We start from the raw sequence: 72,089 nt of genomic DNA on the forward strand, positions 1-72,089 counted from the left end.
CACAACCCGAATTGTGTAGGCTTTACTGCTCTTCTTTCTTGGAATAAATATTAAATATCAATTCTAACACAGAAGGTGTTATATTTACTGAGGAAGAGATGGGGAGGATATGAAGGATAGTTTTTTTTTAATTAAAGGGTCTAGTTGTTAAGATTATAATTTTATAGAGATTATTTCTTAATTCATCATTATTTATTAAGTAATTAAAAAAAGTGAACTAGAGAAGAAACCAGCCATGTGTGGCTAATTGCCTTGCCTTTCCTGCCACAGTGCTGATGTATAACTTGTTGCTCAGAATTCCCAGGAAAAAAGGCACCACTTCCTCCTGGTACTCCAAATTATAATCTTAATGAGGACCCTCTCCAAAACCCTTCTGATTAGAGGATTCCAATCTCACTTTGGGCCAAGACAAAGATCTTCCAGATGACAGAAGTTACAAGATCTTTAGAATGGCTGCACAGTGCAGTGCACATGTACATTATTCTTTATCACACTATCTTTTCTCTACTCCACTTTGTTAAGAGACTTGTTTACTGATAAATAAAATGCTTTATCTCCATTCTCATTCAATAAGGAGGATGGGGTGGGGGGAGAAGCAAAGTTGTACCTTCAATCTTAAGATTAAATCTTTCTCTCTTTAAAATACAAAACTTATCTTTGAGAATCAAAGATAGGGGTACAGGTTATTGTTAAATTTAGATTAGAGGTGCTTTACTCCATTTATTATACATTGTAGACAAGTGTCTTCTACTCCATAGAATTTCTGACAGTTCAATAGTCCTAAATAGGAGTTTAATAAGCATTTAAGTAATCTGAAATTCATTATTCCATTAGGCAACTTATTCCATTTCTAGGTAGGTCTCAAGTAAAATGCATGTCACACAAAATATATCTTTTTTAATAATATAATTAAATTAAATAGAAATATTTTAAGTGGGATATGCTCTGCCATAGAAGGAATAAATGGAGTCTAAATAAAAATTGAAATGTATCATTCTTTACTTTCTTTTCTCCATCTTCTCTAGTGAAAATAATGTCTTCTTTCACATGACAAACATGGAAATATGTATTGTATAATAATATATGTACAACTTATGTTGTATTATTTGTTTTCTTGAAGAGGGGAAAGGGTGACTGGGAGAGGGAAAACATGGATTATAAAATATCAGAAACAAATATTGAGAAATATTTTGACATGTAATCTGGAAAAAGTAAAAACATTTATAATTTTAAAAAACATTTTCAAAAACTAGAAAAAAGAAATATTTTATGTTTATTTCCTCCTTTTTAAAATTCTTTTTTCCATCTTTTTCTCCTTCAATAGCTTACCTCACCTTTCCTCTCATCATTTTCTTTTTTCATCCACAACTAACACAGATCAAACTATGTCATCTCCTTATCAACTTGTAAGATTTTTACCTAAATCCTTCCATAAACTTTCAGATGTAATCTATCTAATTTTCTGAAAGGCTCAGAAATAGCCAGTCCAGTCCAGTACAAAGAATCTTGTAGAAAATGGGACCATAGAATTTGGGTTTGAATCTAAACTGTGCTACTTAACTCTTGGCATTTCTTTAGAAGAAAGGGATAGGGGCTAAAGCTGTGATTTCATTGAAGTAGAAGGCTTCTCTTGGTTAAGAGGCCTTCTTTCTTGGAAGAAGAGAAAAAATTCCTTTACTCAATTAATATTCATGCTTTCACTGCAAATTATAGTCATAGATGCCTGGAGGACCGAAAGGTTAAATGATTTGCCGATGGTCACACAGACAGATTGTTTCAGAGGCAGGAACTGAGTCCATGTTTTTTCCCCTAGCTTCATGACTAGCTGTCTATCTATTAATGCATTTCATGTGCCCTTGACTAAGTCAGTTAAGATCTTTTGGTCTCCAGTTGTTATCTCTCAATATAAAAAGGTCTAATGAGATGATTTCTAGAATTCCTTTTTATACTAACCCTTCCTTTAGTTCTTTTAATTATTCAAATGTGAGACTTAAGCTGTTACCTAGAATGTAATTTTGTTAAATTATCATCCCAGTTTTTACTAATCCAATATTTCTTTGGTTTTATGTTTCCTGTTAGTTCTTTCACATGTTTTCATTGGTAATTAATTGCATGTTAGTATTCTATAAACAAATGAATGAATGGATGAAAGCATGAATAAAAAAGGCTTATTGATTCTAGGCAGCACAGTGGATAAAATACAGAATTTGGAGTCAAGAAAATATGACTTTAAATCCTGCCTTAATCATCCCCTACTTGTGTGATTGATCATATCATTTCACATCTCTCAGCCTCAATACTTTCATTCAAAAATTGATGTAATAATAGCACCAGATTCACAGAGTTTTTAAAAAGATCAAATGAATTAACATCTGTGAAAAATTTTGTAAACCTGAAGGAGATATATAAATGTTAATCATTATCATAAGTGCTTACTATGTATCAGTATGATGCAAAGCACTGAAGAAACAGAGTTTCATTATTCAGTAAGCTTAATTAGTTCATTGGAGTCTTTACACCCAAGGAAATTAAGAAGAGACAACATATTTAGGGAAATTGTGGCCAAGGAAGGGTATTTTAGTCTGGGAAGTCATAAGTACTAAGGTAGATAGACAGAGAAAAATAATTAATATATCCTTTACAGAAGCAATATTAATATTGATTTTATTTCAATTTCTTATAAAAGTGTTAGAAAGTGGGCATGATTTGGGGGATTAGGAGAAATAGAGGCAGTATATCAGGAATACATCTGAAAATCAAGGCCAGCTGATTGCTGTCAACCTAGATATATCGAGGTGGAAGATGAACAAGTGCATTTTCCCTACAATTAAAGAAACTACTAATACATCATTTGATATACTTATCATATTTCTTGTTGATAGATGTTCCACACCATTCTAAGTAGACCTATTCAGTTCCACAACAGATATTTAATAAATATTTTGACTGATCACATAACAGCATTTATTGTTCAATTTTTACAAGTCAGACTTTAAGGAAACATGAATCACATGAAATTCTACCAATGTAGGTTAACTCTCTAAAGGTCTCAGAAATAACAATATCTCCTACAACTGGTGTGTGTGTGTGTGTGTGTGTGTGTGTGTGTGTGTGTGTGTGTGTGTGTGTGCACGCTTGAAAACAAATCTCTTGGGGGTTTCAAAATAATTAAAGTTGGAAGGTATTTTGCATATGCTTAATTCTACTATTCTGCCCACCCCCCCCCCCAATGTAACAGTTACAAGAACTGAGGACTAAAAAGAATAAGTGATTTGACTAAAGTTGCAAAAATAGCATGTAGCAGAATAAGTATTCAAATAGCTAATATGTATACATATACATATATTTGCATTTTTATGGTTTCACAGCACTTAGAATAAAGTCATTTAACCCTTGCAACTACCCATGAGGTAAATTGTATTAATTCCAATTTTACATATGAAGAATCTGAGGAATTGAGCCAAGTTAGCAGTATAGTAGCAGTGAAAGACTGAAACTGCTCTGAGTATCTTTATAAACCAATCTTTAAAAACAACAAAAAAAGCACCTAACTCTAAAGAATCTTTATGGAGACAAGAGCAAGGTAAAGACATAGAAGGGGACAGCGAAAGCAAAGGAAGCACATACAAGGTCCAAAAGAAAAATATGGATTGAACACAGATTCTCAGATGAAAAAATTAAAACTATCTTTAATCATATTAAAAATGATCCAAATCCCTACTAATTAGAAAATTTCAAATTAAAACAACCTCTAAGGTACTACCTCATATCAACAGATTGGCTACTCTGACCAAAAACAGAAAATGGTAAATAATGGAAGGGTTCTAGGAAAATTTGGAACTAAATATGCTGTTTATAGAGTTGTTAACTGATACTGATATTCTGAAGAGTAATATAGAGCCAGGATCAAAGGGCCACTCCTAGGTCTATATCTCAAAGAGATAAAAAATAGAATGAAAGGATCTAATTGTGCAAAGACATTTATAACAGCTCTTTTTGAGGTGGCAAAGAATTGGAAATGACATGTAACATGCATCAGTTAAAATGGCCAAAAAAGTGTGATGTATGATTCTAATGGAATACTATTGTCATAAGAAATGGCAAAGGATGACCATAAAAAATAAAAACCTTGAAAGACTTATATGAACTAGTGCAAAGTGAAATCAGCTGAACTGGGAAACCATTATACACAGTAACAGCAATAATATATGATGGTTAACTGTGTATAATATCACTATTATCAGAAATGCAAGCATCCAAAACAACTCAAAGAGACTCATGTTAAATACAACTATCCACAACCATAGAAAGAACGGATAGAGCCTGAATGTAAATAGAAGCACGCCATCTTTTAGAGACTGAACATAAATAGAAGCACACCATTTTTCAGTTTATCTCTTTCATGAGGGTTTTTCTTGAATAGGTGATACATATCTTCCTTCACAGCATGATGAAAGTGGAAATATGTATTACATGATAGTATATGTATAAGCTAAAAGATATTATCTTCCATCTTTGGGAAGAATGAAAAAATGGAGGGGGAAATAGAACAGAGATCACAAATTGTCAGAAAAAAAATGTTAAAAATCATAGTAATGTGAAAAATGAAAAAATAAATAATAACAATTACAAAAGAAATAGTGACTTTGAGATTTGTTCTGTTCTCTCTCCTCTTAATCATTCATAATAATCATTCACATTTATGTTGTGCAATAAGGTTGTCTAATACTATTCTCATGACAGCATTATGACTTACTAAGTATTAATACTTTTTATTCTCTTCATTGTAGCTACAAAATGAGGAAACTGAGATTCATAAAGGCTAGGGAAGCTACCAATTTAGTCAATAGGTGCCAGACTCAGACTTTGGTCTCATGAACACTTATCTGATGATTTTTTACGCTTAACTATAGTGCCTGTTTTATAAGATGAGAATCATCCTATAACTTTGTATGTTATTCATTAAAATGAATGGAGTTCTGTTAGACATTAAGAAGACAAGAAATCAGCTGATTCATTTTAAATATTGAGATTAGATCTAAGAGTCCTGTATTCTGCTTCCATTATTGCTATTGAAATTCAGTTTTAAGTCAAATAATCACTCTCTATTTTAAATTAATCAGCTAAACTCTTCATGTTAAATGCATCCACAAGGGATTATGGAAATTATATTCACATAATGTTTCTAAAAGTCTTCGAGATTGTCCCAGGAAAGGTGTTGAATAATGCTGTCATAATGCTTAAGTTGATAGATCCCAATAAATAGCATAATTAACAATTAATGCACATTTAAATGGACCCCAACTGAGAATTCCCAAAGCAATAGAAGATGTGTATTGTAAAATTAATGTACCTAACATCCTTTTCTGTCAAAAATAAATAAATAAATATGGCTTTTGGAACAACCTTAATGTCATTTATTTTGGTATCATGTTTCTCAGGGGACATACAATAAAAACATTGCATCAATCTTTGTCAATTTCTTCCAGCAGTCATTAGTGAAATGTCACCTTCTGAGTTCTTCACACCATGAGTACAGGCAGTGTTAGCATTTCCAAATAAAAACTCAAGATCATATCATTACAAATATATAAAATATATAAAGGATGATAAATTTTATTATTGTTATCATCAACAAATCATCTTCACATTAGAAATTTTATGATACTATGATTATATCAAGTTTTGCTCTCTATATCCTCAAAACAGAGATATATTTATTTAAATTGAAGGTAGCAATCACTCTACCCTCTTAGACTCTTATCCCACCCCTCTTAGGTCTTTGCCCTTTATCAAATAAAAGCATCACCTCATTAAATCAATTAATGAGAAGTGTAATTTGATCTGTACAAGATTTGGACATCAACCAGCCAATCAAAATTCATTGCAACTTGGTTGATGGAATTATATCCAGATTGGCTTAGGAATTTGGACACATAGCCCTGAAACTTCTAGAAAAAAGCAGACCATTTCAGAATTCAAACATGCTAACATCTAACAGCTTAGTATAGGAAGCTTGTAGCCAAATTCTCTGAGATTCAATGATGTGGTGCCAGTAGGAAAAGAGAAAGGAAGTGCACAGAAGAATTTCTCATCCTGAAATTTAGGCTCTCCCTCTTCACTCTTCTTTTGGCAATTAGATGACCTAGAATTTTTGAGGACAGGACACTTAGATTTTTATTTATCAATGTTCTAGCAATGTCCTTAGAATAGTAGTGTCTAGTGACAATATCTGTCCTAGGAGGTAAGGGAGTAGTAATCTGGTCATTCCTTCTCATCTTGTGTGGCTCTTGTCTTTGTCTTCTGATGAATTCTGCTTAGAGGATTTATCCAACATATCAAATGTACTGTGTCATTTTATGTCCTTTATTCTTTCTCTGATTTGAATGTGGAATTTAGGCTGCCTTCACATTATTCATTTATCATGTCACAAAAATGAACTACCTCCATTTCCTGGCATAATTTGCCTAGATAATTACTTTTGTTTCCCTTCTTGTCTATAATTAATCATCAGTAATAGAGATAAATGTGTAAATATACATATATATTTAGATATATAGATCTATCTATAAAACATATTATTTTTAATGATCACTAAAAGCTCCTTTTATCAAATCAGATTATATATTTATAATTATATGAGCATATATAATTGTGTTATATAAAACAATGTATAATTTCTCCTTATGTAATTCTGAGCTCAGAACATTGTCCATCATACTAAAGTAAATCTAAGAATAAAACTATTAGCTACTCCACAAATTCCATGGTATTTTTGAAAAACGATACATTCTTCACACACTCTATTTTTCCTCTGTAGATTCCTACTTATCTCCTGTGAGGTCAATGTCATGAATTACATTGTTAGAATATTGTGAGTAAGGGTAGTTGGTAATTAGAAGATTTAAGGAACTTGTGAGTTTTCATGACATTTTAGCTACAGGTATTTTACAAATCATGGATAGTGTTTGGTATCAGTAGTCACTCTTCCCTCCCCCTTAAAAAAAATTAAAACATACAAAAAACTTATGCACCTGAATCCAGAAATAGTGGTATGAAATTTAGGAGTGCAAAACCTCAATCATTCAACCAAAACTTCTGCACCTTGTCTTAGTATTTTAGTAAAATACAGGAAAATAGTTATTGATTGATTCCTTAGCCCATTCTTACTGGGATTATATACCATGCAGGATCTTTGGCTTTGTACCCCACCTTCCCAAACTCAAGTTGTCACTTTCTCATTTACAGAATGTTCATGAATGAAAATACCATACACTGAAGTCACTATATCTAATCAAGACATTAAGAGATACTCAAAACTTGAACTATGATGACCCAATGAAAGAGGTATGGAATATCAGCTTGTTTTCCCAGTCCTAGCCTTTCCAAGCAATTTCCTAGTTTTCCTATCTAGGAATATTAATAATTCAAAAAATACCTCATAAAGCTTTCTTGATCCCATTCTATTTTTGATATTATTCTTTTTTTCCAACTCCATAGGACCCTTGAAAGGATTATTCTGTCACATTTAAAAAAAATCAAAGAAGTGTTTAGAATTTTTGAAAGCTATAGCTTGTCCTTGGCAAAAGCCTAAATCCATGTTAGTGAAGACATGGCATGCATGCCCAGCATGCCAGAGGAGGCTACTCTGTTCCCCCTCTCCACCATGCCTGAGGACAACGTTTACATGATCTCCCCTTCTGTCTATAAGTTCAGTGTGAGCATTTCCTCCCTCTACTATCTGGAGTAATGCAAAGGGCTCAGAGGCAGATTGAAGATGCAGTTTGGGCATGCAATCTCTAAAAGGCTCATCAGCACTGGCTTACAACCTCAATCACTCAAACAAGACGTTTGTATCTAATTTTCCACATGATCACACAAAGATTATATGCTTGACACACATTGTCTGCATGCTTTTGAGAAAAGCAAAACTCTGTGCTCTGACTTTCTGAGTCTAGTAGTTAATACTGATATTAGCTACCTTTGATTCTCACAACAACCCTATGAGATAGGTGCTATTATGTTCCCCATTTTTAAGAATAGGGAAATTGAGGCACAGATAGCTTCACTTACTTCTTCAGGATCATGAAGCTAGTTAATAATAATAAGCAGGTTTTCTTGACTAACTGACTCTCTCCACTTGGGCAATTAACTTTCTTGGTGCCTAATGATAAAGCTAGCAAACAAACAACTTGAAACTAGAATTCACTACCTATTTAGTATTGATGCTTGTAATGGAATTTTGACAAAGGCACAAACTCATAGTTTCTCTTTTTTATAAAAGGAATACTGAAACTCTAAATATTGCTCATCTAAAAGGGGTAATGATAATATTCAATTGAAAAAGTGCTTTTCTTTTTGTTATAGAATGATTTTTTAATTGAAAAAGATATTAAATTTTAATAGGGAGTTGAAACTCATGAAAACTAACGAAACAAGAAAACACAGAAAAAAAGAAAAAAAAACTTCCATGAGTTCAAGTCACTGAAGACAGATGAATGACAATCCTATTTTCTGAAATAACTAGCAGGAATCATTGCCAATCCACTATCAGTGACCTTTAGAATATGTTATTGAAATGGTATTATAAACTTGGGAATAGTGAGTGTCAGTATCAAAAAAATAAATAAATAAAGAAGAGTGAGGGAAATGGAATATGTAAATTATAGGCCAGTAATTTCTATTTCACCAAACCTGGTTCATAAGCAAAAGAGGAGTATGTAGCAATATTTTATTTTTTCCATTTGAATAAGTTTATTTAGTCAATTTAGAACAGTATTCCTTGGTTACAATAATCACATTATTTCCCTCCTTCCCTTCTACCCACTATTCCTGCAGCCAACATGCAATTTCATTTGGTATTACATGTGTCCTTGATCAGAATCCATTTCCATGTTGTTGTTTACACTAGGATGTTAATTTATAGTCTATATCCCCAACAATATGCCTTCTCTGTGTACAATGTTCTGGTTCTGCTCCTCTCACTTTGCATTAATTTGTGGAGGTTGTTCCAGTCCCCATGGAATTCCTCCACTTTATTATTCCTTTCAGCAAAATAGTATTCCATCACCAACATATACCACAATTTATTCAGCCATTCCCCAATTGAAGGGCATCCCCTCATTTACCAATTTTTTGCCACCTCAAAGAGCACAGCTATGAATATTCTTGTACATGTCTTTTTCCTTATTATCTCTTTGGGGTACAAACCCAGCAGTGCTATGCCTGGATCAAAGGACATATAGTCTTTTATCGCCCTTTGGGCATAGTTCCAAATTTTTCTCCAGAATGGTTGGATTAATTCACAACTCCACCAGTAATGCATTAATGTCCCAATTTTGCCACATCCATTCCAGTATTCATTACTTTCCTTTGCTGTCATTTTATCCAATCTGCTAGGTATGAGGTGATACCTCAGAGTGGTTTTGATTTGCATTTCTCTTATTATAAGGGATTTAGAGCACTTTTTCATGTGCTTATTAATAGTTTTGATTTCTTTAACTGAAAATTGCCTATTAATGTCCCTTGCCCATTTTTCAATTAGAGAATGGCTTCATTTTCTGTACAATTGGTTTAGTTCTTAATAAATTTGAGTAATTAGACTTTTGTCAGATTTTTTATAATGAAGATTGTTTCCCAATTTGATGCTTCCCTTCTAATTTTGGATGCATTAGTTTTGTTTGTACAAAACCTTTTTAATTTGATGTAATCAAAATTATTGATTTTACATTTTGTGATTTTTTTCTACTTCTTGCTTGGTTTTAAAGTCTTTCCTTTCCCAAAGATCTGACAAGTATACTATTCTGTGTTTGCCTAATTTGCTTATAGTCTCGTTCTTTAAATTCAGGTCATTCACCCATTTTGTATTTATCTTGGTGTAGGGTGTGAGATGTTGATCCAAACCTAATCTCTCCCATACTGTCTTCCAATTTTCTCAGAAGTTTTTATTAAATAGTGGATTTTGGTCCCCAAAACTGGGATCTTTGGGTTTATCATAGACTATCAGCACTGTTATATATCTCCAATCCATCTCAGCACCAAGAATTAGAAAGAGAAATTCCATTTAAAATCACCCTAGACAATATAAAATACTTAGGAATCTATCTGCCGAGACAAACACAGGAACTATATGAACACAACTACAAAACACTCTTCACACAATTAAAACTAGATCTAAACAACTGGAAAAACATTGATTGCTCATGGATGGGATGAGCTAACATAATAAAAATGACAATCCTACCATAATTAATTTACTTATTTAGTGCCATACCCATTGAACTACCAAAAAACTTCTTTACAGAATTAGAAAAAAAAAAAACATAACAAAGTTCATTTGGAAGAACAAAGATCAAGGATATCCAGGGAAATCATGAAAAAAATGCAAAGGAAGGAGGACTTGCAGTCCCAGATCTCAAACTATATCATAAAGCAGTGGTTATCAAAACAATTTGGTACTGGCTAAGAGACAGAAAAGAGGATCAGTGGAATAGACTTGGGGTAAATGACTTCTGTAGGAATACTTTAGAAGGAAAAAGTGGGAATTAGGGAATCTATATATTCAAAGTGAGATATTTCAAGAGTAAGAACTGGAGTATTATCCAAGAAATTAAGACACAAAGGAAATAATAACAAAACAGAGAAGAATGTAGAACCCAGTACTTCAAATACCATTCCCTGAATTCTATGACTTTTATACCACTATTATATATAAATTCCCTTCTCCAAGTGTAACCATGGGCACCTCTGACAATCCTCCATGCCTTAACTAATAGATAAATGATCATACCAGTTTAAAATATTATGCCATGAAAAAGTCAAAACACTTACGAGATAAGATTTATTCAGTGATGAGTAAATTACTGCTGAAATAATGCAAATTCAATGATGAGGAAGACAATGTAATATAGTGAAAAGAACACTGGATTTGTCATTAGGAAATCTAGATGAAATCTAAATTTCCCTTTTGTTCACTGGTCACTGTGATATGTAACAGTTTCAGTGTTCTTATTTTATCTACTCTCAAATTGAATACAATAGGATCTTGGTGATCTGTTTTTATCATTGACTCCCCAAAGTGCCTTCCATTGTGGGTGATATATACAAGGTTCTTAAAAAATTCTTGTTTTTTCTATTCCCAGGAAGTTTCTTCAAAGTTCCAGAAACCTCTTAATGACTGAATCAAAGTTTGTCCTCTTTCTTGTTCTCTCAGGAAGTTCTAGATCTACTGAGAATACTTCATTCTTGATATTTTTCCCTTCCCCTGGTATCTACCTTATTGTGATTTTGCTTTTATATATGCAATCATTCCTTTTTTTTTGTCTTTTTTGCTGGATTCTCTACTTAATGTAACTCTTAACCAAGATTCAGATTTGAGCTTTTTTCTTGATATCTTCTTCAATGTTAATCTTTTCTTCACTTGTGGCCTCAATGACTATCTCTATGTGGATGACCATCAAATCTATATTCAACTACTCTCCTTTCTTACTGTATATTTCCAACATGGATACCTTATTGAAACTTTAAACATATATGAATAAAGTGTATTCAACTTTCTCTAAAAACCTACTAATGCTTGATTTTTCTATCTCTGTCCATGGAGCCACAATTCTTCCAGTCAAATCCTTGTCATTGCTAACTTCTTCCATTCAATTCAGATTCAGTTTTCCTAATTATATCTTTGTCATACCTCTCAAATTATTTTCTTCTAATCAATCTTTTTTTGCCAGCCTACTTTAGGTCTTCATTACCTTTCACTTGAACTATGATATTAACTCCTAACCAGTATCCCAAGGAAAATTGGGTGGCACAGTGGATAGAATGCCAAGCCTGCAATTAGGAATATTCAAACATATTCATTAGTTCAAATCTGGCCCTAGTTGTTTACTAATTATATGGTCTAGGGCAAGTCACTTAACTCTGTTTGCTTCAGTTTCCTCATTGGCAAAATGATCTGGAGAAGGGAATGGCAAACTAATCCAATATCGTTGTGCTGAAAACTACAAATTGGGTCTCATGAAGAGTTGGACATTACTGGAAGATTGAACAGCAACAACAACAAAGTAAGGAGATGCATGACATGTATAAAGAAGAAGGAGCCCAGTACCACTGGATTACAATGTGTGGGTGTCATGGTAATGTATAAGAAAACCGTAAAGGTGTATGTGTAAAGGAGGGGCAGGTTACAAAGAATTTTAAAAGCAGACATTAAATTATATAATAAAGGCAGATAATAATGGCAGCTAGGTGGTACAGTGAATGAAAGCACCTGGCTTAGAATCAGGAAGACTCTTCTTCCTGAGTCTGAATATAATCTCAGAGATTTTATGAGCTATGTGACTCTGGGGAAGTCACTTAGCTTTGTCTCAATTTACTCAACAGTTAACTAAGTTAGAGAAGGTAATAACAAACGACTCCAGTATTTTTGTCAATAAAACCCCAAATGAGGTCATGAAGAGTAAAAAAATATTAAAACAACTGAGCAATAACCAGTAAGTCTACCAGTAGTTATTTTATTCCCCAATCCATCCTCTACCCTTCAGTCATATGGATTTTCCTAGTTTACAGATATTATTATGATCTGGCCTTCACAGTAAGCCTCAATTATTTTCCTTTGCTAACTAAATTAAGTTAGCTTTTCAATTCAAGGCCCTCCCTAAACTAAGTGTACTTTGCCTTTTTATCTTTATTTAACATTACTTTCCTTCAGTGCCCTATATTCTGTCTACATCAAATAATTCAATATTATACACATAGATATCAAATTTTTGGACCACTGAGCCTCTTATTCATGTCATTCTCTAAGACAGAAGTACTCTTTCCTCTCACATTCCTCTCCCCCAAAGGACTTCCTAACTATTTTCTATCTTTTTCATGTAACATTCTCAGGTTCTTTATACCAGATGTTATACTCTTTTATAACAATTTTGTTCATTTTCAAACTCAATTTAGAGTTGTATTTTTTTTTACCTTATCTTGTCATTTCTCTAATGGAAAGAACATTGAATTTAGAGTTATATTACTTGATTAAGAATCCAGGACTTGCTACTGACCGATATGGACAATCAACCAAAACTCAGTGGCCCTTAATTACCTCATCTAGAAAATTAAAGTTTATTAGGTAATTTCTAAGTTTTATTTACTCTCTAAACCAAATGATATTTTGTTTTTTCCCTCCATAATTAACAAATCTATTAGAGAATAGAGGTTGAGAGTAGGAAATGAAGAGGGGAAAATAGGAAGAATTTAATATAAGCCTCAAGCTCAAAGTCACCTATGGTATTGGACAACAATGGAAAGTGGAAAGTGGAAAGAATACTGACTGGAGTCAAGGAACTTTGATTCAAATATTACCTCTGATGCTTATTTACCTATGTTTCAGTTTCCACACTTGCAAAACGAGGGGGTTAAACTAAATGTCTTCCTTGTCCCTTTCCAATTCTAGATCTATGAGCTCATGTTTAGAGCTTTGATCTTTACTATATAAAGCTTTCTATTTTATTTTTTTTTGTAAAATAACCAAGACTTGTTCAAATATCAGGGTAAATGCTTAAATTGTTTCATTGTACGTAGTAACCCTAACATTATTCAGAATTAGTTTCTCTCTCAATCATTAGTGATTTTCCATTGGAAAAAAAAAGTCATTTCTTAAATTAAAATACATTATATGTATGTATGACTCACTTTGTGGATGTCTTATATTATTTCTGTGTATCACACTTTTCTTGGGGCAAGGGTTATTATTAGCTATAGAATTCACAAGCTAAATAAGGTCAAGACTATTTAGAAATCTGCAGTTTCTAGTTATAAGAAAGCTATCTGGTCTACAGTAAGTATAAAATACATAATAAATTATGTTGAAAAAGACAATTTTATATCTTGAAAGGTACATAAAGTAATTTCTATTGTCCTGTATTTAATTTCTGATAAAAATGAGCATTTGCTAAATTTGTGTAAAGAAAAATTAGGAATGTGTGATTTGTGGGAGGGGCATCACATTATAGTTCAAAGTAATGAAATTCCAACTCCAAACAATAACAAAAATAATAGCAATAACTAGCTAGCAAGTATAGAGTTCTTTAAAATGTTTCTAAAGGATTTTACAAATATTGTCTAATATGAACCTTGCAGCAATCCTAAAAGGAAAAGTCCTACTGTTATCCCCCCTTTTGCAAATGAATTAATTGAAAGAGACAGAAATTAAATGACTTGCCAAGGGTTAAGGAGCAGATGGGATCTGAACATAGGTCTTCTCTGATTTCCATCTAGTACTCTAACCACAGTGTCCCCTAGATGTCCTAGACTTTGGGAAAACAGATTTCAACATTTCATAGAAAATATACTATATTAAATTTTCCTGAAGAGAGAATAAAATGGTATTGAGGAAGGAACAGTACATTGCTTTTTCAAATTATCTTCTCTTCATAAGATTTTCCTAGGGAAAATATGATTTTTTTTTTAATTTATGATTTGCATAAAGGGGTTTTGTTATTTGAATTATAATTAAATGTAGAATGAAATGTTGTCATGTTACTGAAGAAAGAGCTGTAAACTTCTGAACATTTCATTCCACTAGCTTCTTTATCCTAAAAGCACTGTCTTTTCTTCAGAGACCAATTCCCTCCTCATTATATCTGCTTTTTTTCTTCTCCTTTAATTGTCTTCTAATCTGAAATCTTGATTAGAGCTGATAAAGTCTTCAACTTTAAGATAATAGGTGCAAGTCACTATGAAAAATCTAATGTACTAGAGAAGTTAAAAATAGACATGATGACATCTAGTGGTCCTAAGAAAATATAATCACTCTTCTTTTTAAAAAATGAGCAGAGCTAAAAAATGGGCTTAAGAATTAAGGAGGAAATTTAGGGGATTTCATATTTTAAAATCAAAGCACATCCCTGTGGCTTTCCAAGGATATAGGTCCTTTTCTTATTTAACTAGTTTCTACAGGGACAGTTTGAATTGATTTCAAAATGATTCATCTTCTTACAGATCTTTTCCTGTGCTCAAAGAACACAGTTGAATATTTAAGCTAAAAGAATGAAGATCTCATAAATGGAATAATTTTGACTGAAATAATTACAGGCTAGTCCTATCATGTAAATGTCTAGTCTCAGAATATTTTCAAAATCATTTTTCAACTTATCTATTTTTCCTCAAATTTGTCACCCAATTCATATGATTAACATATTGGGTTTAAGGTTTAGAAGAATCTATGTTTTAAATATGCTGCTAAGTATAAATATATATAAGTTATACAAATAATAGCTATAAATAGCTACATTTTCAAATTCCTCATATGATTTCAAATACTAGCCCTTCCTAAGTCTCTGTGGGTTCTTAAAGCTTAGGAAGGACTTCATTTAGTTAAATTACTCTCTATATTCTGTCATAAAAAAGACTTTGTGTTTAATTTCTCACATGCCATATTAAAATGTCATAATACATTATACCATCCATTAAGTATGACCTAAAATAATCCAATGTGCCTTACCTCCCCTGCAGCAACTCGGTTAAGTTACATGTAATATTATCTGTCTAATAGCTTAAGATGGCAGGGTTAACAAAATATTAATTTCTTCATTCTAATATACTGTTCATTAAGACACACAGGTAAGTTGTATTGCCTTGTGCCATAAAATCTATTTGAATGATGGTAATGAGATAAGATTTTTTTCACTTGAAATTATGTTTTTATATGAATATGTATGCTTTCACAGAAGGAACCCTAACCTGAGAAATTAGGCAAGTCTTACTCTGACTCAGAAAAAAAGTAAGTGTCCTTGCATAAGATGATAAATCATTTGAGGACTCAGTTTCTTATTCAGTAAAATGAGACATTTTTATAAAATGATCTCTTTGGTTCTTTTCATGTCCATGACAAGGCTATAATAAATTCAAACTTGATAAGATGTTATTTTCCTTTAAGTTTTCCTAGTTGAATTTACATCTGCTCTTCCTATTTCAAGACATTGTTCTTCCTAGTAATGGAAGGACAAAAGCAAGTGTGTGATCAGATATAGGTACATGGGGTTTATAAAATCTTTAGAAACATTATTTCATTTTATCCTCAAAACAATCATGGGAAGTAGAAGGTATTACCATCCCCATTTTATTCATGAGGAAATAGAGGCAAATAGACCTTACCTGGCTTGGTCAAGATCAGGAAGCTGTTAAGTTTCAGATGCCAGATTTGAACTGATATCTTCCTCATTCAAGGTCCTGAAATTTGGCCATTCTATCACCTAGCTATCTATATTCACTTGGTTATATTTTCTAGAATTAAAAAAAAATCATTGCTGGCTCTAATGCCCTTAATACCGAGAAGAAAGCTTGTGTAGTGGGAAGAGTTCTTGGTGTAAAAACAGATCACCTGAGTCCAAGACAAGCTATGATATTACCTGATTTGAGGAAGAAATACTTTTACCTCTCAAGATTTTCCTATAAAATATGGAGATTGAACTATTAATTTATGCCATCTTCTATCAGAAATTTGTGATCCTTGGTAGGACTGTAAAGTAATGAGATCCTTTTTTGCCAACCAACTTGTGAAAATGTGCTTCATTTCTTTACCAATGACATCTCTAATGCTAGAGCTGAGATAAAGTGAACCTTCAGTTCACATGCTAATTTTTGTCATACATGAAATTATGTAGTCAAATTTGGAACATGTGATTTGACCTTCATTTGATAAACCCCAAACACAGTAACTGCTGAATGTGTTTGTTGAATTGAATATGAATTACAGATTTTGTACTGACTGCCTTGGTGAACTAGAGAAAGTCATATATATTTTGGAGGGGTAGTCTTTGCACCTTTAATATGAGGAAACTAGAGTTGATTATGCCTGTAATTCTTTCTACAAGACAATGTAGTGGACAGAACAATGGACCTTGAATCAGAAAGATGTTGGTTCATATCCTGCCTTTATTATTTACTAATATGTGTTGATAGGCTAGTGTCTTAGCTTCTGTAGGTTTTATTCTATTCTAAATCCATGATTCCATATTGATGACAGTAGACTACTATTTTATTGAAAAAGATGTTCAGAAACTAATATGACAGAATAAGGAATTTTATCATCTTTCCAAAACCCATCTCTAAAATTAAACACAGAAAAAAGCTAATGCCTCAAAAAAGAAGAAAGGAAGGAACCTGGTCATAATGTAGAGTAACCCAGTGTGGGTGACATCAAAGAACTCACAGAATGGGAACTGGCCCATTGGACCTTATCTGGTAAAAAGTGTCAATGAGACTAGCTCACTAAGCTCAGGAAGAGTACTGGCAGGGCCAGCCCACAGAGAATGCCTAGAATGCCTTCAGGAAGGACCAACCCACCCAATGTGGCTAGAAATGGTCTTGGCAAGACCACACTACACAGCACAGTACAGAATGGGGTGCAAGTAAGACCAGTCCACAGAATGTGGCCCTAATAAGGAAAGGTCACAGGGCTAGCCCACAAAATGCAACACAGGAAAGAGAACCAAAGGACCAGTGGATTGAGCATAGCCCAGAAGGATATGCAGGCAGGTCCAGACCACAGAATATAGCCCACATGAGAGACACTTACCAGCCAGATTAGGCCACCTAGCATGGCCTGGGGGAAAAGTACTATAAGAATAGGGACAAGTCTACTTTCTGAGATACCAGGAGAACTGACAGTTGAGAGAGTAGAATCAGTTGGAAAAAATAGCTGCGAGCATCTCCACAGCAAACCAGCTAGGTTATCCCTCCAAAGTAGACAATGTGGGGCCCACAAGCAACCAGACTTACTACAAACAATAAAGGAGACCACTATAGGTTTGGAATATTACTCCATTTACACCAGGAGAGAGGCAAAACTTCACCATTTTTACAAGATATGAGAGAGCGAGAGAAGGAGAGTGACAGAGATAGAGACAGAGACAGAGGCAGACAGAGAGACAGTGATAAGATAGGCAAATGAAAGAAAGAAACCTGACCTTAAATAGTTACTTTTGTGACAGAGAAGATCAGAGTACAAAATCAGAAGAGAACAGTGCCAAAATGGAAACATGTGAAGCCTCAAAGACAAAAGCAAAAAAGATGTCATGCCACAGCAGAATTCCTATAGGAACTTGAAAAGGAAATTAAAAATGAAATTAGAGAAATAAGAGTCAACAGCTTGGGAAAAAGTTTAATAAAGAAAATATTTCAATAAATGCTAGAATGCACCAAAATGAAAGATAAAATAAATAAATAAAACTGAAGGAAAAAAATTCTCTAAAGAATACAATGGGCCAAATGGAAAAGGAGACTCAAACCTACCCTGAAGAAAACTCCTATAGGAGTAGAATTGGCTAAAGGGAAAAGGAAATACAAACACTTAAGGAAGAAACTAAGTTCCTAAAAACTAGAAGGGGGTAAATAGAAGCTAATAACTTCAAAAGAAATCTGAAAACAATAAAACGAAATCAAAAGAAATTAAAATATTTTGAAACTTCCCACTGGAAAAATGGGTGATCTGGAAAATAGATTCAGGAGAGATAATCTAAGAATCATTGGATTACTTGAAAGTCATTATCAAGAAAAGAACCTGGGTGCTTGCTTTGGAAGCACATATACTAAAATTGGAATGATACAGAGATTAGCATGACCCCTGATCAAGGATGACATGCAAATTTGTGAAGCGTTCCATATATTTTAGAATGCTATCCACATCTAGAGGAAGATCTTTGGGAAAAGAAACATAGAAGAAAAACAACTGCTTGATCACATGGGTCGATGGAGATATGCCTGGGGAAGTAGAATCTAAAAGATCACTCTAGCGCAAGTATTAATAATATGGAAATAGGTCTTGATCAATGACACATGTTAAACCCAGTGGAATTGTGCATCAGTTATGGGAGGTGGGTGAGGAGAAAGAAGGGAAAAAGCATGATTCTTGTAACCATGGAAAAATATTCTAAATCATCTAATTAAATAAAAGAAAAGAACCTGAGCACTGTATTGAAAGAAATTATCAGGAAAATCTGTCCTGTTATTTTCAAACAAGAGAATAAAATAGGAAAAAAGAATCCACCAATTTAATAACTGCATGAGATGGCAATAAACAATAAAACAAATCCAAAAGAATAAAAAACAAAGGAAATTTGAAATCTCTTAAAGAAATTCAAAAATCTAAGGACTATTATAGCAAAATTCCCAAAATCCCAAATTGAGGAGAAAACATTATAAACAACTAGAAAACAAAATTTAAATGCTGTGGAACCACAGTCAGGATTCTGTGTTAAAGGATTTGAAAGCATGGGATATATTACACAAGACAAATGATCTAGGCCTACAACAAAAAATCACCTATCTACTAAACTAGGCATAATGCTCTAGGTAAAGAAATGGACATTTCATGAAACAGAGTAATTCTTGATGAAATGGCCAGAGACAAAAATAAAATTCAATGATCAAATTCAGTACAGAAGTGAGACACAAAAAGATTAACAGGGAAATGGGGTTAAATTAAATTCATCACATTCCTGCTTGGGAATATGAAAGCTAGGATACTTAAGATTTCTATAATGCAAGTGATAACTAAAGTACTTGATATACTTAGAACAATTTAGGGGGGAAATGGGGTTAAACTGATGATATAACGAGTAAGAAAGTGTTAGCTAAATTGTTTAAGATATCTATCATACTTGAAGAAACTAAGATGCCTAAAATACTAATGATAGTTAACATATTGAAGATATTTAAGAATTTAATCACTATTAGGGCAATGAATAGGTTCATATACAAAGTGCAAGAAATAAGTTGAATATGCTGAGATTATTAAAAAAAAAAAACAAGAGTTAAGAAAGAATAATACACCAAGAAAAGGGAAACGTAGAGAAACTTGGGAGTAAATTATGTCAAATGAGGAAGCATGAAAGAATCAATATAGTGGAAAGGAAAATAAGAGGGTTGCAGGCCATACTTATACCTTACTCTCATCAGAATTGGCAAAAAATGGGATTAACAATTACATGTATAGTTAGAAATTCTTAAACCTAAAAAAAAAAAACTTACATTTCCCAAAATTCTTTTCTGTATTACCTACAATCCTTTCCCCTTTTCCTATGTCCTCACATTTTGCATGATTGTATTTAAGTGGCTGTAACTCCTCCTTCCCTCTCTCTTTGACCTGAGAGCAGGCTGAGTTCAGGCAGTTCTTTGTTTTAGTTATTAACAATAAATTTTTATAAAATATCATAGTTATTGATTATTAATTTAAAAAACCCACATTTTTGGCTAAGCTATGAAGAGATAGAATTCTCAAATATTTTTAAGAGAGGTTTTCAGTTAAGTTAGTATGTTTTTCACCAGCTACCCAGTCACCCTGCCTTTCCACCACCTCAGTCATTGCTGCTCAGCCCTCTGCCTGCTGTTGCCACCGCTGCTGCTGTTTTCATGCTTCCTGCCTCCCAGTCCTGCTGCTCCTGGCACACACATCCACACCCATCCAGTGCTCTGCCCCGGTGCCACCTCCCACTACTATCTCTGAGTTGTGTCTCTGTACAGAGGGTAACATATAAAAATCTTTCTACCCCAATCCCTTTCCACAATCCACGTGCATTTTTCTAGCCTTAAAGAAAAGAATCCCCACCCCTTCTATTTTTCAAGCAGATTTTTTAAGCTGACCCTGGACTTCTAGTTTAGAAGGCTGTTACTAATATTTTTGTTTTTAATGCAGGAAGGACAGTTAGTTCCAAATCATTGGATTTAAAGTCAGTTTTGGGAAATAAGCCTGCTTTTTCCCTCCTTTCTTTTGACCCAAAACACCAAGGAGCAGTACTTTTTCTATCATATGCAAAGATGCTATTGTTTCCCTCAAAATTTTGCCTCCTAACTTATTTACTCTGTGAACAGACCCAATTCAGTGTCTTTTTTTTTAAGGAATAATGCTATTAAAAAGCATAGCTCAGTTGCTTTCCCACCTCAAACAGTTTCCATTTTCACAGAGCCTTATAAAGCTCATGCAGCTTACAGCTTTAGAGTGTGTTTTCTTACTTCTGATCCTGGAGGTTTTTGAGTTGATTGGATACCTTGCAGTTGAGTGCTCAACTAATCTTAAGATTCCAGGGGGAGATGCATCTCCCTATAACCCACTGTCATTTTGGCCTGCCCAGTTTCTGCACCACATCCCATATGGGATTTCTTTATGTACTGCCCAGTGCTTCTATCAGAAACTTCAGAGCCCTTACAAAAGAAATCTAAATGGATAATAAATACTGGGGTAGGGGAAGGAAACTTTAAAAGAGATCTGGAAGTTTATTGCTAATTATTTTGAGTTTATTCTCCTCCTATAATATAGAACAAGTCTATTGGATTGATGAAAAGGATTTTGACTACGCTGCCTACCTGTAATTTCTCATTTGCTTATATTATTGTATTTACTGATTGCTTTAAGGTTTAACATTTTATCTTTATTAATCTAATTGTTATCTTTCTGTAATTATAAATCATTTTAAGCTACTCTGTTTTGGCTATATTGATCTTTAATTTGTACCTTTACCTTTGCTGAAGAATAAAATATCATTGTATAAACCCATGAAATCTTCACCAAACCCTTGTCACATAGATGATGATCAATGTTGTAAGGGGTAAAAATTATGGTAGGACTGAATATTTGAGAATTGGTCACCAGGATTTAATTACTAAATCCCAATGAATTACTCAAGTCAGAATGGATTTTATGGTAGTTTATTTACAAATAGAGAGAAGAAATTAAGGAAATGAGAGAGAGAGAGAGAAAGAGAGAGAGAAAGAGAGAGAGAGAGAGAGAGAGAGAGAGAGAGAAAGAGAGAGAGAGAAAGAGAGAGAGAGAGAGAGAGAGAGAGAGAGAGAGAGAGAGAGAGAGAGAGAGAGAGAGAGAGAGAGAGAGAGAGAGAGAGAGAGAGAGATCTGCTCAGACTTGGTCTGAGCCAGGCAGGCAGGAATTCAGAGGCCCCAGAAAGGGGGAGGGGGGACCCAGAGGATTAAATTTAGTTAGCAAGGCTTCTAGCCACCAAGGCCTTCTACAAGATGAGGGGCCTCTCCAGAGGCTAATGCCTCCAGAAAAGCCAAGGAAAGGGAGTCAGACATTTCACTCACCACAGGACAGTCCAAAGGGAAGTAGTCTGAAATCTCAAGTCCAAGCTCCTCCACAGTCAAGCTCCAAGGTGAAGACCCCATCACAGGAAGTGACCAAGAAACTTCAAGGCAGTTCTTTGTGTCACTGCCTTGCCTCATGTGCACCAATGGTGGCTTAAACTTGACTTTGGACTGCCCAGAAGGCAGTCAGTTGTTGTTGTGTTTTGTTTTGTTTTTTTTAATAGGCATAGGTAATTTATTTTTTTCTTTTTTTTAATTAATTTATTTTTTAATTTTTATTTGGTCATTTCCAAACATTATTCAGTGGAAACAAAGATCATTTTTTTTCTTCCCTCCCCCCCTCCCACCACCTCTCCTACAGCCGATGGGCAATTCCAATGGGTATCACATGTGTTCTTGATTCAAACCCATTTCCATGTTCTTGGTATTTGCATTAGAGTGTTCATTTAGAGTCTCTCCTCAGTCATATTCCCTCCACCCCTGTAGTCAAGCAGTTGCTTTTCATCGGTATTTTTACTCCCACAGTTTATCCTCTCCTTGTGGATAGTGTTTTTTAGATCCCTGCAGATTGTTCAGGGACACTGCATTACCACTAATGGAGAAGTCCATTACCTTTGATTGTACCACAGTGTATCAGTCTCTGTGTACAATGTTTTCCTGGTTCTGCTCCTTTCGCTCTGCATCACTTCCTGGAGTTGTTCCAGCCTCCATGGAATTCCTCCATTTTATTATTCCTTTTAGCACAATAGTATTCCATCACCAACTTATACCACAATTTGTTCAGCAATTCCCCAATTGAAGGGCATCCACTCATTTTCCAATTTTTGGCCACCACAAAGAGTGCAGCTATGAATATTCTTGTATAAGTCTTTTTCCTTATTGTCTCTTTGGGGTACAAACCCAGTAGTGCTATGGTTGGATCAAAGGGCAGACAGTATTTTATCGCCCTTTGGGCATAGTTCCAAATTGCCCTCCAGAATGGTTGGATTAATTCACAACTCTACCAGCAATGAATTAGTGTCCCTACTTTGCCACATCCCCTCCAGCATTCACTACTTTCCTTTGCTGTTATGTTAGCCAATCTGTTAGGTGTGAGGTGATACCTCAGAGTTGTTTTGATTTGCATCTCTCTGATTATAAGAGATGTAGAACACTTTTTCATGTGCTTATTAATAGTTTTGATTTCTTTGGATGAGAACTGCCTGTTCATGTCCCTTGCCCATTTATCAGTTGGAGAATGGCTTGATTTTTTGTACAATTGATTTAGCTCTTTGTAAATTTGAATAATTAAATTTGTCAGAGGTTTTTATGAAGATTGTTTCCCAATTTGTTGCTACCCATCTGATTTTAGTTTTATTGGTTTTGTTTGTACAAAAACTTTTTAATTTGATGTAGTCAAAATTATTTATTTTACATTTTGTGACTCTTTCTAAGTCTTGCTTGGTTTTAAAGTCTTTTCCTTCCCAAAGGTCTAACAGGTATACTATTCTGTGTTCACCTAATTTACTTATAGTTTCCTTCTTTATGTTCAAGTCATTCACCCATTCTGAATTTATCCTGCTGTAGGGTGTGAGGTGTTGATCCAAACCTAATCTCTCCCACACTGTCTTCCAATTTTCCCAGCAGTTTTTTCAAATAATGGATTTTTGTCCCAAAAGCTGGGGTCTTTGGGTTTGTCATAAACTGTCTTGCTGAGATCATTTACGCCAAGTCTATTCCACTGAATCTCCTTTCTGTCTCTTAGCCAGTACCAAATTGTTTTGATAACCACTGCTTTATAGTTTAGTTTGAGATTTGGGACTGCAAGTCCTCCTTCCTTTGCATTTTTTTTCATCATTTCCCTGGATATCCTTTATCTTTTGTTCTTCCAAATGAACTTAGTTATGGTTTTTTCTAATTCAGTAAAGAACTTTTTTGGTAGTTCAATGGGTATGGCACTAAATAAGTAAATTAATTTGGGTAGGATTGTCATTTTTATTATGTAAGCTCGTCCCACCCATGAGCAATAAATGTTTTTCCAATTGTTTAGATGTAGTTTTAGCTGTGTGGAAAGTGTTTTGTAGTTGTGTTCATATAGTTCCTGTGTTTGTCTCGGCACATAGATTCCTAAGTATTTTATATTGTCTAGGGTGATTTGGAATGGTATTTTGCTTTCTAATTCTTGCTACTGAAATGGGTTAGAGATATATAGAAATGCTGATGACTTATGTGGGTTTATTTTGTATCCTGCAACTTTGCTAAAGTTGTTGATTATTTCGAGTAACTTTTTGGTTGATTCTCTAGGATTCCTTAAGTAAACCATCATATCATCTGCAAAGAGTGATAGCTTGGTCTCCTCATTGCCAATTTTAGTACCTTCAATTTCTTTTTCTTCTCTAATTGCTACTGCTAGTGTTTCTAGTACAATGTTAAATAATAGAGATAATAATGGGCATCCCTGTTTTACTCCTTATCTTATTGGAAAGGCTTCTAGTTTATCCCCATTGCAGATGATGTTTACTGATGGTTTTAGATATATTCTGTTTATTATTTTTAGGAAAGGCCCTTCTATTCCTATACTTTCTAGTGTTTTCAATAGGAATGGGTGTTATATTTTATCAAAGGCTTTTTCTGCATCTATTGAGATAATCATATGATTTTTGTCAGTTTGCTTGTTAATATGGTCAATTATGTGGATGGATTTCCTAATATTGAACCATCCTTGCATTCCTGGTATTAATCCTGCCTGGTCATAGTGGATGACCCCTGTGATGACTTGCTGGAGTCTTTTTGCTAGTATCCTATTTAGGATTTTTGCATCTATATTCATTAGGGAGATTGGTCTATAGTTTTCTTTCTCTGTTTTTGACCTGCCTGGCTTTGGGATCAGTACCATGTTTGTGTCGTAGAATGAATTTGGTAGAACTCCTTCTTGGCCTATTCTGTCAAATAGTTTGTTTAATATTGGGATTAGTTGTTCTTTGAATGTTTGATAGAATTCATTTGTGAATCCATCTGGACCTGGGGATTTTTTCTTAGGGAGTTCTTTGATGGCTTGTTCAATTTCTTTTTTCTGAAATGGGGTTGTTAAAGTAATTTATTTATTCCTCTTTTAGTCTAGGCAATTTATATTTTTGTAAGTATTCATCCATATCACCTAGATTGCCATATTTGTTGCCATATAATTGGGCATAGTAGTTTTTAATGATTGCCTTAATTTCCTCTTCATTAGAGGTGAGGTCTCCTTTTTCATCTTGGATACTGTCAATTTGGTTTATTTCTTTCCTTTTTTTAATTAGACTGACAAGTACTTTGTCTATTTTATTTGTTTTTTCAGAGTACCAGCTTCTAATCTTATTTATTAAATCTATAGTTCTTTGACTTTCAAATTTATTAATTTCTCCTTTGAGTTTTAGGATCTCTAATTTAGTCTTCATCTGAGGATTTTTAATTTGTTCACTTTCTAATTTTTTAATTTGCATGCCCAATTCAATGGCCTCTGCCCTTCTTAATTTGTTAATATATGAACTCAAGGATATAAATTTCCCCCTGAGTACTGCTTTGGCTGCATCCCATAGGTTTTGAAAGGATGTCTCATCATTGTCATTTTCTTCAATGAAGTTTCTAATTGTTTCTATGATTTGTTCTTTAACTAACTGGTTTTGGAGAATCGTATATTGTTTAATTTCAATTATTTTTAGATTCACCTCTCCATGTTCCCTTACTAATTATTATTTTCATTGCATTGTGATATGAGAAAGTTGCATTTATTATTTCTGCTCTTTTGCACTTGTTTGCAATGTTTTTATGCCCTAATACATGGTAAATTTTTGTAAATGTACCATGTGCTGCAGAAAAGAAGGTATATTCCTTTTTGTCCCTATTTATTTTTCTCCACATGTCTACTAACTCTAATTTTTCTAAGATTTCATTCACTTCTCTTACCTCTTTCTTATTTATTTTTTGGTTTGATTTATCTAGTTCGGATAGAGGAAGGTTCAAATCTCCCACTAGTATAGTTTTTCTATCTATTTTGTCCTTGAGTTCCTCTAGTTTCTCCTTTAGAAATTTGGATTAAGTTAGCTGAAACATAATTCTGCTTCTCTGTAAAAAGGTAGACAATGGATACAGAATGCTGCATCAAAAGTGATCCATTGAATCACTGTCTTGGTATTTCTTTGTTCCAAGGGAAGAAGTAGATGACAAAATATGGATAGTGTTAAGAAGCCCTGTTCTGAAAAGCATCAATTAAACTTGTTCTAAAAATCTTTAAAATACCCACTTTTAATAGGTAAAATTCACGAAGTTTAAATAATTTACCAAATGCCACATTGTTAGTTATTGAAAGGGCCAGATTTAGAGCTCATGTTATTTTCTTATCTTTTTTTTTAGTTCACTCTTTTCTACAAGCATTGTATTCTATATTTCATTATTATTCAGTTATAAATATTAACATGAATAAAAGTTGACTCATTTGACAAATACTATATTATATGCCAGATTCAAAAGCAAAAAGCAAATGCATATTCATCAACCTCAAAAACTTGCTGCTCATTTCAATTTAATGAATATTAGTATTAGCTTAAACTTTGGGCATAAATCATATACATTTCAATACATAGAGCTACAAGTTCTTTTTTCTTCAGTTGTTAATGAGAATATAAATTTGAAAGCATTGATAAAATATATTATACTTTCACTAAAATGCCAAAAAGCAAATATATATATTTTGTTGGAGGGGTGTATGGGGTGCTCAGGGAGGGGTAGTATCTCTGGTATGGAGGGTTTGTCGTGCCCTCCTAGGGCAGCTCTCCAGCCTCTGACCCCCACCTGACACCCAGATCTCACTTGTGGCGCCCAGTAGCTGCTAGCATGTGGCAGTGGCCACACCCCGGGCAAAGGCTTCGACAGGCTGGCCAAACCTCATGAGGGTAGCCATCAGGTTGTTGACCCCTGGTGAACCAGGGCTTTGCTCACCCAGCATGTGAAGACTGCTTTGGCGGAACAGGCGGAAGAAACCAACAAGAAGTTTCAATGGCTGAGAGGGTGATGCAGCAAAGCAGTGTGGAGTGCTTAGGGCATGTTGGAGCACAAAGGACAACACGGCCATCCAATGCAGCTGAGGAAGTCTCCAGGTGTAACTACTTTTTGTGCCACTGGACCCAGGCTTCCAATGCCAAGAGAGTGGGACTGTCTCTGTGCATCAACATTTCCACTTAAATCTCCTTCACGCACAAGTATCTTTGTGCACGCTCATCTACATCACAGATGAAAGTGCACAAAGACAAATGTCATCCTCGGTTACCGAGAGACTACTACTATATATATTTTAATAAGCAAAAATGAGATTGAGTCTATTTAATTGTAATAAAGTTACTGGGAATCATAAATAAAAGAGAAAATGTCAATTGTTTAATAAATGAATAATGTTGTCTCTACTTGCTAAAAATTATATCTTTTTCATTTAATGGAGACTTTCCAGTTCATTAAAAGCCATTAGTGACTTTAAGTGAAGGGATGCCCACCAATTGCGGAATGGATAAACAAATCATGACATATGATTGTTATAGAATGCAACTGCACCCTAAGAAAAGTGGAACAGGTTAATTTTGGGGAAATATGAAAAGATCTATATGAAATTATAAAAAGTGATTATAAAAAGACCAATAGAAAATTATATATGGCAACATAACTACTTTGAGAAATTATTTGTGTATGTCTACCTCCAGAGAGCAAACTGATAAACAAAAATATTTAAGCCATAGTTTTATTATATACATGTATTTGTTTGTCAATTGATGCCTTCTCTAATGGGGCAATGGGAGGAGGAATTTAACTGGGTATTTTAATGGAACAAACAAATAATTACATTCCATATAAAAGTTGATTGTAACTTGCTCTTATCACCTTAGAGAAGTTCTTAAATCTTTCTAGACTTCATTTTTATCTGTAAAATTAGAATAAATCATTTTCAAAAAAATTTCCAGACTGAAAATTCTAAATTGTAATGACTTTGTTCAGATCAATTCTCCCTAAAATAGAGAGATGGCAGATACATGCTGAAGTCCATGTTATGGTTGGGGAAATTAGTATTTAGGGCATGGAGAAATCAAAAATAACACTTGAGTTCTATTTTTTTCTCAATCACAGAAAAATTCAGAGAAACTCTTTCTTTAGTGTCTCTCATCATCCTAGTTACATGGTAAAACTGACATTACTCTAGCTATACAAATTATTTACCTAATCAAATATTCTTAGAGGTCCAATTCATTGAGAAAGCTTTAAAAGTTTATTATGGTGGCAAAGTAACAAGGGGTAGTAGAAAGTAGGAGAAAGGGAGTGAAACTAAAACAGAAAGCAGAAACAAAAAACAAAAAGGGCCCCTCAAAATTAAGGAATAGCAGCACCTCATCATTCTTTATGTGATGTATTAAAATGTATTTTCACTCTTGATTAGAGAAATACTAATTAAAACAACTCAGAGGTATAACTTCACATGTATCATATTGGTTAATGACAAAAAAAGGAAAATGATGAATTTTGAAAGAGATGTGGGGAAATTAGGATACATATACTTATAAGATTAAAATTAACAGCCAATAACTTCAAGTATTATATTTTATAAGATTTATTAAGAATCACTTGAAGTAAAAGAAATAAAAGGACAAAAGTAAAAGCCTGAGTAAAGCAAGTTTTTCCCAACCACGTTTGTAGGACAAGAGAGAGAGGGGCAGAACTACACAAAACTTTATCTCCAAAATATAAGGACATAGCCTGAAAATGAAAGTGGAATATTGGAATTTAGAGTCCTGGGGAGTAGATTCTAATTATACATAATGATGGTGGAGTTATAATGTGATCCAACCATTCAGAAGATCAATTTGCAATGATGTCCAAATGATCCTAAAATTGTTCATACCTTTTGATATAGCAATATAACTATTAGGTTTATATCCCAAAGAGATAAAAAAGGAAAAGGATCTATTTGTACAAAAATATTTATTGCAACTACTTTTGTCATGACAATGAATTGGAAATTGAAAGGCTGTTAATCATTTGGAGAATTGGCTGAACAAGTTATAGCTTAAGATTTTGATGGAATACTATTTTCTATAAGAAAAATGAGCAGGATGATTTTGGAAAATTCTGGTAAGACATATGAACTGATGCAAACTGAAGTGATCAGGACCAGAAGAACATTGCATTTCATGACAGCAATGTTTTTTGATAAATAGTTCTGAATGACCTAGTTTTTCTCAGCAGTGCAGTGATTCAAGACAAATCCAGAAGCTTGTGATAAAAAGTTTTACCTGCCCTTTGAGAAAGAACTAATAGAGTCTGAATGTAAACTGAAATATATTATATTTCACTTTCTTTCTTTTTTTTGGTTTGTTACTTCTTCCACAAAATTACTAATATGAAAATTTTTTACCTGATTGTACATGTAAAGTCTAGATCAGATTGCTTATCATATCAGGGAGATGGAGATAGGTGGAAAGGAGGGAGAAATAGTGGAAAGCAGGGAGAAAAATTGGAAATAAAAATTTTAAAAATGAATGTTAAAAAATGTTTCCACCTCTAATTAGGGAAAAATGAATATTTTTAAAATATGTCTTGTGAAAGAAGAAAATTGCACTGATTCAGGGTTAATTTGTTTGCAATAAAACTTTTTTTGGTTGACATAGAGCTATATAAGTGTATATGTCTATAGTTATATATATATATATAATTAGTTATTTTCATATGAAGAAATCAACTTGAATTTCATTCAATTATATATCATTTAATATAAAACTAATTCATCTCATATAATCTTTTAGGTAATATATGTATATGTTAGAAAAGATAGTCCCAATTGTTAATTAACTGTGATCTATAAGGAGAATGTTAGCTCAGGAGTTCTTTTTATCACTCTTGGAATGTTCAATATAAAGTCTGACTTTATTCTGGATAAAGATAACAGAAGCAATCATAGAGTCAGTTTTAAAAGTAAGAATTCATTACTAGTATTTGTTTTTCTAGAAATGTATGTCCATAACAGAGTACTCAGATTTTATAATTCAAAGAGACAACTTTCTTTAACATTAAGTCTCTTAGCCGTTATTGTCTGAAGAATTAGTTATGAGATCTATAAATCTCTTCCTAAAGCCAATGTATGAGGATATTGGCTATAGGATCAATAATTTAGTAGAATTTATCATCTATTAGTGAATATACTTTAAATATTTGGGTTTTGTTCATTAATTACAGGTATAAATTGTTGAAAGCCTATAAAAAGAAGTATGAACATCCAAAAGATATTTTTCATAACCAACTGGGTAAGATGAAATCACTGACTGCATTTACTCACAAATAAATGTAAGTTTCAAATTTTGACCCAGCTTTTCTTTATTTACATACAGAAGATAGAAAAAAATTTCAATATTTATTTGGGAGTTACTGTCATTCATAGAGAAAAAAAAAGATGTTAAGTCTGGGAAAAACAGAAATCATGTAGCAATGACAATAATATCTAGATTTTATAAAATGTTTTTAAGATTTATAAAATACTTTATATAATAATTATTTGCATTTGAACCTCATGACAACCCTTTGAGGTAAGTGCTACTATTATTCTTATTTTTAAGATGAGGAAACAGAACCTGATACAAGTTAAATGACTTGCTGAAAGTCCCAGGCTAAGTAAGAATCAGAGGTGAAACTGAACTCAATTCTTTCTTATATCAAGTTCTGCATTCTTTCCAATGGGCCACCAACCTAAATCTTTATTTGTTTTTTAATAAATGAGAAACCTAAGGCTCAAAGAAGTAAACCCAATCATCCAATCTTTATCATATCATAGGCAGGACAAAAAGTGCAGTCTTATGTATCCATCACCAGGTTTGGGTGAAAATACTCTCTGCCAACTATTAACTGCTTCCAAGGATAAGTCATCTAATATCTCAAAGCCTATTGCTTTATCTTTAAAATGGCTTACGGTTCTTTCACTCTCAACTTTATGATCTTTCCATTCTAATTGTTTAAATTAATATTTAGCAAGAACTAGATACTAAATGTGCCTTTGTATTGTCATATTTTGTAGATTTATTAGAGTATTACTTATAGGTTTCAGAACAGTACTTTATAGTAGGGGAAAAAATTGAATAAATCAAAGGCCTAGTCTTGATGCTTCTACTGACTTACACTTTGACCAGGGAAAGATTATTTTGGTCTCTATTTTTTTTTCATCTGGAATATAAAGATAATACTTCACAGTATTCTTGAATAGAATTGGTATAGATTAATTCATGACTACAAAGCACTTTTCACTTGCTCTAAATTCTTCCCAGGGAAATCAGCCAGAAACCAATTTTGCCTTTTAAAATAGTCTTATATAACACTTTAAAATACAAAGCATGGTATTTTCCCAACACTTTATTATACTCTATCCAACCACCAAGGCAGTTACCTATAATAGATACTTGTTTCACATTTCCAATTTGAAATAAAAATTATATCATCAGAACATTTTTCCCTTGGTTCCAGAAGAGAAAAAGGTTTACAGAAATTGAACTTATTAAAATCAGATGAAGGAGCATTTAGTGATATAGAAGGAGCTGCTGTTGCAATGACTAAAACAATCCATTTATTTCCCATAATTTATCTCTTTGGGCATCATCTTAACACTAGTCTTTCAGTAGTGTGTATTCTTATCATCTGTTTTTTGTTGCTGTTGTTGATGTTTTGTTTTATTCATTTGTTAGCTTTAGGGAGTAGAATCCCAGTCTGAACTTTATTCTATTTTTTTTCTATCACTTCCACATAACTGGAACTTAATTTATATGAGTTGAGAGAAAAATAACAGCTATGTACATTTAGCTCTTTATTTTTGTAAAGTGTTTTACATATATAATTTTACATCAATTTCCAGCAACCTCTGGAGTGAGTTTCTAACTCTGAGAAGTCAACTTATCTAAGGACACAACAGGTTTTATCTGAGCCAGAATTTAAACTTATTTGTTTTCTGACTCAAATTCTAACCCTTTTTTATTTTTCTTCACATAGTAATAACATCAACCTTCAGTCTGTCCAATCCTTGTATTGATCATTTATAAGTATTTTCTCCAAAGAAATGAAAACTATTATAATATCTTGTGAGATTAGTACAAAAAAGGCATCAAAAATCTAAATGATAAAGTTTTAGACAACTATCCCACTAAACTATTATTTATTTCTGTTCAGTTCTCCTTAATAATTTTCTTGTTTTTAATGTTAGGGGTATTATTTTAAATTGAAAAGTGAAACTGGGCCTCCTCACCCTGGGACATTCCATCACATGTGAAGATCATATTTTCTTTGCCCTGTTTCATCAAAGCTAAATAGAGAATTATATATTTTAACTTTCAGGTGATTTGTAGCCTATAGAGCTTACTGAGTATAGGAACAAGGAAGGTGACAGAGTATGTGCTTTAGAGATATCACATTGGCAGCTGTCTGGAGGATGAGTTGGACTGGGGAGGGTCTTGAGGAAGGGGAATCAGACAGAATGTAATTGTAATTGTCCAGTGGTGAAGGCTTTCTACAAGAGAAGCAACTGAGTTAGAAGAATGAAGAGGAAGTCTATAGGGTATTTTATAAAGGTAAAAATGACAAGATTTGGTCAAGATTTATTATGCAAGGATGAGTATAGAATTAAGAATAACAGTACAATTGCAATTGGGAAGATGGTTTTACCTTAGGCAATAACAGAAGAGAGGGAAGTGTTAGGGAATGATAATGAGTTCAATTTTGAATATGTTGAGTTTCAGATGTCTAGTTAGATATTTCTAATGGATCGTTAGTGATGTGAGAATGGAGGTGAGGAAATAAGTTAGAGGTAAATCACATGGTTGGGGTAGACATCCCCTAGGTTACAACAGTTTAAATATATATATATATATATATATATATGTATATTTATTTCATTTCGATTATGTCAATACAATTTTAATAATTTTTTCTGACATTTTGTAATGCATTTTTCCTTCCCTCCATCTTATTCCTCCCACCTCCCCAAGAAAGTAGATAATATGATATTTTATACATATGCTATCATATAATACATATTTCCACCCTTGTCATGTTGTGAAACAAGACACATATTGCTTACACTTGAGAAAATATGGGGAGGAAATAAAATGAAAGATGTGAAGTTTCAGTTTGCAGTCAGATGACAGTTTTTCTATGGTGGTGGATATCGTTTTTCATCATGAATCCCTTACGTTGTCCTCAATCTTGGTCTTGTTGGTAATGATTAAGTCATTCACAGTTGATCATCATACAATATTGTTACTATGTACAACATTCTCCAGGCTGTGCTCATTTCTCTTTGAAACAATTCATTTAAGTCTTTCAAGGTTTTTTTTTTTTTAAGTCATCATCTTGTTTGTAATTTCTTTTTTTTTTTAACCCTTACCTTCCATCTTAGAATCAATATTCTGTATTGGTTCCAAGGCAGGAGAGTGGTAAGGGCTAGGAAATGGGGATCAAGTGACTTGGGGTATTAGAGCTTTGGCTTTCCTGTCCTCTGGAGAATTTGATTGGATTAAAGTCCAGCAGCCTGTTGGGGAGGGAGCTTGAGAATCCATGCCTTCTGAAGCCTTTTGATGGGATTAATTCCAGCTGGGTTGGGCTGGATGTGCCCTGAATCCAAAACCTCCTGGAAGTGGGGAGCAATATGGAGAGTCTCTGTTGCTGAAACTAGACTGCCCACTCTGCACTCCTTCTCTAACTCCTTCTCCACCATCTGTGTTCAACATTCTGAGCCTGGCACAGCTTTGCCTGCAAGATATTCCCTCCAGACCAGCACATTTGCACGCCTAAAGGTTCCAGCCACAGCTTGAGGCTTAGCACTCTAGGTGGGGGAGGGATCTAGGGACCTTCCTTCTTCCTTCCTATTAAACCTTAGTGTTCTCAAATTCTGGCTTTTAGGGGGCGTACCTTTTAAATTGAGTCCACCAGGAGGGTTCTTTGACTCTGTCTTGTTGTTAGGTTTAATTTTCAGTCCCCTAGGAGCATTTAGTTTTTAATTGGTAAGGAAGGGTTTTCAGAGATCTGAACTTTTGCTGCCTCTATGCCACCATCTTGACTCCACCCAAAAAAAACATATTGAAGATATCCATTGGAGAACCAAAGCCACTGCCAGAACTGCCTCTTTATGACTTGTTCTCCACTTTTGTCATATGTCTCTCTTCTTTCCATAAGAAAGCACTCTATTAGCTTGAGAAATCTATTTGAACTTTTGTCCTTCGTTTGGATTCTCATTTGGATGATATTTCAAGGCTAGTTTTCAATATGCCTTGTTTAGTTCTTCCTGGGAGGCATTGGATTTTACTCCCAAAACAACATAATAAACGGTTTCCTTCAACATTTTCTATAGCTGGGGAGCAATGCTCGAGTATGCAAGGTGTTGAAATGCCCATGTTTGGGGAGGGGTAAAAGGGGACCATCTAGGAGCTGACTGGGATATTGAGGAAGTCAGTGGAAGAAAGAGAAGATGGGGGATAGTGGGGCAAGGTGTTGGCTGTAGAGCTCAAGCAGCAGGAGATGCTACCTGCAGCTTCTCAAGTTTTCTGGAAAGTTCCCTGGAATACTTTAAGTTGAAAAGGATTTGAAGAAATAAAACTGTGATGAAGATTAGAAGAAAACATCTATGTAGGGGGAAATCTTATAGACAGTTTCTTACTATAGATCTCATATCTAAAATATATAGTAGGGATAGATAATTGGCTCAATGGATTGAGAACAGGCCTAGATATGGGAGTTATGACCCTGGAGAAACCGCTTATCCCCCATTGCCTAGCCATTGCCACTCTTCTCTTGCAACAAACACATAGTGAGTCTAAGATGAAAGGAAATATTTTTTTAATTGATAGAGAGAATTTTGTCAAATATATAATTTGAGCCATTTCCCTGCTGATGTGAACAGATAGTTTTTTTTTTTAATTAAAGAATCAGATAGATATAGATAGGTATAAATTGTATGAAAAATATTCCTAATCAATATTAATTAAAATGAAAATAAAAACAACTCTGAGATATCTCACACTTATCACATTGTCTAAACTGATAAAAGGGCAAAATTACAATGTTGGAGGGAAGGTGGAAAAATAGGGACACTAATTCATTTTTGGTGGAATTGTGAACTGATCCAACCATTTTGGAGAACAATCAAACTCAAATCAAAAGAGTTACACAACTCTGTATACCTTTTGACCCAGTAATATAACAATTGGGCTCATTTCCTAAGATGATGGAGGAAAAATGAAAAGAAAGTATATGTTCTATATTTATAGCAGTTCTTTTTGTGGTGGCAAAGACCTGAAAATTGGAAGGAAGATGTATATCAATTGGGCAATAGCTGAACAAGTCAAGGTATATGATTATAATGGAATACTATTTGGACATATGAACGGATGAACAAAAAATATCTGAAAAGACTCATGTGTAGTGATTCAAAGTGAAATGAGTAGAACCAGGAGAAAATTGTACACAGTAACAACAATTGTGATCAACTATTAATAGTTTGACTATTACCAAAAAGGCAATATCTGTGATAACTCCAGAGGACTCATGACAAAAAGGAAAAAAAAAGATGGAGTCCAAATATATATTGAAACATGTCGTTCTTTATTTCCTACATGAATTTTTCTCTAATGTAACCAATATATGTCTTGTTTCACAACATGAGGAACAGATAAATATGTATTATAAGGTAATAATTGAACATATATTAGATATGTCATATTATGCCATATTACCTGAATTCTTGAGGAGTGGTGATGAACAGAAGGAGGTAAGGAAAGGAGAAAACATAGATCATAAAATGTTAGAAAACAGAAAATGTATTTACATGCAATCTGAAAAAATTAAAAATTAAAATTGGAGAAAAAAGGAGCCAAATAAATAAACCCGAGAATCAGTTACATAGAAATATATTAAATGTCTTAGAACCTTTTTTCTGATAATCTGGTATATAGTTGTATCTCACTGACCTTATACCACTTAAATTGATTCTTTGGAATCATGGTAGTTTATAATCTCCTTCACATTTTTTTTCTTACTGTATCTTGCTTAATATTTTACTGTATCAAGTTTGTTTGGTTTTTAGGACCTTGACTCAGACATCTTATCTGTTAGTGATACCTCTCAGTTTTATGTCATCTGTGAAACTTATAACAATACCACATATCCCTTTATCTATGTCATAAAGATGCATTTTATTTACCTATATAGTTTATATCCTTATGTCTATAATCTACAAGCTTCTAAGCTTCTCTTCTTCCTTTCTTAAGGATTTCTGAACCTGTTTAATTGTCCTCTTCCTTATACAAATATCAATTTCTGCCTTTATAATTAGTAAATGATAGACAAATTGTGATGTCCTCTTTAGCATCCTTCACCTGCCTCTAGCTCAGCATCTTCCTCAATTCCCCTTATTGTTTCACTTAATCTTATTCGTACAATCAGATAATGTCATCACCCATAGTTTGTCATCTCCATGATCGATCATGAATTGTGAAATTTATTGTCCATTTTCTGTGAACTCCTCAAATACTTTACATATATCTCAAGTTCCTTTAATATTGTCTCCTTTATTATTATTTGGTATGTCCTGCCAAGAAGTGATCTCCTTTCTCCCTGCTTTTCTGGGGTCTTACTTTTTTAATGATGTTCCCTTTAATTTTCAATGTGCCTATATCCATTTATTCTTTCTTTCTCTACTCCTTACAGACATGCTCAGATCACTCCTCCTTAAAATATTTTTACCTTGCCCTACCATGGTTGTTGATTGAATTATTTCTCATCCTCTCAAATTCTTTTCTTGTGTCCTATATTTTGTATCCTGCTTTTCTTTTTATCAGGTCATTTTAACATCTGCCACTAATCATTACCTGCTCATCATGGATACTCTATCTTATTAATGTTTTCATGGCACTGTCCTCTCTAGGTTTCTTTAATTAATCATATAACACCATAAAGAAAACAATAAACATTTATTAATCACCTATATGTCAAGTAGAATGATTAATGGTTTTCAATATTATCTAATTTTATTTTCACAACCACTATGGAAATTTGGCATTATTATTACCTTTATTTTATAGTTGAGGAAATTGAGGCTAAGAGAGGTTAAGTGATTTGGTCAGTTTCATATAGCTAATAAGAGTCTGAAGCTGAACTTGAATTTTGGTCCTTCTGATCTCAGGCCAAGCTTCTATCTTTTTTACAATCTAGCTAGTATGGGCAATTTTGAAATAGTCTGAGATGTCTAATGACCACTTAACATTTGTACATATATTTAAGAGCTAGTTGTTGGTCTGAGTTATTTATTATTTTTGTCAGACTATATTCCTACCTATCTATACCTGAATTCATAGAAGGTTCAAAGTGTTTAGTTGAGAAAAGTGTATATACCCAAGGCCCTAAAACTGAGGTAATAGCTAGAAAAAGATATTGCCTCTGAATGCAATATATTTCCATTAGCTGAATTGATTGCTTATAGTATTGAAAGTTTTCTTCACTTAAAATGACTTTCCAGGAATTGTCTTTTTCAGAAAGTATATGCATGATAGCCAGATCATTTTTCATTTGAAAAATGCTAAGATAAGTCAATGAGTCAAAATATCTAACCAACAAACTATTGACAATGAGTTGTGGTAGTATATTTAGTAAGACTTCTCACAATAATTGGAGCTATTGTGTAAAAATGAAGCTTTTCTATGTCTATGTCTAGTTTTTCCACAACTAGGTATAGAGTAGATTTTCAATACTGCTAATTTTCTCTAGGAACATCAAACTATGTCAGTAAAACTTTTAAATTTTGTAAGTCTTCACAATGAACCTGCACAATATCATTTCATTACTTTCCACGTATTTCTAGCCTAATGTCAAAGCTAACATGAAGGCTTTTAAAGTTAGAGAAATACCAACTTCAAGAAGTAGAGAGAGGGTTGCTAACCATTGCTATAAAGAAAAATAAAACTTATTATGAATAAGACAGTACCAAGAATAGAGCAACAAGTATTAGAAAAAGGGAATTGTCATTATTAATCAACCTCTCTTTAAAAATTCTATACCATATCAAAATCATTATCAGGGGTTATTCAGGTAAAGCTATGTAATTTGAACATTTCTATTGGTCTATAAGAATTAATCAAAGAGTTGGACTCTAGATCCAGTATATCTTGCAGTCTTTTCTTCATTGATAACTATATTTATCAAATAAGAAATAGTTGTGCTAATTTTCAGAAATTCCCAAATAAGGATAGAAACCAGCAATTCAGTCTTCCTCCATACTAAATATCACCAAAGTTAAAGACATCTATAAAAGAAATGAAGACAAACATTCCTAAATGGATTTGGAACTTGACTGATTTAAATGCCACCAGAAATCTATGGTCACAGTTGGAAAAGTTGACAATTTGTCAAATATACACTTAAATATTCAGTGTAAAAAAGTGTGGTTTCATAATGAAGAATTTAATAAATGCTTGTCAAAACATTATAAACTCAATGTCTAATAGTTTAAAATAGGTAATTGCAGTAAAAGATACATTTCATTTTAAAAGTTCTTTCAAAGACATAAAAAGTAATATGAATAATTATATAAGTTAACTAATTTAATTGAATCTTACCCTAAATAATCAACATAATATATGTGTATATAAATATATGTAAATGTTTGGAAACATACTAATAACATAAACATGAATTTCCATCTATATATCACTGGATGTAGCTTTCACAGAGGACTTTATGAGTATACATACCTACATGCATATGTATACATATTTCTATGACTTATTTTGGGAAGGTAACTTCAATTTCCAAAAATAGGCGATAGAATGTATCCTTTCATTTCTGATGTTATTTGATTCTGGTCCAAGTTCAGAATTAGCTAGAAATATTTCATCTAAAAAATCCTATTTCTCTCAGGAGAAATTCCTGAGCATTCATAGAAGCAGAGAAACTATATCTTAGAGGCAGAGGGAAAGGACATAGAGCCCGGTTATCATCAGAATTGATTCTACAACAAAAAATGTCTCCCTCAGAGACTAGCTGGTCATGCTGAAAAAGGAGAATTGACAAAATTGACTATCTTTACTCTGGCAAAAAGTGAAAGTCTTTGCCATAAGTTTTTTTAAAAGTTCAAAAAGAGTGTAAATATTTGTATTCAATGTATATATGTATGTTGGCATATGTGTGTATACATTATAATATGACACATGGTTTTCTTTTAATGATCTGTTCAGCTTTTGAGGGCAGAGAGAAAGTGAAGGAGAAAAAGGAGGGAGAAGGGAGATTTCTAGGAATTATAGAACTAATTGATGTTCCCCTTCATCATTATATAATACTTCTAGACCATATTTGAGATTTATCTCTCAAACTCATTTCTGTTTCCTCTGTACACATTGTTTGTAATACATTCCAATTTCAAAAATAAAATAAAAATCACATAGTTAAGTAAACTACTACATTGATCATTTCCATATATATATATATATATATATATATATATATATATATATATATATCTTAATCTGGTCCCTCCGTCCATCATTCCTTGGTCAAGAGTGGGTAACAAGGTTCATCATCAGTTCTCTAGAATCTTGGTTAATCATTTTGATAAAAATACTTATTTTTCAATAGCTTTTATTTTGTTTTTTACAATGTTGTTTTCATTGTATAAATTGTTCTTCTTACATCACTTTATATGACAATATAAATCTTGCTGTTTCACTGAATATGTCCTTTTCATTCTTATGGCATAATTGTATTCCATTATATTTATATGTGTTTATTTGTAGAGTGATTCCAAACTGATGAACACTTTTTTATTTTCCAGTTCTTTGTTATTAAAAGCAATGTTAGTAAAAATATTTTTAAGAATTTTTTTCTGCTTTCTCAGATTAACTTGAACATATAATAAAAGATAATACACAATTTAATTAGTTAGAGAACATACTACAAATTGTTTTTCAAATGGCTGGACCAATTCAATCTCCAGAAACAGTGCTGATGAGTTTACAACTAGCCCTAAAATATGCCATATTTATTTTCTTTGTTAACTTTTTTTCATTTTAAAGAATAGGAAGTGGAACCTCAGAATTACTACAATATTCATTATTAATAATTTAGAATAATTTTTCCATATAATGTTGATAGTTTGGACATCTATTTAAAATTATGCTTTAGACATTTATAAATTTGGGAAAGGCAATTTCAAGTCTTATACATTTAAACATCCTTCTATGCCTTTAAAATGAAGTTGTTATCACAGAAACTTACAAGGATTTTTTCCTACTTACTTATATCCCTTCTAATTTTTGTATTAATAATTTTATTTTTACAAAAAGAAATCTTAATTTTTAAATGAATTCGCCCATTTTATTTTCTGTGATATTGTCTTTTTTCGATTATTAACTCTTTCCCTATACATCTGTACTAAAGCTAACTTTTTTCACTGTTCTCTTGTTTTTTTTAATAAAGTCACACTTTGAGTCACATATCCATTTAGACCTAACTTTGGCATAAAGTATGAATTGTTCTATTTCTATATCATCTATATAGAGTTATACCTGGATCTATATTTATACCTAGAGTCCACCAGATAGCAATTCAATAGTGAGTTGTAACCACAGTAACTAAAGGTTTAGAGTTTATCACTTGACTACTATGTTCAATTGCTTCTTTCTGTTATATACCCAATCTTTTCCACTGATCAACCTATTTCTTATATAAAGTCATTTTGATAATTATTCTTTGTAGCATTTTAGGATTTTGTACTGATAATCAATCTTCCTTCAGTTTCCCCCCTTATATTGTTCATTTGTCCATCCAGATGAATTCATATTATAAAAAAAATCCTTTGGTAGTTTGATTAGTATGATATTAAATAATTAATTTAATTTAAATATTGTCATCATTTTGTTGCATTGGTTTGGTAAACTATGAGCAATTACGTTTTTTTCAATAACTTATGTCACTATCTCCATAAAGAGTACTTTGTAATTGTGTTCATATAATACTTAGGCATGTTAACCTTTCCAGATATGCAAAGTGTTCTATTCTGAATACCACAAACAGAAAGAATTTAGATAATTAGAAAACATTTGTCAGGAGATCAAGGGGGAACAAGGGCCTGAAATACATGTCAGATGGGGACCAGTTGAAGGACATTTTTATCTTGGAAAACGAAATATATCAGATAAGTTATAGCTATTTTTAAATTTTCAAAAAGTGTTAAATGGAAGAAAAATTAAAAATTTCCCTTTGGCATAGATGGGGGAGGCCCTGGATCAGATGCAGATAGAAACTGCAAGTAGACTTGATGTTAAGGTACAGAAAAAAACAGAACTTCCTAATAAAGATTTTCAAAATTGAAATGGTCATCTGTGTTGAGAGGCTATGGTTTCTTCCTTCTTGGATGATTTTGACAGAGTCTATATGAAGAATTATTGCATAAAACATACTGAGGGTTTATTTTAAGCATTTATTTAACTGCATAACCAGTATTGTCCCTTCCATCTCCCAAATTCTATTATTATGTATTGATCTATTTGTTCACTTCTACATATGATAGGTGTTTGACATGAATTATCACTTTCACAAATAATTATAGATTATAATTTAATTTTAAAGAATTTTAAAGAATATAAAATTCTATCATTTCCTTTAAAACATTATTTTTAGAACATATTACTCTGTTAATTTTATGAAAATATAGGTATATAAAATTATAACATAGTCATGGGTTGTAGTAGATAATACCAGTACTGAAGTAGTAGTGTGAAGTAATCTTAAAACTCAAACATTTTTTAATTCTAATGAAATATGCTGGGAAAGGATTGACTAGACATAGCTCTTCAAGGTAATTTTTCTATGAGAATAATTTTACCTTACTACATCAAATGATTTTTTTAAGGCTCAAAAGAGATGAGTGAATGTGTTAAAGAGTATAAAGGTTAAATAAACATAAGGAGTAATTTTTATCATTGTAATGACACTGATGACATGACCATAATAGGAGCTCCTATAGTTCCCCAAAAATGTAACCAATACAGATTAAATTAAATTTGATCATCAGGTTAGTTACTCTGCCTGGAACATATTTGTATAATTATGAAATTATGAAGGGTGTATTTATTAAGAGTTTCATTCAAATTATTCAAGATTGGCAGACTAGGATTTACACCCATTACAGCATAATGCCACAAATGATGATATTGTTTTTCATTTAAAAAGTTTATTATGTCCAGCAACAACAATACTATGTCTTTATCCTAAAGAAATCAAAAGTAGAAGGAAAGGACATATTTAAAATATTTATAATAGCTGGTTTTGTAGTGGCAAAGAACTAGAAACTAAAGGAATGTCCATCAAATGCAGAATGGTTGAAAATTGTGGTATATAACTATTTTGGAGTACTATTATGCTATAAGAAATAACAAAGGGGATGATCACAAAACACCTGGAAAGACATATATAGAGATATAAAGTGAAGTGAGCAAAACAGAGAGAACATTGTACACAGGAATAATGATAATATTGGATGACAAATTATGACAACTACTATCAACAAGGCAAAAATCCAATTCAATACAAGGGACTCATACCAAAAAAAATTATCTGCCACTATAAAAGGAACTGATAGAATCTGAATGTGAATTAAAGTATATCTTTCTTCATTTTATTTCATCCATAACTTTTTTCTCATATTACATACTTTTTGGTTCCTTATTGAAGAAGCTGCTTGATCCTATGTAATCTCGACTGGCTCCATGATATTTGAAATATTTTGCATGCTTACAGTATTTTCTTCTTGACTAGGAAGTCTTGGAATTTGCTTATGGAATAGTCCTGGTTTTGCTAAATTTTGAAACTCAGGTGGTGATGAATAAATTTCTTTCATTTCTATTTTCCCATCTTGTTCAAGAACACCAGGATGGTTCTCCTTGATAATTTCTTGTACTATAGTGTACAGGCCCTTTTTTTTAATTTATCATATCTTTTAGCCAATTCAAATATTCTTATGTGATCTCTCCTGGATCTATTTTCTAGGTCAGTTATTTTTCCAATAAGATAATTCAGATTTTCTTCATTTTTTTTCATTCTTTCAAATTTGTTTTATTGTTTTCAGCTGACTTATGGAGTCATTAGGTTCCATTTGCCCAATTCTAATTTTTAGGGGACTATTTTCTTTGAGGATTTATATTTCCTTAAGAAATTATTTTCCTTTTTAGGATTTTGTATTTGCTTTTTTACTTATCTGTTTTTTCAGTAAGTTTTTACTCTAAGCCAGTGATGGTGAACCTTTTAGAGGCCATGTGACTAAATTGCAACCCTTATGCTGCTTGTGAGCCCTCCACCTTACCCTAGATGGAGGAAGAAGGAAGTCCTCTCATTGGGCTACTTGACAGAGGGGTGGGTGATGTGAGAAATATCCTTAGGCATATATGGAGAGGGTAAAGGAAGCAGGTCCACCATAGATTCACCAACATGGCTCTGAGTTATTGACTTTTCTAGCATTTCTTTTCTAATTTTTCTTAAGTCTATTATTTGTTGTTTTTTTTAATCCTCTTTTGGAGCTCTGCTAGAGTTCATTTTAAACCCATTGTCTTTCTCATTTTCCTTTGTTGATTAATGCATTTCTGTTTTGACATTGCTGCCCTCTTGTGAGTTTTCTTCTACACATTTGTTTTTGCTGAAATAGTTTTCCAGAGTCGGGCCTTTTCTTTGTCATTTTTTTTTTCATTTTATAGGTCTTTTTCATGATGTTTCCTATATGTTAGGTTCACTTTCATTTCTGGAGTTGAAAGATTAACTCTCCCCTTGCATATTTTTAAATTAATAAACCAAAAACTTAAACACCCCTACTTAACACTCAGTAAGGGAGTTCCCAAGGCACTTACTAAAAAGTGGGTGACAACCCCAGAGGTGACTTTTTTGCCCTGAGCAGTGCTAAGAAAATTGATGAACCACAATTGGTCCCTGTAAAGTGGGACAGGAAGAGATGTGGGAAAAGGACTATAAAAAGTCCTGAGCTTCCCATCCAAGGGGTCTTCTGTTTGAATCTCAGGCTTGGAGCTTTGGCTGGTGACTTGACTCTTAGAGGTGGCTTTGGACTTGGACCTTGGCTTAAACTTGGGGACTTGGCTTCTTGGACTGCTCCTGGATCTTCTCCCTTGGAGTTCATCTTGGGTGAATGAGTAGCTGACCTTCCTTTCCTAAATACTATGGTACTATAAATCAAGGAGATCAGAGATTATATTTTTATATTATGAAGAGTCCATTCTGTTGCACATAAAAATGTCTTGAATAAACATTTGTTGAATGAGTGAGGAAAAATCATTAACTGATGTTTGATCGTGATATATTTATTGAACACATATTATAATAAAAGAATCTAGAATTCTATTTTAGTTTGGATTATAATGATTTTTAAACATTACTAATAATGAAAATAATATACATAGAATTTTCTATTGTATATGCTAGTTTGGGAAAATGTACAAATATTCCACATTATCTGTCATTATAAGGACAATTATTCAACTGTGAGTCTGTAAGAAATAAATTCCACCCTGTAACCCACAGGAACAAAAAGCATAAATTTTTTAGAAACAGAGAACTTAAGTTAGAAATGAGCACAATGCCCATTTATTCCAATAAGCATTCCAAAATATCTTCTCTATTATATAACTAAGAGGATGCCATCCAGGACATGCATAAATACCTTCTGAGAGGGAAAACTCCTTACTTCTAGAGGCAGAATTTTAGATAGCTCTAATTTTATTTACATAAGTTTTCTCAACACCAAACCTAAGCTTACCTCTGAAATTTCTACTGTTGTTCTTAGTTCTTTCTTATGGTGCCAAATAGAACAAAACTAGTTATATATGGCAAAAGCAGATGGTCTGTTACATGTTTTTTATTACTCTTATAAATATTTCTGAATGTTATTAGCCATTAGGAAATAGGGGTAGAGTGGGGAATTCTATCCAGCCTATATAGACAATGTCATTTGTTTAGCAAAATTTAAATCAATATGTTTTTTATAGTTGCTACATTAACATAAATATTTTGTCATCTATGTAATTTCTTCATATGTCTACTGACATCTTCATATTTCTTAAAGGTGTTGAATAATTTCTAGTCATAGGAATGCAAATGATAAGCAAAAGTCTCCAAGCCATAAAGAAAGATAAGTTTATTATGAGAAGGCCAAGTCCTACAATAAGGCCAGACCCCTGGTCAAGACCAAGAGACCCCAAGCACTATGAGAGACCTTCCTATATATCCCCAAAGAATTAGACAACTTTTATACCAGTACAAAAATAATTCAGGACAGTGATTAAAATAGAGATGTGGATTGGTTGAAGTAATCAAGAAATACTTCTCATTGGTAGAAGAAGTCACTTGATAGACAAGAGGGAGTGAAGAGCCTGGAAGCCAAGTCACAAGTTCAAGTCCATAATTGCTGAGGGTGCATGATATAGCAAATTTGAAGCTTAAGGCTGACAGTGAGGTTGACATTAATGCCTAGGTTAAATCAGTTATTTACTTAATTCAAAACCTTAATACTTATACTAAAATGATCACAAATGTATTAATATTATTACTTATGACAGCATTAATTACCTTATTTTAAAAATCATAATTATAATTAACTCAAAATTATTGCTAACATTAAAATCTAATCCTCATAAAAGGGGGTAGGGAATTTTTCACCCACAAAGGTCTCTTATATTTGGTTATTAAGGTATATCTGGCCAAACTATTGCCACAATAAATTGGTTGCCAAACTTTAAGATGAATTTTGGATTATTGTGCATCTGTAACTTGCAGACTAGTTAACTTGATATGTTTGAGAAATAAAATATTTTATTTAATCTGTGAAAGTATAATATCAGTTTAAATCATAAGAAGTCCCTTTGGGATTCTGAAATATTTCTGGATCATGTTTCACAATCCCTAAAGCTAAGGATATGTATTAAGATATAGCAGCTTATTGGAGGCAAGATGCAACCTTATTCACATCTGTCAGATAATGAAAGACTAAAAGTTTTACAGCTGCCAGGGTATATATTAATCACTTAAAAAAAGAACATTATATTAATCTCTTGTGCATGTTATATTCCTTTATGAAGACTATTTATGTTCTGCATATGCCTGGCTAATGCAAAAATAACTATATTAGCAACAGCCACAGGGAAAATTCTTACAAGAAACAAATGATATTGTTTACATACCTGAAGAAAGTGAATGTCAGGGATAAGGAAACACTAGATATGCCACTAAATAGGAAATACCAACAAAACTGAAATGGAATTTCAAAACTTTGGGTTTCTAAAAGGAAACTTTTTTAAAGGTGCAAAGATACATGCTTTTTTACTCAAATTTACTCAAAAATTTTAACATGAATAACATTTACTAACACATCACTGTTTCATTCTTCACTATTCAGTACATGCATGAAACTGGAAATCACTCCTAGGATTTAGATAATTTGGATTCGCCTTTTTATTCTATTAACAATTATAATATAAAGACATTATTACAATTGTATACTATCCAGGAGAAGCTCACTTAATTGAAATGCTACTATAAAATAAAAAGATAAGACTTAGAGGTTCTTAAGGTCATGTCTTACTCTAATATTTTGTAATTTTTTTGAAATGCCTAGCTGATGTCCGAAGCAAGTTAAGTTTGTAATGAATGAAGATTTAAGAGAAAGTTATCATGGTACAAGTTTTAACACCTAGGTTTCTAAAAAAAAAATTCTATAGCATATGCTTTTGAATTTCATTTGCATTATTAACTTTCTCTTCATAATTTTCTTAAATTTCAAAACCAACAAAACAACAAATCAAGTCCTGATTTTTAAAATTTATTGTTTCCTGGTATGAAAATTCTCACACTGAAATTTTAAAATGAACTCTTCTGGGTTCCTATAAATTTGGTCCAATGTGCTCCTGAATTAAGGTATTATTGCTATTTCCAAGAGTTAATAACATTGTACTTAAGGGAAAGGAGTTTAGCATTGAAGGCTCTATGTGAGCTATAAACCCTAAACCCCTACCTTAACCCAGCCCACTTGACCAGCCACTGCAAAAATATTTTCTAATTTATAGTAAAGAAATTTTACTAATTTATAGCAAGAAATATTTTCTTAGATAAAAACTGAAAACCATAATATTTAGATTTCCTTATTTTTAGGTTTGTATACATCTTTTTAATCCATCCAACCAAATTATCCTTTGATGTCTTTCCCTCTCCTCTTTTTGCACTTAAAATAACACTACAATTTAGCAATGGTTCCTTGAAATATTACTAATAAAAAAATAAATATGAGAAGTCAAAGAACTAGAAAATCATAATACAAAAAAATACAAGAAAATTGCACCAAACCTCCACACTTAGAAAATAAAAATCATTAATAAAGTGGGTGAACATAAAATAGTATAATTGTCAGATCTGTGGGAAAGGAAAGAACTTATTACCAAGCAAGAAACAGAAAACATTATAAAATGTAAAATAAATTATTTTCATTACATCAAATTAAAAAGGATTTTTTTTAACAAACAAAACCAATGTAACCAAAATTAGGACAAAACTCTCTGACTAAGGTTTAATTTCTCAAATATATAAGGAACTAAGTCAAATTTTAAAAAAAAATGAACCATTCCCTAATCAACAAATGGTCAAGGCTGTTCTTAGAGGAAGAAATCAAAGCTATCTTATCACATGAAAAAGTATTCTAAATCCCTCCTGATTAGAGAAATGCAAATAAAAACAGCTCCGAGGCACCACCATACATACACTAAGCAGATTGGTCAAAATGGCAAGAAAGGAAAGAGATAAATGTTGGAGGGAATGTGACAGTCAATATTAGGAAATTAATACACTGCTGGTGGAATTGTTAATTAATTCAACCATTCTGGAGGGCAACTGGGAATTATGTCTAAAGGGCTTTAAATGATTGCCTACCCTTTGATCCAGTACAAACTGCTGGGTTTGTACCCCAATGAGATAATAAGGAAAAATACAGGTATAAAAATATTTATAGCCTCACTCTTTGTGGTGACAAAAAAATTGGAAAATGAGGGGATACCCTTCAATTGAGGAATGGCTGAACAAATTGTGGTTTTTGATGGAGATGGAATACTATTGAGTTGAAAGGAATAATGAACTGGACGATTTCTAAGTGAGTTATAAAGACAGATCAGAACCAGGATAACATTATACACAAAGATATATATTGTGGTACAACTAAATGTAATGGACTTCTCTACTAGCAGCAATGAAGTAATCCAGCATAACACTGACTAACATATGAGAAAGAATGATATCCACATCCAGAGAAAGAACTGTGGGAATAGAGATGCAGAAGAAAAATATATGATCGATCACATGGTACAATTGGGATATGGTTGGGGTTTGAGCATTAAAAGATCACTCTATTGCAAATATGAATAATATGTAAATTGGTTTTGAACACTGATACATGTATAACCAGTGGAATTGCTTGTCAGCTTCACAAGGGGGGTGGGAAAAACCATGAGTCATGTAACCATGCGTGAATCTTAAAACTGCTCAAACTCTACCTTAGAACATTTGGTTAAGGCTATTCCCTTATTGTAACAAATGAAGGTACTTGATCAGGAATGTATTGGGAATTTTAACATTACTCCACCCATACTTAGGCATACTTTAGGGGAAGATAAAGTTGTAAACTCCTTACTGAACAATGAAAAGTCCCCAACTCATACTTATAGTGAAGCTAAATCCTTAACTGGGTGGTCTGTTTTTAGGTCTAATACAAAAGGGTACTAAGTACCTACACAGGTTAAATTAATCACTAAAAAGGTCAAGCAACTTACAAAGGACAAGCTTAGCAAGAGGTGTGAAGTTTTAGTCTACTCAGGGAAGGTGATAACAAAAGAAGATGTAAATTAAGAATGGACAGTCCTGTGGAAAACATCTACTGTGATTGGTAGATGTGAAAATTTAGGGGAGGTGACATAAGAGAAATTTCTCTTTAAAAAGAGCTGTCTGAAATCAGTTCAGGGAATTTTCGCAGTTAGAGTTTTAGAGTTAGTGTGGAGGAGCTGGATCTCTGAACTTAGTTGGAATTTTGCTTGGGACAAAATCTTGTGCTGAGTGGATAAAAGACTGACTAGTCTCTCTTAAGGCTTTGACCTAGGCCATTTGGCCTAGGCCTTTTCCTACTATTTCCTCTTACTCTGTCTCTCTCCCTTTCCTTAATTCTTTCATTCATATTAATTAAAATCTCCATAAAAACCCAGCTGACTTGGGTATTTTCATATTTGGGAATTTTCTCATGGTGACCACTTATTTTTAATATAAAATCAAGACACTAAAATTATCTTTACAGTTTAGCAATTCACAGTCTTGAAACCCACATTTTTGCGGTCACATATGAAAAAATACTCTAAATAAATTATAACAAAAAAAAAAGAAATGAAAGAAAAAGAAAAGAAAAGAAAACTGCCCAGATCACATAGAACAAGAGAGCATATTAAAATAGATTTAACCTTTTGCTTCTTGAAAGGAATACCCAAACTAAAATTTCCAGGAAAATTAAAGACAAATCCAGAAACACCAAGTCAAAGAAACAATCTGCTAGCATTCAGAAGGAAAGAATTCAATTATCCAGAACCACAATTCAGATCACATGTGACTTAGGATTCACAAATATAAAGTATGTAGGTGCTACAATACAGTGTTACAGAAGATAAAAGGTACAGGCTAACAACAAAGAATAATCTATAAACTGAGTACAGAGTAAAAAATAGAACTTGGATGAAACAGAATTTCACAGAATTCCTGATTAGGAAAAAAATCTCAGCAGCAAAAAACTTGTGAAGTACAAACACAGGAGTCAAGAGAAAAACAAAAAGATAAACTACAATGAGAAATCATTAGAAATGAAACAAAGATAAATGATTTACATCCTAGTATGGGAAGATGATTTATGTGTCACCTAAGGACCATACTATACTGAGAAAACATAGAAGGATTCTAATTAGACATAAGGAATCAAAGTCATGCTACTATGTTTTGATGAACTTGAAAGAAAAATTAAAAAGAAGAAGAAATGGAATGAATGAGAGTGTAGTGGAAAGGAAAAAAAAAGGATGGAAGAAATTATCTCATATAAATAGATCGTGCAAATAGTAGTCAAGGAGCAGCTGGATGGTGAAGTGAATAGAGTGTTTGACCTAGAGTCAGGAAAAATCATTTTCTTGAGTTCAAATTTGGCCTCAGACCCTTACTAATTATGTGATTTTGAGTAAGTCACTTAACCCTTTTTTGCCTCAATTTCCACATCTATAAAATAATCTGGAGAAAGAAATAGCAGACTGCCAAGAAAACTCTAAATGAAAAAGTCAAAATATTTGATTCCTATATAGAAAAATTTTCTATATAGTAATATATAGAAATATAGAAAATATAGTAATATTTTCAAGGAATACATGGTGCTACTGAACTATTTTAATGTCTATACCTAGTATATAAGATAAGCTATATTTAAAAAATTGAAAATGATATGAATGGATCCATCTTATAGAGAACTGAAGAAAAAAGATTTTTATATTGATTTTGAGTGAATTTTAAGGCAAGAATCTCTAGTCACTAAAACAGCTATTTAAAATATGTTATTTATAGTATACATATAGTATAATAGTATGATAAAACAAAATGGATTATGATGGGGCTAAACTTTCTGTTTACCCTTCTTCTTGGTGCAATTTTAGCAGTTCTGTTTCCACTGAACTTAGATATTAGATATGATTTTTGCTTGGATTAGCAATTACCTCTCTTTCTATTAATTTATTTCATGTATCTTGCACATAAAGACAAGGACTTGGTTAGACCTGTGTTTGTACTGGAATAAGGAACTTCTAGGAGAAAGAACTCTGTCAATATGGCCAGAACCTTCCCTGAAACTTATAGACTTGGAGAACTGACTAGAACATTGGGTAGTAAAGTGACTTGCCCAGGATTTCAGAGACAGTATATGTCAAGGGCAGGGCTTAAAAATCCATTTCTGTCTAGTTCTGAGGCAAACCTGTTATCCTCTAAGCTAAGTTACCTCTATTTTAGACATAAAATGTAAAACCTCACTGCTAGAATGCAAACCATATTTAAAAAAATAAAAAATGACAAAAAATATCTTTCTAGATACCAAATAATGAGAATGTCCTGTATGATATATGACTAATAAAAATATTTTTATGTTGAAGTTCCTGGAGGCTATCATGAAAGCTCACTGGTCATAAAATAAAGTTTACAAAACAAATTATAACTCATTTCCTACCAATAGGATCTGCTCTGCTACTATAGTTTTTGACTATGAGGAATAAATAGTCTGTGTTTGGGTTATGGGGAAGATCAATGTGAAAATTAAGGATGCTTTTCTTGAGAATATTAAAGTTTTAATCTCTTTCACTAAAGGAAAGAGCATGAGTTACTAAGGTTCTGGATCTCACGGTCTACTGAAAAATTGGTCTCATCTCTTGTTTTATTCAAAAGTCCCTATGAAATAATGCTACCCAAAGGTCTCTTTATAAACGAATGTACTTATAATTCAGACTGCTGTAGACCTGTGTCTCTGTGGTCAGTTTAAACTACTATAGTCACTGAGATTCCATAGAAATGGTACAAAATTAGTTTGTTTTAAAAATGTATATATATGCTTATTCATGGTCCAACTCAGCAACTGGCAAGAAATGAAAGACATAAATCCTTTCATTTAAGATATGAAGTGGACTCTTTTCTTATTTAAAAGTTGGTATTTAATTTTTTTTCTCTTTTTTTGTGATTTTGTCTCCACATATCACCCATGTTGGAAGTTTGGTAGCCAGTGATAGGCCTGGCTCATTGGCATAGAAAGTTTAACTTGCTATGTTTCTGGCCTGGGTTAGTTGTTCTTCCTTAGAAATCTTTGTGCTCCACGTAGGATTTAGATTTAATGTGGGCATAAATTAGTCCTGTTACACATTAGGACTCCCTAGCTTAAGGGATACCCTAACCTCAGCATCCTTGATAGTATAAATGATCTACACCCAGGTCAGTTTATTCTTTTAATGGAATAGTGGTATTAGAGTAAGATGATTTCAGTTAAAATCTCAACTTGAACTCTTGCTAGCTGCATGACACTGGGCAAACGTGGGGACTACATTAACCTTACTTTTTTCATGCGTAAAATGAAATTTACAAATAAAAATTCAATGATTTTTTCTGTTTTTTTTTTATTGTCGAGCAAAACACACTTCCATACTGGTCATTGTAAGATCAAAGTCATACATAACCAAAATCCCAAAATAAAACCAAAAAACTACTGATGTGAAAGATGATTCCAACAGCTCTTTTTCTGTAGGTGGACAGCATAAGTCTTAAAGGATTGTAAGAATAGCTAGTTTTTAACAGATCATTATCATCTAATGCTGCTGTTATTGTGCACAATATTCTCCAATTCTGTTTATTTTTCTCTGCATCAGTTCCTGAAGATTTTCTAGCTTTTTCTTAAATCATCTTGCTTATCTTTTCTTATAACACAATGGTATTCCATTACCAATTTGTTTTGTTATTCCCCAATTGATGGACATCTCTTCAATCTCTAATTCTTTGCCACTACAAAAGAGCTGCTATAGTTTTGTATAAGTAGGTCCTTTCCCCCTTTTTATTATTTCTTTGGGATACAGACCCAGTAGTGGTATTACTGGATCAAATGATATGCACAGTTTTATAATCCTTTGGGTATAGTTCCAACTTGCCTATCAGAATGGTTGGATCAGTTTTCAACTCCATCAACAATGCATTAATGTCCCAATTTTGCCACATCCCCTCTAATCTTTACTACTTTCTTTTATTGCCATATTGGCCAATCTGAGCACTGGTACCTCAATATTGTTTTAATTTGCATTTTTCTAATCAAAAGTGATTTAGAACATTTCTTCATATGATTATTGATGGCTTTGATTTCTTCATCTGAAAATTGCTTGTTTATATCCTTTGACCATTTGTCAATTGGGGAATGGCTTGTATTATTATAAATTTGACTTAGTTCTTTATAAATTTGAGGAATTAGATCTTTATCACAGACATTTGTTATAAAAATTTTTCCTAGCTTCTTTTTTTCCCTTCTAATTTTGGATAGTTAATTAGTTTTGTTTGTACAAAAGTTTCTTAATTTAATATAATCAAAATTATTCATTTTCCATCTTATAATTCTCCATCTCATTTGGTCATAAACTTTTCCCTTCTCCAAAGATCTGCCATGTAAATTATTCTGTGCTCTCCTAATTTAGTTATGGTATGACTCTTTATATCTAAATCATATATTCATCTTGACATTATCTTGTTATAGGGCTGCATTAGTGAACCTATGGAATGAGTACCAAAGTGTATTGGAGGGAGCTGCTCCCTTCTCCCTCTCTGCAGGCCTGAGGACATTTCTCACATGAATTGCCCATCTGCCTAGCAATCCAATGGGAGCACTTCTAACCTCCCCTCTTTGGGGTAAGGCAAGGGACTCACATGCAGCATAAGGGTTACAGTTTGGGCACTCAGTCTCTAAAAAGTTTGCCATCACTGGTATAGAGTGTGAGATATTGATCTATACCTATCTTCTGCTAAACTGTTTTCTAATTTTCCCAGCGGTTTTTGCTAGAGGAATTCTTATTTCAAAAGCTGTGATCTTTGGATTTATCAAACACTAGGTTGCTAAGGTTATTACCCTTCTATATTATGTTTCTAATTCTACTCCAATGATCTACCATTTTATTCCTTAGTTAGTACTACAGTTCCCTTAATATTCTTGACCTTTTGTTTTTCCAGATGAATTTTGCTAATATTTATTCTACTTCTATAAAATAATAATTTGGTAGTTTGATATGACACTGAATAAATAAATTTAGGTAGAATTGTCATTTTTAGGTTATTAAATCAGTTACCCATGAACAATTAATGTTTTTCCAATTGTTTAGTTCTGACTTTTTGTGTGAAAAATATTTTGTAATTATGTTCATACTATAATTCCTAGTTTTTTGCAAGTAAGTTCCCAGATATTTTATATTATTTATAGTGATGTAAAATGGAATTTCACTTTCTAAATCTTTTTGGTGGACATTGTTGGCAATATATAAAAATACTGCTGATTTATGTGGATTCGTTTTGTATCCTACAACTTTACTAGTTAGTTATTTTTTATTAGTTTATTCTCTTGAATTTAGCTATTTTATTCCTGGGAGTTGTCATTTGAGGAGTTCTTTCTGGAGGTAATCTGTGGATTCTTTTAATTTCTATTTTACAATCTTGTTCAAGAATATCTGGGCAGTTTTTCTTTATAATTTCTTATATTATGATGCCAAGACTTTTTATCTGATCATGACTTTCAGGTAGAAAATAGAGATAGTATCAGCCAGTGATGGCAAACCTTTTGGAGACTGAGTGCCCAAACTTCAATCTCCACACTGTATGTGAGGCCCCTCTGCCCCACCTTACCCCAAACAGAGAGGGAGGGAGCAAAGTGCTCCCATTGGGCTGCTTGGCAGGGGGTAGATCATATGAGAAATGTCCTCAGGCACATGTGGAGAGGGGGAAGGGAACATCCCTCTTTGGCATGCTCCAGCACACATGACATAGGTTAACCAATATGGATATAGGCTTACCCAAAGCATACCTTTAATTAAAAAAACTAAACTAAACTAAACTAAAATCAGACATCAAACAACTGTTTAAATCCTACCAGGGTCAAAAACTCACTATATTAAAAGGTAGCTTGTTTCAGTTTTGGACAGTCCTAATTATTTGGTAAATCTTTGTATTGATCCAAAATCAGCTATTGGTCTTACTCATTCACTAGAGTTTAAATCATGCTTAAGTTGCTTTCTTTTTTTTTTTAGCTAGTAATTTCACTGTCCTTGGTCTCTAAAGTTTTATCCAGCACTAAATTCATGATCTTGTAGACTATATCATCAAAAAACATCTAATTAAGTTTCTAAATCCTTTTAATATTTTCTAACAACTGGTTAAAACAAACAAACAAACAAAAAAAAACCTTCTGCTGTCTCATTGTCCTTTGGGAATATTTTAATGAAGGCAAGCAACAGTGATGATAATGGGTATAATGAATAGAGCTTTAAAAGAAGATTGAATATGCTTATTGAAAAAGAGGGAATGAAGGAATTTGGAAAAGGTGCAAATTGGTAAAGGGAAGATGCTAGCGTTTGCTTCCTTTAACTGAGATCTTATCTCCTGGACTAACTCATCTCTGTCTTCATTTCTTTCTCTCCTGAAAATATATACACAGTATCTTTCCTTAGCTCTCTTTAAACACTATGGTCTTTAAATCTTGCTTTTAAAATTTGGCAAAACAGGGACACAGAATCAAAATAGGAGATCAGAAATTGGGATAAAAGGGAGAGCAGAGCTAAGTTCAACAGTGTCTCACTGCTCTCTCACTCCCCCCTCCTGGCCGTCCCTTAACTGCTCCAAACACTATCAGAATTCCAAGGGTCTCTCATGCACATTCTGATTCTTTGCAAATCAGCAAACTCCTGCATCCTCCCTCTACCAATTTGCACCTTTTCCAAATTCCTTCATTCCCTTTTTTCATTATAAACCAACCTGTATTAACATCAAATGTGAAGCCTCAGATCGACAAAGAATCAGAAGGTAGAGAGGGTAGAATGAAAATAAGTCAATAATATAATGGATTTTGTCCTCACAGTAAAGATAATATACCCTTCTCTTCCATGTCCAATGTCCATGTTTCAATTATCCAAATTTCTTTAGGTCAGAATGATAGTACTCAAGACAGCTGTATATGCTTATGTATGGATGTGTGGATATGTCAACCTGATGTGGGAGAAAGTTTGTTGTAGAGTCTCACTCCAAGAATGCAAGACTCAAACCTCTGTTCAATCCTGAAGTAAGAAAATAATTTTATTTGAAGTTGTTTCTGGTAGTATAATAGCCTATTAACCAGTGGGGCTAATTAGGTAACCTTAGGGGTGATGGCTAAGCTCAGGGGCTAGTAGAGTAGCCTCTTTGGAGCTGATAGTATAGTGTGGCAGCTCCACTGTAGAGTGGCAGCTTCTTGGTGTCTGGTTGCTTAGCATTTCCCTTTCCAAACTGAGGTGGAAATATAGTTTGGTGTTTGCTGACTGATGGAGTAAGGAGCATCCACAAGATCAGGGAATTCTTCTGACATGCCAGAGCCCTCAGTGTTCAGGTTCTATGTTCCTCCATTGTCTACCTTGTTATCATTTGTCAATGTGGGAGAGGTCTTGCCACCTTCTAGAGTGGGACTATGGTGGGGGAGTGGGGGATGGGATGTGGTACATTGGAGGACCACTATAGGTAATTAATTCTTTCTAAGAACTCAAAGCTGATGCCTAGTATAGAATTTTGCAGATTTTTCTAGTACATGGAGTGGATAATAGAACAATCTACAATTCATGCTTGATTAATGCTGAAACTATAGATTTTGTAGTTGATGTTTAACCAGTGCTAACTAGTGTGAAATATAAGATTTTAGAAAATGATGGTGCCATTCCTATTTCTGCTCCTTACTACCCAATGTCAGTCCACATCAAACCTCCGGAAAATTTGTGAAGATGACAAAACTAATATTAGCTGTTACTCAGCCCTGACTATTGTCTTCCTTCATGCCCCCTAAATGTTCAGTGATTTCTAGTGATCCAGACCCTGACCATCACTCAGTCTGGGTCTTTTTAGCTTAGGAAGCATCCCACACACAAGGCTTCCTTAGGGAAATTCAGATATTTGGCATCAAAAAAATAGCCATTGCTTTCTTTCAGACATGCATTTCAATCAACTTTGAGGGCTAATATACTAGGAAGCCAATATGATCACAATCTATTGAAATTAGATCTGACCTCAGAAACCTAAAAAAAACTCAGTCACAAAGGGCCACATGAAGGATGCCCTTATTTACTCATCTGAATTTCAGAAGAAATATGTGCCTCTGGAAAATAATTTTTCTTCAGGAAAATATATTGAAAATGAAACATGAAAATGAAGAAGATTCCTCATAGGATATGGCTGCAGTAAAATCAAAGCCTGTGTCTCAGAAATAAATATCCCAGAAAACAATTGGCTTTCTTCACCAGAAGAAATAAATCTTTAAAAGTGAAAATACAATAATTGTAAGAACTGTTTTGTAGCTACTGATAAGGTAATATCACCGTTACTCATATCTCTCATATAAAGAATGCATTAGGGAAATTTAAATTTATATTGCAAGTATTTTTCTGATCATCTAAAAGAAAACTTTTTTTTATTATTTTCATTTCAATAACTAACATTCAATTTGTAAGTAAAATAAATTCATCATGTTCTTCAGACGAGATTATAAAGTCCTGCAGGACAAAAGCTATGTCATATAATTTTCTTTCAGATTCCACAATATGGCATCAATGTGACAGAGTGGTAAGAAGCTGACCTCAAAATCAGAAAGACTGAAGTTCAAATTAACTTCCTACAAAGAGTGGTTATGAGAAACAGGGCAATTCATTATTCTATACAATGCTTTAAGATTCAGTACACTTTTCTAAGACTTGACTCTAATCCTGGAGTCATGAACATCGGAGTTCTAATCTGGCCTTAGACACTTACTAACTGTGTGACTTTGGGTAAGTCACTTAATCATCTCTGCCTCAATTTTCTTATCTGTAAAATAAGCTGGGTAAATAAATGATAAACCATTCTGGGTACCCTGGCCAAGAAAACCTCAAGTAGTGTTACTAATAGTTGGAAACAAGTGAAATGACTGAACAAGATTAAATGAAGATGTCCATTTTTTTTTTACTCATCCACAAAACATTTTATTTACAAAATATATACTGTATAATATAAACAGTGTTCATTGGCAGAGAGATCGCTTGATAAAGATACAATCACTGAGCTAGTTTCTATCCCTTACTTCACTTAATCTACATAGAGTTGTTACATAGTAAGTAGCTGTTAAAATATTTGTTAATTTATGAATATTTTATATTAGCTATGAAACTATTCTCAATTTATAATTGAAAATTCATTTTAATTGCTTTGAGATTAGAACATGCTTCGACCCCCACTACCCATACACCCCAAAAAAGGCTATTCATAATTTTCTATTTCCCAAGCAATTTAATACAACTCATTAGAACATTAATTACAGTAATAGAAATTATATGGCACTTTAAGGTTTGTAAAGCACACTTAATATTTTGTCCTTTCAACAACTCTGTAGAATAGGTGTTATTATTATACTTTTGCAGATGGTGAAATTGAGGCTGAAGGATTAAATGACTTGATCAGGTTCACAGGTTTTTTTCCATGTTTACCCAGAAGCCTTCTATACATCTTTTAAGACAGAAGGTAAGTGTTAAAAAAAGTCACAAAAATGATGAAAGTTTTTTTAAAAATCCAATGGGAAGAAACTGATAAATAGACAGACAGACAGATAGATAGATAGATAGATAGATAGATAGATAGATAGATAGATAGATAGATAGATAGATGGATGGATAGATAGACATTCATTCTGCATATGCTTATATGTATACATTATATATATTTTATATTCACTTAAGAAAATGGCACATTAATTTCTGGTTCTGTGTAGTGGAAGCTTTTGGCTTAACAGACAATAAATAAAAGGTCATTTTTGTCTAAAAATTTTCAGGACTCAAATTATGTCATTTTTTTAAAAAATTGTGTCAATCAGACTTCAACCCAACAAAAACCTGGTAAAAATATAATTTTCCACTAAGCTTGCCTGGAAAAACTATAATTAAATGGGCATCTTCATTTGATTTATTCTGACTACATGTCCTGTGAACTATTTTCTCCCAATTAATTTCTATGTAGCACTCTAGACAAAACAGATAGGTAGAGAAAGAAAGAGACAGACAGAGAGAGAGAGAGAGAGGCAGAGACAGAGAGAGAGAATCAATCTCTGTCCCCCAATAGCCTGAAAAATATGATACATTATAATTAATAAAATCTTTTCTTTTGTCTTGTTTTGTTTCAAGGAGGGAATTTCTTTTATTCAGTTTTTATTTTTAGATTCCAAACATCTGCTCTAAAACTAGTTCTCTATTGCTGAATCAGGAAGAAGCAGAGGGATGACTCCAAATTTTGGCAAAAGCAATTCCATTTCTGTAAGGTTTTCCTGTGATTTTGGTAGAAATTTTAAGGTTGAGTAGAAATTTGAGATTGAAATTGAAAATAGGGAGGGGAAGTGTTGGGAGAAATCTTAGGCTTTGTAATAGAAGTATACGGTTGTGCACAGAGGACTCAAGACAAATGAAATACTCTCTAGAATCTTGGTCCTCACTATCTTGAATCTTATAAGGTTCTCCTCTTCATAAATGAATTTTCCAAATAATTCTATGATAATCCTTTTTTTTTAATTGGTTCATTCCAGAGATCATCAATGTAATTCTGTCTTTCTAAAGAAGGTTTTTATTCCTTATTGGACAACTCTAATGCATCATTTGATGTCATTCTTTCAACATCAATGAAATACAAACATGATATCCTGTTCTGTTTAAATCAAATGCATAATGGATTTCAATAAAGTTTTTCAAGTAAGAAAGGATCTGGTCACTTCTCTAACTTATATCTGCAATTTGTGCACAGTAAATTATGGATTGACCCAGATTCTACATTCTGTTCCTGTGTTTTGTTAATAACATTGAAAAAAAATGTTCTTTTGGGGGCAAATTTTTCCTTAAATTATGTAACCTGCCTCTATAATCCCTGGTCCAAGTGGAAAGTAATTTCTCCTATCTTTCTGGAAGATGGTTCATTCTTTCTTATGGCTATTTTTCCAGGTGCCAGTTGCCGCTCATGAAACCACATGCAAATAAACATAGCCATCTCAACCCCTAAACCTCATTCACACAGTGTCTCTGACTTCAGCTCTCCTCCCATTTGGCATTTGAAGCCCTTTATAATCTAACACCTTTCTATATTTCCAATGTTCTTATACTTTAGTGTCTTCTATTTGTTCTGTGGTCTAGTGGACCTTCTTGATGTTCTTCATATGAAACACTCTATACCTATTCCATTCTTTGGACTTTCCCCAGGCCTACAATGCTCTCTCTCCTTACCTTCATCAGTTAGCCTCTACGGCTTCCTCAGCTAAAATCCTACACTTTCTGTAATTAAAATTTGAGTCATCTCTCATAGTTTCTGTCCCCAACTCAATTTCCCACTGCTAGTGACTTTTCCCCCAGATTATCTCCTATTTCAGCTTTATATATCTTGAATATACAAAGTTTTTCATGTTGTCTCTCTCATAAAAATGTGAGGTCCTTGAGGACAGGTATACTATGTTTTTCTTTCTTTTCTATGCTTGGGTCTTAGCACAGTGCCTAGCACATAGTTAACACCTAATAAATTCTTATTGCCTAAGTTGAGAATAGAAATTATCAGGTTTACCTGCTTTTAAATTTGTTTATGAACAAAAGCATTGTATTAATATTTTTATTTGTCCAAACTTCGGCTATGATAAGATTTTGTTAAACCTTTACCATCCATCTTGGAATCAAATCTGTGTATTGGTTCCAAGGCAGAAGAGTGGTAAGGGCTAGGCAATGGGGGTCAAGTTACTTGCCCAGCGTTACACAGTTGGGAAGTGTCTGAGGCCACATTTGAACCCAAGACCTCCCATCTCTTGGCTTGACTCTCAATCCACTTAGCCACCCAGATGCCCCCTGATAAAATTATTTTTAATTGAATTTAAATGATACTTATTAAGAGTTTAAGAGCTTCCTTTATTCCAAAACATTTTTCTAGATGCTAGGAATACAAAGACAAAAATGGAAGTCACTCAAAGAATTTATAATCTGGAGATCATTAAAATTATTTCACAATATTCTCAAAGCAGTTGTTAGAGTATACTCACACACACACACACACACACACACACACACACACACACACACACAATCTTCTCCAGGAATAGGCCAGTTACTTAGTGTCAAATTTCCTTACCCCTCAACATAATCCTGAGGGCTTAAAGAATGCTAATTTCTAATAAACTTACTCATGAGTCTTTTACACATAATGTTCCCCAATGATTACTATTCATTTAGGGTTAGAATGTAATATATGCAGAAATGGTTTTATAATAACAATATGCACAAAAATATTGTCCCCGAAAGCTGTGACACAATCTCCCTACCTATGTGCATAGTCTCTGAGGAGAATGTGCTCAACCCGGGGGAACACATGGCAGAGGAAATAATCACAGATCTTTTTCTTCTTTTATGAAAACTTTATGAGGTTCTCCTTTTGTTAAGTGTAACTCTGTGCTGGATCCAGATGGTTGATCCATTCTCAAAATCTTGAGACTGTTAATCCTTGATATGACTAGTTTGCCTTTAGTGTGTCTCTCAGCTCTCAAGCAGATGCTGCCATCAGTTCCTGTTGTTCTAAGGATCCAACATTAATTGGAAAGTCCATATTTTCTGACCTTTAGAATGTCAAAGTTTGTCCTACTACTCGAGAGAAAAGGAATCTCTTTAATATTCTCACACCTCCATAATTCAATCTCAGTGGCTTAGATGGGACTTTTTGATTCCTAGTCCATATGGTTATTGAAGTTCTAAATTTAGAACATGGTGTGAATGATTAATTTCAACTAATCAGCGCAGTGTCTGATACATGATAAGCCCTTAATAAATGTTTTTTCACTTGACCAAACAAAAACTATTTCCTGTGCATTATCAATTGCAATTTTTATTTGATTTGTACCTAATTTATGCCTATTTTAATTCTAAAATCTAATCAAAAATATGCTTTCACTGATAAAGGCATTGAAATGTAAGATATTTTGTGAATTATGCTAATTATGGCTCAGTAGAATATGACACCAATACCTACAGAACTACTTGCCTACTACATACAAACAAAATCTTAAGATGCTTTTAAGGTACAAAAGCTGTTAAAGCTTGAAATTGCACTCAAACTTTTGGAATAACCTATGTGAGTATATGTGACTATATGTTTATAACATACATACTATAATATGTGCATAAACATTTATATGCACACATGTCTATATTCAAGAGAAATATCCTAGTTCAGAAGAAAAGCAACTTATTAGGAACTAAATATTTTAGAATTTTGTCCACTGTCCTCCATGTGCATATTGTACACATTGATGGGAGACTGTGCACCAGATTTGTGGGTAGAAAGATATATTTCAATTATTTTTGCTTTATCTTCAATTTACTAAAGGTTTTTTTAACCTTTACCTTCTGATTTAGAATCAATACTGGGTACTGGTTCTAAGGCAGAAGAGTGGTAAGGACTAGGCAATGGGGGTTAAGTGACTTACCCAGGGTCCACATAGCTGGGAAGTGTTTGGGGCCAGATTTGAACCTAGGACTTCCCATATTGAGGTCTGGCTCTCAATACCCTTAGCCACCTAGCTGCCCCTACTAAAGGTTTTGATTAAAGATTAAAGGATAAGGAAGTGAGGTGGCTCAATAGATTGACAGTCAGACCTAAATATGTGAGGCCCTGTGTTCAAATCTAGCCTCAGACAATTCCTAGCTATATGAGCCTGGGCAAGTCACTTAACCCACGTTGTCTAGCCCTTACCACTCTTTTACTTGTAACCAATACAAAGTATTGATTCTAAGAGGTAAGTAAGGATTTAAAAAGAGATTAAGGGAAAATTATAGAGCCATGAAATATAACTAAATCCATCAAGAGGAATGAAAAGTTAAGAATCTCAAGGGGAAAAATAAGACAAATGGAAAAGAAGAGAGGTTAGTTAATGGAGAAAATTAGGTATACAAGAAGGAAATTAATCTAGCAGGTTAGTGTTTGATAAATAACAAGTCCCGGCTACTAAGGTTAAGAACTTCAAAAATTTCTGGGAAAGCTGGAAAGCAATTTGACAGAATGAGTTTAGGTAAGAGGTTCTTAACCTGAGGTCTATGAATTTGTTTTAAAGACTATTTTGACAACCATATTTTTTACATAATCAATTTCCTCTATAATCCATTTTTATATATTTAAAACATTATTTGAGTTGTCCCCCCCCAAAAGACTGAAGAAAATGAAAAGTACTTATAAATAAAAATATTTATGACAGCTCTTTTTTTAGTGGCAGAGAAATGGAAACTAAAAGGGTGGCTATCGGTTAGGAATTGGCTGAATAAATTATGGTACGTGAACAGAATGGATATAAAAAACTTACATGTAAATTATTTAGCATTCACTTAAAACATTTTTGAATTACGAATATAATGGATACTATCTGCTGTAAGGAATTATGAAGGAAGTAGATTCAGAGAAATCTGGAAAGACTTATCTGAACTGATGCAGAGTGAAGTGAGCAGAACCAGGAGAATAAATTATATGACCAGCTTCAATCTCAGGACTGACTCAAAAGAGTTGTTTTCTCTTTCATCCATTCACTGTGGGAAATCTTCAAATAGACTTGTGTAAGAGACACAGCAACAAACAGAGAGAGGGAGAGAAAGAGACAAAGACAGAGAGGCAGAGAGAGAGAGAGAGAGAAATCAACCCCATCTCAGTCTCTCAACCGCTTCTCTCCCTCTCATTCAATTCACCAGTGTAGGGGGAAAAACTTCCTATAAGAGCCCTATATTACAATTACATATAACTACAGAACTAATATTTGAATAATAACTTATGAATGGCTACCTCCAGAGAGAGAACTGATAAATATAAACACAAAAGGCATATTTGTATATACTTTTTTTTTGTTAAGTGATGCTTTCTCTAGTGTGGGGAAGGGAGGCAGAGAGCTTGGAATTTTAATGTAATCAACAAATAAATTAATTGAAAATTTTTTTTAATTTTTTCTTTAATTTCTAATCATAGAGAATCAAACTGACTTAGCTATAAACAAAGTTCAAAGGGGAGGGCCAAAAGTAGTATCAGGAAGTTAAGAAGTATGAATGAGTGGATTTGCTAATTTAGTATTGGTAACTGCAAGCAAGGTCTGGTACTTGGAGAATCTTAAAATTTTCAGGATGAAAAACGGTAAGTATGCACATTCAATGTAATGGGATTTGCTCACTTTGGGGCTTTAGAATTTCTACTAGCCTCATATAATTCCTTTCTAAGCCTTCCACCATCATTGAGTAATCTTTTAGGGTTGGGGCCATGGTAGAAAAGCTCTTCACTTTCTTTGAGATTCTCAAATATTGTCTACTTCTGTATTCTCATTGAATAATAATAATAATAATACATTCTGTCATCTGGGGTGGGCTAATTCCTAAGGCAATTTTGAGTCAAGGAATGTGATTTCTAAGTAAAAAAAAAAAAAGAAAAGTCAAGTAAATGAAAACAAAGGACAAAATGTTACATACCTTCTGTGAGCTCACAATTTAATGCAAGAAAATAGCATGCAAACAATTATACATAAGTAAGATTAGCTGGAGAGATAGACAGACATAGATGATAGAGCTCTCTCTTGAATATAATTAATATGATATATACATATATTAAATAATATAATAGCAATTAATATATGAATATAAAATAATTAATAATAATATTATATATAATGTATTCAGGTTCATTGTTTAGGGAGCATTAGTACCTCTGGTGTGAGGATTGCAGTGTCTTATTCAGGACTGCTTTCTTCCTTCAGTGTCTACCATCTGGACAGTTGGGCTAAACCAGACTGAGAATAACCAACAAGCCTCAAATAAACAAGTTTAAATTGTAACTTTGTGTTGCCTCTGTCATACATCTCTAGAAAATAAATTCATTTTTTTTGTTGGGCTTAGTTGCTAAAAATAAAGCACTAAATTGCTTTGTAGATTCTTTTGTCTCCTTACTATGGTAATCTATTTATATCAGATAAACTTTTGCATTAAATTATTATAGTCAATAAAATAGATCATAAATATGTAATGTTACAATTGATTCATTTTTCATTATTAATTACTTGTTAAAGTACTCAGGATCAAACTGTTTCAACTGTGTATGGTATCATTTTCTCATTGGTATTTCTTTTTAGCTTTTTGCTAGTACTAATATTTGCTCTTATTATACACAAATAGCTGATTTAATAGTCTTTCCATTTTGGTTAAAATACAACCAATTTAGTTTTTTCATGTATGTGAGGTTATTTGGTGCTCACCATTTCTGTTATCTACCAAATCTTTCCTTTAAAATTAATTAATTACTAATTAGTTGGTTACATTCAAACTCCCAGGTATCTCATTCCCTTTCTCCCCTCTCTGCTCCACAGAAAGCATCACCCATCCAAAAAAAATGTATATATAAATTATATCTTTCATGTTTTTATATATCTGTTCTTCCTCTGGAGGTGGGCATTCACAAGGCATTCTTCAAATATTAATTCTGGAGCTGTATATAATGCCAAATCGTCTCTCAAAAAAATATTCATGATCTTAAACCTTATGTAAAATCTACAAGTCCCTAAAATTCACACTGTCCTAAAGTGGATTGGGCGGGGAAGGAAAGAAGAGGACTTTCCCTAGGTATGCCAATATTAGGATTAATTAAGCCATAGGAATAATGAGGACTTTTTGGAGTCATTGGGATCTTAGCAGCTAAGTGCAAGGTAAAGAATAGTGGGTAAAGTTTCTTTAAGACCATACTGAATCTTGGGAAGGGTGCCTGTTGGAATTCTGGGTAGCTGGAGTCAGTTGGTTTTTCAACTGCCAGCAGAGTCCTGGAGGTTTTTTCCATAGAAGGAACTTGGTGTTTCTGTCCCCTGGGACACTGAAAAATCCCAGTGACAGGTGAAGGAGGAGAACAGAGAAAGCTAGGCTAGGAAGGACTGGCAGTGGGCAGAGAGAGGGGATAACTGAATTGATTTAAAGCTGAAAGAGATCTAAGGAGACAGTAGACTTACTTATATAACTGAGAAGATTAGTAATTAGCATAGCTTATTTAGTATAGACCCCAGGTTTGTAGTGATAGTTTCAAGGAGGCTCAAGTTTCTTGAGCAAGAAGCCAGTCTTTGCAAGCTAGTGGTGTGGGAAAACGCATAGACCCCTTTAAGACCAGGGAATCAATGCTAATCCTCAACTTGCCTTACCTTTCCTCAATCCTTTTCCAATATTTATTAAATAGTTGTTTTTTGTTTTTTTGTTTTTTTACTTCTGTCTACAGCAGTTATCCTTGCCCAAAAAGTTACATGAATCTTCAGTATCCACAAGCCATTAGGCACCTGCCCAATCTACTACAAGCAATAAAAAGATATTGTATCTAATTTCCCTCCCTTAACATTTCTAAATTAATGTTCCTGACTATTCCTAATTGCAATACCTATATAAGTAAATCATGAATTAATAACCTTTTTTTGTGTATGTCCATGAACTCTTTTGACAGTCTGGTAAAGCCTATGTACCTCTTTGCAAAATAATATTTTTAAATGCATAAAATAAAAAAATATAGATCTATAAAGGAAACTGGTTATGTTGAGGTATAGTTATTAAAATATTAAAACAAAAAGTTTATGGAAACCATGTTAAAAATAATTAAAGTAAAAATTGGATGGCCACATCTTGAGGAGGCTGAATTAGAAATTTCTATTCAGGTACAAGATATAATGACCTCGTGGCTCCCTTCCAACTCAAAGATTGTGTGATGCAATGACTCCAAACCCAGCACTATTTCTCCAAAACCACTTCAGGCAATGAGAGCTTCTTAGGGCATTTGGTTCATGGATCATTTTCAGGAACTGAGTCACTTTTGACTTCTCATATCTTGCTCTCCAACTCTTTTCTCCTCTAAAGGTGCCAGGATTCAAAGATTGTTTCTTTAAAAATCATAGTCCCTGTCTTTAAGAAGATTCCATTAATTGAGATGGTATGATGAGATTAAGTCTAAGCATATAAAAGGCAAAATAGAGCTAAAAAAAGTGCTCTGGGAAAACAATATTGTACAGGATCAATTATGTTGCTCAGGAGTTAGAGAACCAGGCTTAGAGATGTAATGTTCTAAGTTCAAATCTGGCCTCAGACACTTTCTAGTTGTGTGACCCTGGGCAAGTCACTTAACCCAAATTGCCTAGCCCATACCACTCTTATGCCTTGGAGGTGATATTTTAATGTCCATTCTAAGACAAAAAATAAGGGTTAAAAAAAAACCAACTAGGGCATTATAGTGTAATATGGAACTTTTCATTTCTTTTAATCACTGATCTCCAGGCTGGTATTACAACTTAAGGAAGCTATTAATAGGGGGTGGGAGAGATATAAAGGCATAAAAGTATTCATAGCAGCTTTATTTGTGATAAAAAAGAGGAAACAGTTTGCCTAATGATTGAGGAATGGCTAAATAAACTGGGGCATTTGAATGTAACAGAATATTAATGCCTTTCAAGAAATGAAAAATAGGAAAAATTCAAAAAATATAGGAAGATTTATTATACATATGATATTATAAAAATCTATTCTTAATATCTGTATATCTTAAACATTATGTTCTCTATTCCCTTTTGTAAAAATCATTATACTTTCTTTTCCTCTTTCCTATCCTCTCTTCTTCTGTTCTCTCCTGTTCTGTCTTGTCCTGTCCTTTATTTTCTTGTCTTCTCTACCTACTGACAGTTTTGTAGTTTGCATAGCTTAGCAGCTGGCCAATTAAAGGATCTGAATAAATCTTTCTTGGTTGATTGATTGTTCATCCATCTATATGTCGATCTAGATCTAAAATAACCTGTTCTTATGTTAAGCTTCTCTAGAGGTATATGTTAACTTAGAAAACCACATATTAACATTACCTACATTTTACTGTATCCTTATTTATTTTGTTAAATATTTTCTAATGACAGTTTAATCTAGTTCAGTTGGTAGTGTTGGTGGTGGGGTGTTTGACACCTCTGATCTAGACAACAGACAATTCATTTTTCCCTTGTTTCTTTATGAATAATAATGAAAACAAAGTTCTTAAAGTGATAATGAATTCTCCTTCCAGAACTCATAAAATCAGCACAATGTCATCTGTGACAAGATGCATGTGGAGGACCTCACTATCTATATAACAAATCTTTCTTTGCCTTGAATTCTGTACTGAAAGACCCTGGTGAAAAAAATCTGACAAATATACATTCTTCCGTTTTATACCTCATTTGTATGATAATAATCAATGCTGGCAAGTAAGATTATCTCAGTTGTTATAATTCTTAAGGAATCTTATATAATTTTTGTGATATGCTCCTTCTTAAAGGAAAGCATTTAGGAAAATATTTTGCTTTGGAGAATTAAATGCTTGTTTTGTGATCAACAAACAAATATAGTAAGTAACTTTATTCTTTCCTTCAATTCTGTAATTGTAAAATGTAGTCTCCAATGGACTACCACTTATGAAAGCTGGCCTTGTTTTCATGAGTCATAGAAGAGGACAATCTGCAAAGAACTGAAATTAAAGATCATCTAACAATCCATGGTGAAGTTTGTGGTTGTATAATTGAAAATCTGTTACCCTAAAAAAGAATTAAATTTCCCAGGAGCCCATTGACTTCCTGTCATTATGTATTTCATGTATACAGAGGATATTAGCAAGTGAACAGTCCAGTTGGGCATGGTGGCAGTAGTAAACTAAGCTTGGGGATTTTAAATGGGCTAATCAGTCATGGGTATGTGGTCTTTACTTTGTATCCTCTTTATTCCTCGATTTCTAATGATCATTAATAAATCTCCTTAAATATAATATTTTTATTATCGAGATTTAATTTTATTTCTTACATTTTTGGCATTCAGAAGTGATTAGAAAAAACTGTCAGTTTTTTTCAAGATAGCCTAAATAAATTTTTAAGCCATGTTTCTCCTGTCATGGCATTTTGCCCATCCCACCCTCTCAAACTCTGAAAGAAATTCGAAGCTGCTGCCTTACTTCTTCAGTCCCTACTTTTTGTCTGGTTGCCGTCCCTACGGGCCTGGCTCTTTTCAGTTTGAGGACTCTTGCCCATCTGCTTGAGTCCATATTCATGTTCCTCTTTCCTCACTTCCACCTGCCTCTGCTCCTGCTCCTACTCCTGCTCAGGCTCCTGATCTTCTTGATCCTAATCACTCATCCTCCTACTCTGGCCCCAGCCCCAGATCTTTGGCTCCCAACCCCAACCAACCACTGTTGTTGGTCCTTCTGGGATGCTGGTAACTGCCACTGTATCTTTGGAACTCACAAACTTGGAACCGCTCTCTTGGCAGCAACTGATAAAAACTGGGGTGTATTTTTCTTAGGCAATGATTAGCCTCCTAACTCCCTCTCCACATGACTGGGGAAAGCAGTGTTTTACCTCAGGGGGGAAGAGAAGAAGGAAGTCACTATTCCAAACAGGCAGTAAATTACAAGCATGGCATATTTTATGAAAGAGTAATATCTTGCCTACTCCAAACAACTTCTACCATTCATGAGTGCACTGATCCTTTCACTTATCTTGCTTGAGATTCAGGGGGAAAAATCATCTCCCTACAATCCTTTCCCATTTGAGTCTGCCCAGTCTCTAAGATTCATCGACTTTGGGATTCCTCAAACATATGTTCTCCTTCACTATGGGAGATCCCAGGGAAGGAACTTTAAAGAGACTGGAGGTGAATATTTTAAGCCTTTTCACACTACATTGTTTTATGAAAGCCTTTGAATTTTATTGTATTTTGCTGATCGTTTGCTTTAAGATTTAATTTTGCTATTTTAAGTTCATATATTAATGTATTCAATACTATTCTGTTACACTGAATCAGTTTAATCTACTGTGTTTGTTTTGACTACTGATATATTCTGTTACCTTTCCCTTATAACAATACTGAACAAATATTATTGAATTAGCCCATATAAAAACAGCTTTTTCTTCCATTTTGGCTTTGTAAATTGTCATACAGATGACGGATGGACTCTGTCAACCTGGTTAACAACCTTTGGTAAATTTAATGAGCTAATTATCTCATATTGATTTTAAAAGGTCTTTAGACATGATTAAAAATTTTTTTTCATCAAAAGTGACTGATCATTTTGCCTGCCTTTGAGTTATTTGTACCACGAGGTAAAGGGTCCATTTTAGTAGTTGAAGTGAAGTACAATTATAATCCCCACCTCACAAATATATAAAAATGTGAATGGATGGGACATAACAGTCTCATACCAAAGGGGCTGGGAAGTTGACCCAAGGGCATTGTACCCCTAGATGGTTCCCAAGAGGGAGCATGTCTCACTTGTAACTCTTCAGTTTAATTTTCTTCTATCAGAACTATCTAGATTTCTTAGTAATGTTCTAGACCCAAATAAGTTTTACTTTGTTTAAAAATATCTCAACCAAGGTTGAAAGATTTACCACACCTGAAAAACCTGTGACAAGTATCCATTAGCTTTAACTGTCATACAGCAGACTCACATAAAATATGATATTGGGTTTGTTTGTTATTGTCATTAAATGGGCTATTATAACTTTGGGGATTTTGATATTTCTTGAATGTACATTACCTTTTGTACTATTGTTCTTTATAAAAACTGTTACTTTGTAAACATTGGATCATGGCCAAGTTTGAAAAGGAAATGGATCTCATTTTGGGGGTAAGAAACCTTTGTATTCTACCTTTTCTTAATTGACGCAGTGTGTCAATGATTGTAAGCTATACATTTTTTATTTTTAAAACATTTTATTATTATTTTTGCTTGCATGTGCAATAAACTATTTCAGTTTTATTTTTTCTCTCCTTTTTGTATTTGAAGCACATGTCACCAGAATTAAGATTGTCTTTAATTTTTTTGAATTTGCACTAATATAAGTTTTAAATAAATTTGTTCTAATATTAATACATACCTAAAAAGCTTTAGACTATAAAAATGATGCCATTAATTGTTTAAAAATATGGAATTTTGCTTAATTATTCTGTCTGATTCTAGGAGAAGGGAATTATGATTTTTAAATTCTCTTCATCTTGCTTGGTCTAGCACCCAGGAATGTGCACACCCACACTATACGGGCATGGTCTAGCTAATGACAATCAGATACAACTGCCCCCCCTGGGTTGTCTTAAGCCAAGCTTGAGCCACCACTGGCACATGTGAGACACAGGAAGTGAGGTAGAGAACAGCCTCTGGAGTTCTCGTCACTTCCTGTGGAGAGGGCTAGACACCAGTTCGATACTGGAGCTTGAACTTGGAGGAGCCGCACAGACAGCTTTCGTTCACACCGGTCATGTGAGTGATAAAGACTGACTCCCTTCTCTTTCTTGGCTCTCTAAGGCCTTAAACTCCAGCCTTGGCTCAACCTGAGCCAGAGCTGTTTTGAGTTAAACTCCTTTCCTTCTCTCCCTCTAATAATTTCTTCCTCCTGTTGTAATTAAATCACCATAAAACTCCATTCTGACTTGAGTGTTTCATTTAGGATTTTATAAATAAAATCCTTGGCAACCAATAATTATTATATTCAGTCTCATCCCCTAAATTTAACAATAACAGAATACAAAAAGATCCATTGCACAGTGCCAAAGAAGCACAAAGTCACTTGCATAGTGCCAATACAGCACAAGGTCAAAGAGAGCAAACTAATCCTATGTGGATTGATGACATTCTGTGCAAAGAGCACAAGGACTTAATCATATGAGACTCAAGGTTATAGATTTTTAACATGTGTCAAATGCAGGTCTTCCTTATATCACACATTCTATATAAAATACACAACACTGGTTATTTTGACTCCATCGTGGTTCCCATTTGCTAGTCCCTTTAATCTCTTATAGTATAAGCAACTTCCTGTAGTCTTGGCTGCAAATGGGTAAGTGAAAAAGTACTACATTTTGTCATACAGACTTGTGGGAGAGAAATTACTTTAATTGGTCCCTCATTCAAGGACCTGTTATGAATTTATTTTTCTTTTAATTAGAATTTTTACATGTAAGACTTTGATAGTCTATATTTCATCCAGGAATTCATTTTTTCTTTGAAATTTTAAATGTTTTTTATTTCTCTTGCCAATTTATTCATATTTTAAA

At 33.3% G+C, this 72,089-nt stretch overlaps 1 non-coding gene across 1 annotated transcript; it reads left to right on the forward strand.

Annotated features, from left to right (window-relative positions):
- Positions 1-18,557: 18,557 nt before the first annotated feature.
- Positions 18,558-18,661, forward strand: LOC130458571 (U6 spliceosomal RNA). Its single transcript, XR_008917987.1, has one exon. It is a non-coding gene; the product is annotated as a U6 spliceosomal RNA (small nuclear RNA).
- Positions 18,662-72,089: the final 53,428 nt, after the last annotated feature.

This window comes from Monodelphis domestica, chromosome 3, assembly GCF_027887165.1.
Source record: "Monodelphis domestica isolate mMonDom1 chromosome 3, mMonDom1.pri, whole genome shotgun sequence".
NCBI lineage: Eukaryota > Metazoa > Chordata > Mammalia > Didelphimorphia > Didelphidae > Monodelphis > Monodelphis domestica.